General features: G+C 40.2%; 1 long non-coding RNA gene across 1 annotated transcript; it reads right to left on the bottom strand.

Annotated features, from left to right (window-relative positions):
• Positions 1 to 23,634: 23,634 nt before the first annotated feature.
• Positions 23,635 to 33,093, bottom strand: LOC137870815 (uncharacterized). Its single transcript, XR_011102750.1, has 3 exons — positions 32,979 to 33,093; positions 25,307 to 25,428; positions 23,635 to 24,442 (listed from the first exon to the last, which is right to left on the bottom strand). It is a non-coding gene; the product is annotated as an uncharacterized lncRNA (long non-coding RNA).
• Between the last annotated feature and the right edge of the window lie 27,855 nt (positions 33,094 to 60,948).

The following is a 60,948-nucleotide window of genomic DNA, read 5'->3' as shown; positions in this document are numbered from 1 at the left end:
GGATCAATATTCTGTTTTACTCCAGATCCTACATCAAAATCAATGCCTAATTTCTTGCATCTGGAGTAAGAATAAAGTGGGCAATGTTCTTCATGAGGATTTGAGAGGATTTGCTGAACAATATTCTCCCTCAATTGCCACAGCTTTAATGTCAGCTCGTTTTGGTGTTCTATGTCAGGGGAACTGTCAACTTCTTGATTTATGATGGCAGCCTGGGAAGAACCAGCACTACATGCGTAATAATTTGTGTTGTCCTGGGAATCCAGTTTTACCTTTAACGCTGAGAAATTTGTCACGCTCATTATTTTCTTGTGACCCATTGCAATGGTTGATAGAGTCTTTTTCTCCAATACAGCAGGAATTTGTGCAACAATACTTCTGGCATGGTCAGAATCTCCACGTTGCAAATCAAGATCCAAATTGTGTTTTAGGATGTCAACACAAATCTGCTCAAATGTTCCACACAACTTTTCTGCAAAGTTTGTCACTTCAGTCATTGCTCCATAGGTCAGTTTGTTGATATCCAATTTCTTATTTGGTCGAGTATTGTTCACATGTAGTTTCAGACTAATTTCTTTGCAGAAGGGATAAAGATCCACACTCTCTTGTGAAATATTTTCTTTAGTGTCAGCCTGTGAATGAGGAGGAAACCCACAGGTGACATCACACTCCTCCATCTTCGATATGCTGCTGAGTTCTGAGTTGGCACTGCTCACACTCTGAGTTGCCATACTTATTGATGGAATGAAACCATGAAGTTCAAAGACCTCTTTTGAGAACTTGACTGCATCTTCACAATCTTTCAGTCGTCTTACTCTATTCATAATTTCATTTGTGAAAACATTTTTCTGGTATTCACTCTCCAGGCTGATGTCAAAGTTGTACTCAAGAATCTCCATGATGAAATTCTGTTGGGATGAATTCATTGCTAGGGCAAATTTAGCAATTTCAAGCAGAACAGAATCAGTCAAAGCATCAACACTGAAGTTTTGCTTTGGACCAAATCCAACGTTGAATTGAAGGCCAAACTTCTTGGAGACAGTGAATAGACCGAACTCTGTTGCAGAGAGGATTTGTTTTACACGGTTAGCACGCATCTTCCACATGTTGTTCTCTGTTCCTATTTCCTGTTGTTCAATATCATATTCATTTGGTGCATCTTTTGGAAACTGTGTTTGCTCTTCATCTTCACCAAGCCCTCTCTCATCAGGCTGGCTTGCAAACTGTGGGTTCAGATATGAGTTTACAGTTGGTAAACTAGATGAAGTGTCTGAGCTCAGGGAATGTTTTGGGATTCGTAAGTTATCTTCATTGCCACAGTTTTCCGAGTCTGTGAGTTCGTCTGAGTCTAGATCAGACTCTCCTAGAGGACATGTGTAGTAGTTCTCTGGAATTGTCTTAGGAGTTTTCTCCTGTGTTTGCAGTGCCAGCTTTCTTTTTTTGATAGTTTCCTTCAATTCACTTTTATGCATGGCAGCCCATTTCATTTTCCTTTCATTTCCATATCGTTTCTTTGACAAAAGTTGAACAAATACTTCATTGAGCCAGGAGAGCAAGCAATCACTGTTTCTCGTCACTCTGCAGAACTGCAATGCAGGATTTACATCTCGACCTTGCACAATGTTGAAGTTGTGTTGAAGGATATCATTAAGGATCTTGTGTTTAATTCCACACAATTTTTTGGCAAAACGACCCACTTCCCCCATAACCCCGTTTGTCAATACATGCGGGTCAAGCTTTTCTTTTGGTTGGTCTTTGTCCACACACAGGTTCAAACCTATTTCCTTGCAGAGAGGGTAGCTGTCCATTATCATCTCCTCTATTGCTGAGAAGGTAGAGGACGGATCCTTTGCTGGTTCTTGTGCAGTGCAGTTTCCATCAGCAGAGCCTGTATCAGTCATGGTACATGGACGAGGATGATGCATGTGACCAGAGTCATCCTGACGATGCTTATGATTTCTGACTTGATCGCATTTGGGGCAATATGTCACTCTCAAATGGCTTGGTTCTGGTCTGCAATTTTGGTCAGGGATTTCAAACTGCATTTTCATTTGACGAACAACAAATTTTTGTATTAATTTCCTACTTTTCATTTTCGCAATTGTTGTCTCTGTAAAGGCACTGCGATTCAGCTCATTGTTGAAATTCAGATGAAAATTATACTCCAATATCTCTGTGATGAAATGCTTTTGGGCTGATAGCAGGGCTGTGGCAAATGTACCAATTTCAACCATGACGCCATTGGTTAGTAATTTGGGATCAAGATTCTGTTTTACTCCAGATCCTACATCAAAATCAATGCCTAATTTCTTGCATCTGGAGTAAGAATAAAGTGGACAGTGTTCTTCATGTGGTCTTGAGAGGATTTGCTGAACACAATTGGCCCGCAATTGCCACAGCTTTAATTTGAGCTCATTTTGGTGTTCTATGTCAGGGGAACTGTTAACATCTTGGTCTATGATTGCAGTCTGGGGTGAATCAGCACTAGCTGCATCTGAATTTGGGTTGTTCTGGGAATCCAGTTTCATGTTTGTTGAGGAGTCATTTATTGAGTAATAGATTTTCTTGAACCCTTTTAAATATGTTGTTAGTTTCCTTTGTTCCAACATAGCAGGAATTTGTGCAACAATACTTCTGGCATGGTCAGAATCTCCACGTTGCAAATCCAAATTGTTTTTAAGGATGTCAACACAAATCTGCTCAAATGTTCCACACAACTCTTCTGCTAAGTTTGTCACTTCAATCATTGCTCCATAGGTCAGTTTGTTGATGTCCAGTTTCTTATTTGGTCGAGTATTGTTCACATTTAGTTTCAGATTAATTTCCTTGCAGAAAGGATAAAGATCCACACTCTCTTGTGAAATATGTTCCTTAGTGTCAGCCTGTGAATGAGGAGGAAACCCACAGGCGACATCACATTCCTCCATCCTCGATATGCTGCTGAGTTCAGAGTTGGCACTGCTCACACTCTGAGTTGCCATACTTATTGATGGAATGGGACCATGAAGTTCAAATACCTTTTTTGAGAACTTGACTGCATCTTCACAATCTTTCAGTCGTCTTACTCTATTCATAATTTCACTTGTGAAAACATTTCTCTGGTATTCACTCTCCAGGCTGATGTCAAAGTTGTACTCAAGAATCTCCATGATGAAATTCTGTTGGGATGAATTCATTGCTAGGGCAAATTTAGCAATTTCAAGCACAATAGAATCAGGAAGAGAGTCAACACTGAAGTTTTGTTTTGGACCAAATCCAACGTTGAATTGAAGGCCAAACTTCTTGGACATGGTGAATGGACCGAACTCTGTTGCAGAGAGGATTTGTTTTACACGGTTGGCACGCATCTTCCACATGTTGTTCTCTGTTCCTATTTCTTGTTGTTCAATATCATATTCAGTTGGTGCATCTTTTGGAAACTGAGTTTGCTCTTCATCTTCACCAAGCCCTCTCTCATCAGGCTGGCTTGCAAACTGTGGGTTCAGATATGAGTTTACAGTTGGTAAACTAGATGAGGTGTCTGAGCTCAGGGAACGTATTGGGATACGTAAGTTATCTTCATTGCCACAGTTTTCTGAGTCTGTGAGGTCGTCCGAGTCTAGATCAGACTCTCCTAGAGGACATGTGTAGTAGTTCTCTGGTGCCATTTCTTCTCGTTCCATGTCACACACAGTTTTGGTCATTAGCTTCAAGTCCAGTTTTTCTTTCTCTCCAGGTGTCAAACTATTTTCCGTGAAAATGGGAAAGCGGTTTTCTTTACTTGGCGGATTTGTCTGAGGCGTTTTCTCCTGTGTTTGCAGTGCCAGCTTTCTTTTTTTGATAGTTTCCTTCAATTCAATTCCATGCATGGCAACTGCCTGTTTCAGTTTACTTACATGTCCAGGTTGTCTGTGAGACAAACGTTGAATAACGAATACCTCATTGAGCCAGGAGAGCAAGCAATCACTTTGTTTCATCACTCTGTGGAACTGCAATGCAGGATTTACATCTCGCCCCTGCATGTCAATGTTGAAGTTATGTTGAAGGATATCATTAAGGATCTTGTGTTTTGTTCCAGACAATTTTTTGGCAAAACTAGCCACTTCCCCCATAACCCCGTGTGTCAATACATGCGTGTCAAGCTTATCTTTTGGTTGATCATTGTCCACACACAGGTTTAAACCTATTTCCTTGCAGCGAGGGTAGCTGTCCATTATTATCTCCTCTATTACTGAGAAGGTAGAGGACGGATCCTTTGCTGGTTCTTGTGCAGTGCAATTTCCATCAGCAGAACCTGAATCAGTCATGGTATGTGGATGATGCATGTGACCAGAGTCAGAGTCATCCTGACGATGTTTTTGATTTCTGACTTGATCGCATTTGGGGCAATATGTCACTCTCAAATGGCTTGGTTCTAGACTGCAATTTGGGTCAGGGAGTTCAAACTGCCTTTTCATTTGAGGAACACCACTTTTTTTTAACAATTTCTTACTTTTCATTTTCGCCATAGTTGTCTTTGTAAAGGCACTGCGATTCAGCTCATTGTTGAAATTCAGATGAAAATTATACTCCAGTATCTCTGTGATGAAATGCTTTTGGGCTGATAGTAGGTCTGTGGCAAATGTACCCAGTTCAAACATGATGCCATTGGTTAGCAATTTGGGATCAAGATTCTGTTTTACTCCAGATCCTACATCGAAATCGATGCCTAAGTTCTTGCATCTGGAGTAAGAATAAAGTGGACAGTGTTCTTCATGTGGATTTGAGAGGATTTTCTGAGCACGATTGGCACGCAATTGCCACAGCTTTATTTTGGGCTTATTTTGGTGTTCTATGTCAGGGGAACTGTTAACATCTTGGTCTATGATTGCAGCCTGGGGTGAATCAGCACTAGCTGCATCTGAATATGGGTTGTTCTGGGAATCCAGTTTCATGTTTGTTGAGGAGTCATTTATTGAGCAACTGATTTTATTGTGGCCTTTTACATAGGTTGTTAGTTTCCTTTGTTCCAACATAGCAGGAATTTGTGCAACAATACTTCTGGCATGGTCAGAATCTCCACGTTGCAAATCAAGATCCAAATTGTGTTTTAGGACGTCAACACAAATCTGCTCAAATGTTCCACACAACTCTTCTGCTAAGTTTGTCACTTCAGTCATTGCTCCATAGGTCAGTTTGTTGATATCCAGTTTCTTATTTGGTCGAGTATTGTTCACATGTAGTTTCAGACTAATTTCCTTGCAGAAGGGATAAAGATTCACACTCTCTTGTGAAAAATGTTCCTTAGTGTCAGACTGTGAATGAGGTGGAAACCCACAGGCGACATCACACTCCTCCATCTTCGATATGCTGTTGAGTTCTGAGTTGGCACTGCTCACACTCTGAGTTGCCATACTTATTGATGGTATGGGACCATGAAGTTCAAAGACCTCTTTTGAGAACTTGACTGCATCTTCACAATCTTTCAGTTGTCTTACTCTATTCATAATTTCACTTGTGAAAACATTTCTCTGGTATTCACTCTCCAGGTTGATGTCAAAGTTGTACTCAAGAATCTCCATGATGAAATTCTGTTGGGATGAATTCATTGCTAGGGCAAATTTAGCAATTTCAAGCAGAATAGAATCAGGAAGAGAGTCAACAGTGAAGTTTTGCTTTGGACCAAATCCAACATTGAATTGAAGGCCAAACTTCTTGGACTTATTGAATGGACCGAACTCTGTTGCAGAGAGGATTTGTTTTACACGGTTAGCACGCATCTTCCACATGTTCTCTGTTCCCATTTCCTCTTCTTCCATCTCACTTTCGTTTGGTGAATTTTTTAGAGTCTGTGTTTGCTCTTCACCTCCACCAAGCCCTCTTTCATCAGGCTGGCTTGCAAACCGTGGGTTCAGATTTGAGTTTACAGTTGGTAAACTAGATGAGGTGTCTGATGAGCTCAGAGAACGTTTTGGGATCCGTAAGTTATCTTCATTGCCACAGTTTTCTGAGTCTGTGAGTTCGTCCGAGTCTAGATTAGACTCTCCTAGAGGACAAGTGTAGTAGTTCTCTGCTGCCATGTCCTCTTGTTCCATGTCACACACAGATTTGTTCACTAGCTTCAAGTCCAGTTTTTCTTTCTGTCCTTGTGTCAAACTAATTTCAGTGAAAATGGGAAAGCGGTTTCCTTTACTTTGACGATTTGTCTTTGCCGTTTTCTCCTGTGTTTGCAGTGCCAGCTTTCCTTTTTTGATAGCTTCCTTCAATTCATTCCCATTTCCAGGTTGTTTGCGAGGATAAGGTTGAATATCAAATACTTCATTGAGCCAGGCGAGCATGACATCATTTTGTCTCATCACTCTGTGGAAAGGCAATGCAGGATTTATTTCTTGACACTGCATGTCAATGCTAAAGTTGTGTTGAAGGACATCACTAATGATCTTATATTTCATTCCACACAATGTTTTGGCATAATGAGCCACTTCCTTCATAACCCCATGTGTCAATACATGCGGGTCAAGCTTTTCTTTTGGTTGGTCTTTGTCCACACACAGGTTCAAACCTATTTCCTTGCAGTGAGGGTAGCTGTCCATTATCATCTCCTCTATTGCTGAGAAGGTAGAGGACAAATCCTTTGCTGGTTCTTCTGCAGTGCAGTTTCCATCAGCAGAGCCTGCATCAGTCATGGTACGTGGACAAGGATGAAGCATGTGACCAGAGTCATCCTGACGATGCTTATGATTTCTGACTTGATAGCATTTGGGGCAATATATCACTCTCAAATGGCTTGGTTCTGGTATGCACCTTGTGTCAGGGAGTTCAAACTGCCTTTTCCTTCGAGGTATTCTGTTTTTTCTTGTAATATTAATTTTTCTAATTTGGTCCATAGTAGTCTTTGTAAAGGCACTGCGATTCAGCTCATTGTTGAAATCCAGGTGAAAATTATACTCCAGTATCTCTGTGATGAAATGCTTTTGGGCTGATAGTAGGCCTGTTACAAAAGTGTGAAGTTCAACCATGATGCCATTGGTTAGCAATTTGGGATCAAGATTCTGTTTTACTCCAGAGCCTACATCAAAATCAATGCCTAATTTCTTGCATCTGGAGTAAGAATAAAGTGGGCAATGTTCTTCATGAGGATTTGAGAGGATTTGCTGAACAATATTCTCCCTCAATTGCCACAGCTTTAATGTCAGCTCATTTTGGTGTTCTATGTCAGGAGAGAGGTCAACTTCTTGATTTATGATGGCAGCCTGGGAAGAACCAGCACTACATGCGTAAGAATTTGTGTTGTCCTGGGAATCCACTTTTACCTTTAACGCTGAGAAATTTGTCATGCTCATTATTTTCTTGTGACCCATTGCAATGGTTGATAGATTCTTTTCCTCCAATATAGCAGGAATTCGAGCAACAATACTTCTGGCATGGTCAGAATCTCCACGTTGCAAATCAAGATCCAAATTGTGTTTAAGGATGTCAACACAAATCTGCTCAAATGTTCCACACAACTTTTCTGCTAAGTTTGTCACTTCAGTCATTGCTCCATAGGTCAGTTTGTTGATATCCAGTTTCTTATTTGGTCGAGTATTGTTCACATGTAGTTTCAGATTAATTTCCTTGCAGAAGGGATAAAGATTCACACTCTCTTGTGAAAAATGTTCCTTAGTGTCAGACTGTGAATGAGGTGGAAACCCACAGGCGACATCACACTCCTCCATCTTCGATATGCTGTTGAGTTCTGAGTTGACACTGCCCATACTCTGAGTTGCCATACTTATTGATGGTATGGGACCATAAAGTTCAAAGACCTCTTTTGAGAACTTGACTGCATCTTCACAATCTTTCAGTTGTCTTACTCTATTCATAATTTCACTTGTGAAAACATTTCTCTGGTATTCACTCTCCAGGTTGATGTCAAAGTTGTACTCAAGAATCTCCATGATGAAATTCTGTTGGGATGAATTCATTGCTAGGGCAAACTTAGCAATTTCAAGGAGAATAGAATCAGTCAAAGCGTCAACACTGAAGTTTTGCTTTGGACCAAATCCAACGTTGAATTCAAGGCCAAACTTCTTGGACTTATTGAATGGACCGAACTCTAATGCAGAGAGGATTTGTTTTACACGGTTAGCACGCATCTTCCACATGTTCTCTGTTCCCATTTCCTCTTCTTCCATGTCACTTTCGTTTGGCGCATTTTTTAGAGTCTGTGTTTGCTCTTCACCTCCACCAAGCCCTCTTTCATCAGGCTGGCTTGCAAAATGTGGGTTCATATTTGAGTTTACAGTTGGTAAACTAGATGAGGTGTCGGAGCTCAGAGAATGTTTTGGGATTTGTAAGTTATCTTGATTGCCAGAGTTTTCTGAGTCTTTGAGTTCAGTTGAGTCTAGATCAGACTCTCCTAGAGAACAAGTGTGGTAGTTCTCTGTTTCCATTTCCTCTTGTTCTCTGTCACACACATTACCAATGTAAGAGTCCAGATCAAACTCTGATAGAGGACAAGATTCACAATGATCTCCCTCTGCCTTTCGAGTGGTACGCAATTCAGTGTGATGAGAGATTATGTTTGTCTCCATGTCTTTAGACTGTCCTCTTTTGTTCCTTTTGTTTGCCCTATCACTTGTTAACAGAGCCCTCTTTTCCCGTTTACTTTTGAAACCAGACTGCCTTCTTTTAGTCACTTCCTTAAACAGAGTCTGCTGGACTTCCACACTGGACAGTGCTGAGCCTCTGGATCCTTTGAAGGGGTTTGTCTGCAAGGAAAACGGCTCACTTTTAAACTCCGTGCTGATCCCACTACCAGTGGTGATAAGTCCATCTCTTCTCTTTAGTAGGTGTAATATCCTGAACCAAATTTGATTTTTTTCCTGTTGACTCTTGAGATCAAGTTCAAAATTGTGCTCCAGCACACACAGAACAATAACTTTGTAGGATGCAGTCAGTATTTTGGTGAAGTGTACCAATTCTAACATCACGCCCTTTGTCAACAAACCTGGATCTAGACTTTGTTTTGACCCAACATCAAGGTTCAGACCAATTTCTTCACAATAAGGAAACTTAGGGAGAGGAACATCCTCCTTCAGTTCTTCTGCTGACACTTCTCCTGAACACTTAAATTCATCCTTATCATCACTGTGTGCTCCTTCCATCTCTTCCAAGAGACTCTCCATCTTCATGTATTCTTTGGATGCTGCTTGTGAACATGTGTATTCATCTCCATGTTCACCATCAGCAGTATCATCCATCTCCACCACAAAGCTTTCAGTCTTACGCTCTGCAGATGCCATGTTCAGTCCACTGTTGCTTTTGCGTTCTGGCTTTGATGACGCGTCAAAGAGAGTAAAAACTTCTTTTTTATCTGTAGGAGGTTTCCTGATCAGGTCTTTGACTTTGTGCAGAATTTGAGCAGTAAAAGCAGTCAGTTGTTGCTCATCTTTCAACCCAAGATCAAAATTTTTCTCCAGAATGTTTGTGATAAAATGCCCTTTACTATTGTTTACCATTTTAGCAAAGTCACAGACTTCAAGTATGACACCATTTGTCACTAATTGTAAGTCCATTTTTTTCTGTGTGTTGGATGCTACATTAAAATCCAATCCTATTCTATTGCTGTGATGGAATGGTTCTACACACCTTGAATGTTCCTTTCCATGCATAATACGCCATTGCCATACTTTGTTGGAATCCATCTTTTTGTGGTCTTCCAGACTGCGGGTGTCCATGTTGTCCATTACAAAGATCTACTCTTCTTTGTCGTCCATGTCTTTCTTTCCTGTATTTAGTTCATGAGGAAAAAAAGGATACATGATCAACAATATATCTTAGCCTGGAGTCATACGCAATGTAAATGTATTCATTATGACATTATTAACAGACTAAAATATCAGACATTTTACACTTACAGGTTCTCAAATGTGAGGATTTGCACTTTTGTCACCATCTTGTTGTGAACTTAATACGTTTGGATTTTGGACTGCTGATCAAAAAATAAGTCATCACGTCGAGTCTCTGGTTACTTGTGATAAGCATTAGGCAATATCATTGATATTTTCCTGGCTAAATGATTGGTCATTCTATCTAAACACTAAAGCAGGGGTCTTCAACGTTTTTCAGGCCAAGGACCCCCAAACTGATAGGAAGATGGAGCAGGGACCCCCTACTATATATATATATTGTATAAAATTGTTTTATATTAAACTCGGCTTAGTGCCATGTATAAACGTACCTTGTTATTCTGCATTCAATACTAAGCTATTCAAATAATACACAGGTTCATATATTCAGATTTTTATTTTAAACATGTGCAAGGTACAGTGAGTAGGGTGGCCGTGCCACTGCCATTTAGAAGCATACTGTATGATAATCATGCATACAAGCTATTCAAATTGACGTTTTTATTTTAAACATAAATGTGGAAACAAAAATGAGTAATGGCCTATTAGTGCCACTGCCATGCATAAACATAACTGTTTTCTTGCATACAATACTGAACTATTAAGATATTGGTAAAATAAGATGGAAAAATTAAAAATTGTCTAATCAACCAAAAATGTCACGGACCCCCTGCAGTACCTCCGCGGACTCCCTAGGGGTCGCGAACCCCCTGTTGAAGACCACTGCACTAAAGTACTAAAGACCGAAAAAAGTTGCAATAAAGGGACGAGCATTTCTTTAGAGATGAGATGAAGGGATTTATCAAGCAGCAATATGCAGGGACTACAGCTAAAGATAACAGAGGTTGTATTGAGTTTAAATATGATGCAGGGGCCGGGGCCTGTCTAAAAGTGCCCCCGCCTCAGAAGCCCCCTCCTCCCCCACCACAATGATGACTTGCTCCATCCTGAATAGAGGGAGACTAACAGGCTTTTCAAGAGACAGAAGCTCTGCAAAGCAACCGGACCAGACTCTGTCTAATCAGCTGTTTCTGGTGTTGACATCTTTAAAACCTCTTTGTGTTTTCGTGCAATTGTGGCTGACCTCTCCCATCCTGGACACAAACTTGCGTTATTTGCTGGAGTTATTTGGTTCAGTGTAAAAAAGAAAAAACGGCGACTGTGTAAAAGGGAATTCTGACTCATCTCACCCCATGGACACTACATGTTAATATTAGAGTAAAGTCTCCCTATCTTCAAATTGAGTTACCGTATTTTTCGTACTATAAGGCGCACTTAAAATCCTTACATTTTCTCAAAAATTGACAGTGCGCCTTATAATCCAGCGCGCCTTATGTATGGTTACTTGTTGTGCTTATTGATCGATTTTATGTGGTACAATGCGCTCAAAAATCTGTCGAAATGTGTAAGTACGACGAAGCCGCGCCGCTCAATGGATATTCGGAGCATTACGGTACGCACGGGAGGCAACGCCGGGCTAGTTACGCCACTATCTGCCAATGGATTGCTGATGCGTGGGCTGAGGTGTCGGTCGCAACTGTTGTCCGAGCTTTCACGAAAGCTGGAATCATCACTGAACAGCCAAGTACCAATAACAGCAACAAGACTGACTCGGAAAATGACGAGAGGGATTCGGGCATTCTTGATGCCGAAATCGCACAGCTGTTTCACTCAGACACTGAAGATGAAGAATTCGATGGATTTGTGGAAGAGGAATGAATCGATAAGTGAGTGTATTTTTCTGTACCGGTATTTGTTGTTACAACTGAGTTGAATAAAGTTTGATTTACCGGACTGTGTTGTTTTGCTTAATGCGCCTTATAATCCGGTGCGGTTTATGTGTGAACATAGACACGTTAATTCACAGTGCGCCTTATAATCCGGTGCGCTTTATAGTCCGAAAAATACGGTACATTAACACACATCTTTTGGATTATAATCTTTGTACAATTCAATTACGATCTGTTCTGTAGTGATGTCAGGTCGCTACATACCTCGTAAGACAGGTTTTAGCTTAGCAAGGAGTTCCTCCAACATGTCTTGCCCACACTGCATATCTGCATCTTAGTTGGACATCCCCCAATCAGCGATGGGACGGCGGTGGTACAGTGGTACCCTAAATGAAACAATTTGGAAAAGTTTGCATTAAAAATCTCACTCGGTAAAAGTACAAAAGTATTAGCATGAACATATCCTTTAAGTTTCTAAAATGAAAGTACTCTGAAAACTACACTGCTGAGAACCCTTCTAGAAGAAATGTCTAACTGGCAGACTTGGAAGCTAAACTGTATTATCAAAAGAAGCAAAGAGATGAATTACAATGCAGGAAACGCTTGAAGCTAAACAATGTTACTGTCAAAGTAATAGTAGTAAAAGTAGTAGTAGTAGTGGTAGTAGTATAACTATTGGTAGTAGTAGTAGTAATAGCAGTAGTAATGGTCATAGTTGAAATAACGGAAGTATTAGTTGAAGTAGTAATAATAGTAGTATTTTTAGAGGCAGTAATAGCAGTAGTAGTAGTAGTAGTCATACTAACAGTTGTAGTAGTATTAGTAGTAGTATTGGTAGTAGCAGTAATAGCAGTAGTAGTGAAAATCTGAGATCTGAATGACTGTTTGAGTCAGTCAGTCAGTCAGACAGACAAAGAGAGAGTGAGACGGACATAGAGAGGTAGCGAGAGAGACAAAGAGAGAGCGTGTGTGTGCCTGTCACGGGTTGCCATGGTGAGGAAGCACCTTGTTGGAGAGGCAGACTAATTAACAAACGTTACAGTAAACAGTGATTTTGAACAAAACTCCTGCCTCCTTTTCCAGGAGTCTCATTGCCAAAATATGGATATCATAAGAAAGATGAGACTCTGCCGAATGCGGTGATCTAGTTTTTAGGTTTGTGGTGTTAAAAATGTGAGCTACAGAGCAAAATAGAAAACTGGTACCGTCTGCTTTCTTTGAGACATTAGCAGTCAGATTTAACATGGAGTCTAATGGAGCAGTTGGTTCATGTCAAGAATAAAGATTAGAGGAACAATAGTTGGAATGCTGAATCAGCATTGTGTGTGTGTATGTGAAACATTCTGATTCTGTCTCCTCTCCCACTCTTTCAAAATAAAAGCCCCATGGATTAACTGTATATTAACATGGAGCTCGGAACAAGGCTTTTTTGCTCAGATACTTAATGCTCTTACTAATACTGAGAAGACGACGACTACTACTACTACTATTCAGCTATTAGCTTCTTTAGATAATGCAGTCTAGCTTCCAACTCTGCCAGTTATACATTTCAAATAGGTAATTCATCAGTGTAGTTCAATATTTTTGGGCTTTAACATTTTTAAGACAGTTTCACATTTTTTCATGACACCTCTTCCCAATAAACGCCATTTCCTGCTCCAAAACATCGGTTTCAATTTGTACCTTGTGTGTCGAACTGCACTAATTAGCTCATATCAATCACCTGTGTGCCTGCCAGCATCAAAGGTTGCCAAAGAAATTAAACTTCAAAATGACTACACAGTTGCACCAGATTTACAGAGTTAAAGCTGAGGTGCACCCGTCAAACTACTTTTCAAAACTCAAAAAATCCTAGCTCCTACTGCGTCAATAGACAGAAGAACAGAAGGATGACTTGATGAACAGATAATGTGACAATTGTGTCTGTAGTGTAACAAATGTGGCTTTTGTGGAAATCTAGAAATGGGGGAAGGTTTTCTGTGCAAGATCTTTTTAGAGTCAGAATTAACATGGGTCTCTATGGAGCAGACAGTTGGACTTTCAGGCTGCTGTTGCCAAATGTGTAAGTCTGTTGGATTCCATAGTAATATGTCTGCGACCAGGACAAGATTAGCTACATTTTGTCCAAAAATGACGGATTAAGAGTGAAAATTGTGGGATTGGTGGCAAATATTAAATATTTTTCTCCTCTACACTCTAGCGATAGCCTCACGTGCTCTGAGCTGCGCAATACACATCCATTATAAAGTCAGAAAAGGTCTAAAAAGACAGTCAAAAGTTGAAGAAAGATTCGAAGAAAAAATAGTTTGAATGCAGCTGAATCAGCATTCCAACAAAATGTTAAATACCAAACCAAGCAAAAAATCATGATCCACAAATCATTCTACACGGTACACGTTCATAGTAGTTGAAAAGACCGCACAGAGGTAGACAGGATGCTTTCAAAATTGTTTTTAAAAAAAATGTACTTGAACAGAAATGAGCAATATAATAATACATTATGGTCCAGGTAATTATCCTTTATCAAATTAGGACCAAATCACTGACAGATTTACATCACAGCTTCTTGACAGTTTTAGTAATTTACAGAAATCCACAGAGGATTTTTTCCATTTGAAAAAAACAAAAACATAATAGAATTAAATGACTACGCAGGTATGGAGTCAAAAAAGGCACTAGTATCACATGACGTGGTAGAACAAGTAAAGAGAAATAATTGAAATACAAAAAATACAATACAATAATCTGCTATCCATCGAGTAAAGTTCAGTGTCAACATACCCTCATACAAATTCCAAATGACCAAGGCTCACCACAGAGGAAAAGGGAAGACCAAAAAAGCTTAAATGTCCAAGTGTGGCACAAAACAAACATTTTAAAACAAAACATCAAGCCATGAATACTGACACTGAAACATTTTAGTCAGATCCATCTTTTTGAGGAAGGTTTACCAGTGAACATTTCAAAAGTATGCATTCCTGCAGAGCTGAAATAAGTCATCTACATTCTCCTTCAACAAGATATACATTTTCATAGCAATGGAGGCAGCAAACAGCATCTGTTTAGTGTAAAACAAACCTCTGTCTCGTGTCAACTCTAATATAGAACATTAAGGAACTCGTTCCAGTTAGATGCCCACTTCATTTTTGTGAACTCCATAACTGTGTTCGTCAACTGGCACATTTTCTTGCTCTTCTTTGATCAATGGGCTCTCATTGTCCTGACCTGTGGTTCCCATTGAGTATCCCAGGCCCCCTGCTGCTTCAACTGGGACTAAATACACAACCTCAGTGTCCCATTCAGTTTTTATGGTACTTGCAGTGTTTGGACATAGAGCAGATCCGTGTGGTTCTGCCAGCAAACACGGAAGATTCTCATTTTCTGATTTGAGAAAAGAATATTCAAGGGGTCCTGTCGGTTCACCTGGGACTATGTACTCGTCTTCAGCAGTGTGTGACTCTGTTTTGACATCATCATAAAGTGGACAACATTGTTTCTCCGTCTCTGATTCTGGATTCATATTGCCATAACGTGGATCATATTTCTCCTCTTTTATCTGTAGGTTTCCCTGAAGTGGACTGCCACAATCTACATCCACTAGATCCTTCCCCAGATCTGTTGGGAACTCAGAGCTCTCATTATGGAACAGAGTTTTCTCGTTCATTTTGGCACCATCGAGAAAATGCACAAGACGTTCATCTGAATGGTATCTCGCTTGTCGCACGAAATTACCCTGGTTTGTTTTCTTGCCAGGTGCTTCGCTGGAATACCAGTCACGTTTCTTTTTAGCAAACACAAATGGCAGTTTGAAGACCACGTCTGGGTCATTTCGATATTTACGATACTCCTTGATTATGGAGTTGACTTTGGATGCAGTAGCTATTGAAAATTCCCAGCTCCTGTGATGTTGTGAGCTAATATCAAAATTATAGTCAAGATGTCATAGACAATGTGTGGCAAATAGCATCCTGTTTTTGTGATTGCAAATTTATATATCTCAAACACTACAGCTCTCGTCAATTGCTCCAAGTCCAGTTTTTCTTTCTCTCTTGATTTAGATGACACGTCTAGATCCAAACCCATCTCTAAGCAAATAGGAAAACGGCCTAATGATACTTGACTCCGATCAATTTTCAGTTTTTTTCGATACACTTCCCAGTGAGCTCAGAGAATGTTTTGGGATCAGTAAGTTATCTTCATTGCTAGAGTTTTCTGAGACTGTTAGTTCTTCTGCGTCTAGATCAGACTCTCCTAGAGGACAAGTGTAGTAGTTCTCTGGATTTGTCTTAGGCGTTTTCTCCTGTGTTTGCAGTGCCAGCTTTCTTTTTTTGATAGTTTCCTTCAATTCACTCCCATGCATGGCAGCAGCCCGTTTCAGAGCACTTACATGTCCAGTTTGTCTGTGAGACAAACGTTGAATAACGAACACTTCATTGAGCCAGGAGAGCAAGCAATCACTTTGTTTCATCACTCTGTGGAACTGCAATGCAGGATTTACATCTCGCCCCTGCATGTCAATGTCGAAGTTGTGTTGAAGGACATCATTAAGGATCTTGGATTTTATTCCACACAATGTTTTGGCAAAACTAGCTACTTCTCCCATAACCCCGTTTGTCAATACATCCGTGTCAAGCTTATCTTTTGGTTGATCATTGTCCACAAACAGGTTCAAACCCATTTCCTTGCAGAGAGGGTAGCTGTCCATTATCATCTCCTCTATTGCTGAGAAGGTAGAGGACGAATCCTTTGCTGGTTCTTCTGCAGTGCAGTTTCCATCAGCAGAGCCTGCATCAGTCATGGTACGTGGACAAGGATGATGCATGTGACCAGAGTCATCCTGACGATGCTTATGATTTCCGACTTGATAGCATTTGGGGCAATATATCATTCTCAAATGGCTTGGTTCTGGTCTGAAATTTTGGTCAGGGAGTTCAAACTGCATTTTCATTTGACGAACACCACTTTTTCTTACCAATTTCTTACTTTTCATTTTCGCAATTGTTGTCTCTGTAAAGGCAATGCGATTCAGCTCTTTGTTGAAATTCAGATGGAAATTATACTCCAGTATCTCTGTGATGAAATACCTTTGGGCTGATAGTAGGTCTGTGGCAAATGTACCCAGTTCAACCATGATGCCATTGGTGAGCAATTTTGGATCAAGATTTTGTTTCATTCCAGATCCTACATCAAAATCAATGCCTAATTTCTTGCATCTGGAGTAAGAATAAAGTGGACAGTGTTCTTCATGTGGTCTTGAGAGGATTTGCTGAACACGATTGGCCCGCAATTGCCACAGCATTAATTCAAACTCATTTTGGTGTTCTAGGTCAGGGGAAGTGTTAACATCTTGGTCTATGATTGCAGCCTGGGGTGAACCAGCACTAGCTGCATCTGAATTTGGGTTGTTCTGGGAATCCAGTTTCATGTTTGTTAAGGAGCCAATTATTGAGAAATTGATTTTCTTGTGGCCTTTTACATAGGTTGTTAGTTTCCTTTGTTCCAACATAGCAGGAATTTGTGCAACAATACTTCTGGCATGGTCAGAATCTCCACGTTGCAAATCAAGATCAAAATTGTGTTTTAGGATGTCAACACAAATCTGCTCAAATGTTCCACACAACTTTTCTGCAAAGTTTGTCACTTCAGTCATTGCTCCATAGGTCAGTTTGTTGATATCCAGTTTCTTATTTGGTCGAGTATAGTTCACATGTAGTTTCAGATTAATTTCCTTGCAGAAGGGATAAAGATCCACACTCTCTTGTGAAATATGTTTTTTAGTGCCACAGGCGACATCACACTCCTCCATCCTCGATATGCTGCTGAGTTCAGAGTTGGCACTGCTCACACTCTGAGTTGCCATACTTATTGTTGGTATGGGACCATGAAGTTTAAAGACCTCTTTTGAGAACTTGACTATATCTTCACAATCTTTCAGTCGTCTTACTCTATTCATAATTTCACTTGTGAAAATATTTCTCTGGTATTCACTCTCCAGGCTGATGTCAAAGTTGTACTCAAGAATCTCCATGATGAAATTCTGTTGGGATGAATTCATTGCTAGGGCAAATTTAGCAATTTCAAGCAGAACAGAATCAGTCAAAGCGTCAACACTGAAGTTTCGCTTTGGACCAAATCCAACGTTGAACTGAAGGCCAAACTGCTTGGACCTATTGAATGGACCGCACTCTGTTGCAGAGAGGATTTGTTTTACACGGTTAGCACGCATCTTCCACATGTTGTTCTCTGTTCCCATTTCCTCTTCTTCCATGTCACTTTCGTTTGGTGCATTTTTTGGAGTCTGTGTTTGCTCTTCACCTCCACCAAGCCCTCTTTCATCAGGTTGACATGTCAGTGACTTGGCTTTTGCGTTGACAATTGGTAAACTAGATGAGATGTCTGTGGTGGTGAGGAAAGGGGCACGAACACCCAGACAACTTGCTTCTGATTCTCTAGAGATGTCTGAGCTAAGAGAACAACTTTTGAGGTTTTGTAAGTGATCTTGATTGCCAGAGTTTCCCGAGTTTGTGACTTTGCCTGAGTCTAGATCAGACTCTCCTCGAGGACATGTGTAATAGTTCTCTGGTGTCATTTCTTCTCGTTCCATGTCACACACGGATTTTGTCATTTTCTTGCCAGGCGCTTCGCTGGAATACCAGTCACGTTTCTTTTTAGCAAACACAAATGGCAGTTTGAAGACAACGTCTGGGTCTTTTCGATATTTACGGTACTCCTTGATTATGGAGTTGACTTTGGATGCAGTAGCTAATGAAAATTCCCAGCTCCTGTGATGTTGTGAGCTAATATCAAAATTATAGTCAAGGATGTCATAGACAATGTGTGGAAAATAGTATCCTGGTTTTGCTTTTGCAAATTTATATATCTCAAACACTACAGCTCTCGTCAATTGTTCCAAGTCCAGTTTTTCTTTCTCTCTTGATTTAGAGGTCACGTCTAGATCCAAACCCATCTCTAAGCAAATGGGATAACGGCTTACCAATACTTGATTCCGATCAATTTTCTCTGTTTTTTTCAATACACTTACCGGTGTGTCTATTTTCACTTTTGTTTGCAGTGCCAGCTTTCTTTTTTTGATACTTTCCATCACTTCACTTCCATGCAAAGCCGCTGTCGGTTTCTCTTTACTTACAATTTTAGATTGACTGCTAGGTAATGGTTGAATGACAAATACTTCATTGAGCCAGGTGAGAAGGCCATCTTTTTGTTTCATCAGTGTGTTGGATGGCAATACGGTACTTACTTCTTGCACCTGCATGCCAGTGTTGAAGTTATGTTGAAGGATATCATTAATGGTCTTGAGTCTTGTTCCACACAATCTTTTGGCAAAACAAGCCAGTTCACCCATAACCCCATGTGTCAATACATGCGTGTCAAGCTTATCTTTTGGTTGGTCTTTGTCCACACACAGGTTCAAACCTATTTCCTTGCAGAGAGGGTAGCTGTTCATTATCATCTCCTCTATTGCTGAGAAGGTAGAGGACGGATCCTTTGCTGGTTCTTGTGCAGTGCAGTTTCCATCAGTAGAGCCTGTATCAGTCATGGTACGTGGACAAGGATGATGCATGTGACCAGAGTCATCCTGACGATGCTTATGATTTCTGACTTGATCGCATTTAGGGCAGTATATCACTCTCAAATGGCTTGGTTTTGGTCTGCAATTTTGGTCAGGGAGTTCAAACTGCCTTTTCATTCGAGGAATTATTTTTTTTCTTGTAATACTAATTTTTTTAATTTGGTCCATAGTTGTCTTTGTAAAGGCACTGCGATTCAGCTCATTGTGGAAATTCAGATGGAAATTATACTCCAGTATCTCTGTGATGAAATGCTTTTGGGCTGACAGTAGGTCTGTGGCAAATGTACACAGTTCAACCATGATGCCATTGGTTAACAATTTGGGATCAAGATTCTGTTTTACTCCAGATCCTACATCAAAATCGATGCCTAATTTCTTGCATCTGGAGTAAGAATAAAGTGGACAGTGTTCTTCATGTGGTCTTGAGAGGATTTTCTGAATATGATTGGCCCGCAATTGCCACAGCTGTAACTTGAGCTCATTTTGGTGTTCTGTGTCAAGGGAACTGCCTACGTCTTGATTTATGAATGCAGCCTGGGGTGAATCAACACTAGCTGCATCAGAATTTGGGTTGATCTGGGAATACAGTTTCACATTTGTTGAGCTTTGCTTCTTGTAGTATATAAAGGTTATAGGGTTTATAAGATTCCTTTTCACCGGAATAGCTGGAATTTGTGCAACAATACTTCTGGCAAGGTCAGAATCTCCACGTTGCAAATCAAGATCAAAATTGTGTTTTAGGATGTCAACACAAATCTGCTCAAATGTTCCACACAACTTTTCTGCAAAGTTGGTCACTTCAGTCATTGCTCCATAGGTCAGTTTGTTGATATCCAGTTTCTTATTTGGTCGAGTATTGTTCCCATGTAGTTTCAGATTAATTTCCTTGCAGAAGGGATAAAGATCCACACTGTCTTGTGAAATATGTTCTTTAGTGTCAGCCTGTGAATGAGGAGGAAACCCACAGGCGACATCACACTCCTCCATCCTCGATATACTGCTGAGTTCAGAGTTGGCACTGCTCACACTCTGAGTTGCCATACTTATTGATGGTATGGGACCATGAAGTTCAAAGACCTCTTTTGAGAACTTGACTGCATCTGCACAATCTTTCAGTTGTCTTACTCTATTCATAATTTTACTTGTGAAAATATTTCTCTGGTATTCACTCTCCAGGCTGATGTCAAAGTTGTACTCAAGAATCTCCATGATGAAATTCTGTTGGGATGAATTCATTGCTAGGGCAAATTTAGCAATTTCAAGCAGAACAGAATCAGTCAAAGCGTCAACACTGAAGTTTCGCTTTGGACCAAATCCAACGTTGAATTGAAGGCCAAACTTCTTGGACCTATTGAATGGACCGAACTCTGTTGCAGAGAGGATTTGTTTTACACGGTTAGCACGAATCTTCCACATGTTCTCTGTTCCCATTTTCTCTTCTTCCATGTCACTTTCGTTCGGTGCATTTTTTGGAGTCTGTGTTTGCTCTGCACCTCCACCAAGTCCTCTTTCATCAGGCTGGATTGCAAACCGTGGTTTCAGATATGAGTTTACAGTTGGTAAACTAGATGAGGTGTCTGAGCTCAGAGAATGTTTTGGGATTCGTAAGTTATCTTCATTGCCACAGTTTTCTGAGTCTGTGAGTTCTTCTGAGTCTAGATCAGACTCTCCTAGAGGACAAGTGAAGTAGTTCTCTGGATTTGTCTTGGGTGTTTTCTCCTGTGCTTGCAATACCAGCTTTCTTTTTTTGATACTTTCCTTCAATTCAATTCCATGCATGGCAGCTGCCCGTTTCAGAGTACTTACATGTCCAGTTTGTCTGTGAGACAAACGTTGAATAACGAACACTTCATTGAGCCAGGAGAGCAAGCAATCACTTTGTTTCATCACTCTGTGGAACTGCGATGCAGGATTTACATCTCGCCCCTGCATGTCAATGTCGAAGTTGTGTTGAAGGATATCATTAAGGATCTTGAGATTTGTTCCACACAATTTTTTGGCAAAACTAGCCACTTCTCCCATAACCCCGTTTGTCAATACATCCGTGTCAAGCTTATCTTTTGGTTGATCATTGTCCACAAACAGGTTCAAACCCATTTCCTTGCAGAGAGGGTAGCAGTCCATTATCATCTCTATTGCTGAGATGGTAGAGGACGGATCCGTTGCTGGCTTTTGTGCAGTGCAGTTTCCATCAGCAGAGCCTGAATCAGTCATGATACGTGGACAACAATGATGCATGTGACCAGAGTCAGAGTCATCCTGACGATGCTTATGATTTCCGACTTGATAGCATTTGGGGCAATATATCGTTCTCAAATGGCTTGGTACTGGTCTGCAATTTTGGTCAGGGAGTTCAAACTGCCTTTTCTTTTGAGGAACACCACTTTTTTTTACCAATTTCTTACTTTTCATTTTCGCCATTGTTGTCTCTGTAAAGGCACTGCGATTCAGCTCTTTTTTGAAATTCAGATGGAAATTATACTCCAGTATCTCTGTGATGAAATGCCTTTGGGCTGATAGTAGGGCTCTGGCAAATGTACCCAGTTCAACCATGATGCCATTGGTTAGCAATTTTGGATCAAGATTCTGCTTCATTCCAGATCCTACATCGAAATCAATGCCTAATTTCTTGCATCTGGAGTAAGAATAAAGTGGACAGTGTTCTTCATGTGGTCTTAAGAGGATTTGCTGAACACGATTGGCCCGCAATTGCCACAGCATTAATTCAAACTCATTTTGGTGTTGTAGGTCAGGGGAAGTGTTAACATCTTGGTCTATGATTGCAGCCTGGGGTGAACCAGCACTAGCTGCATCTGAATTTGGGTTGTTCTGGGAATCCAGTTTCACCTTTGTTGAGGAGTCATTTATTGAGCAATTGATTTTCTTGTGGCTTTTTATATAGGTCATTAGTTTTCTTTGTTCAAATATAGCAGGCATTTGTGCAACAATATTTCTGGCATGGTCAGAATCTCCACATTGCAAATCAAGATCCAAATTGTGTTTTAGGATGTCAACACAAATCTGCTCAAATGTTCCACACAACTTTTCTGCAAAGTTTGTCACTTCAGTCATTGCGCCATAGGTCAGTTTGTTGATATCCAGTTTCTTATTTGGTCGAGTATTGTTCACATGTAGTTTCAGACTAATTTCCTTGCAGAAGGGATAAAGATCCACACTCTCTTGTGAAATATGTTTTTTAGTGCCACAGGCGACATCACACTCCTCCATCCTCGATATGCTGCTGAGTTCAGAGTTGGCACTGCTCACACTCTGAGTTGCCATACTTATTGTTGGTATGGGACCATGAAGTTTAAAGACCTCTTTTGAGAACTTGACTATATCTTCACAATCTTTCAGTTGTCTTACTATATTCATAATATTACATGTGAAAATATTTCTCCGGTGTTTACTCTTCAGCCTGATGTTAAAGTTGTACTCAAGAATCTCCATGATGAAATTCTGTTGGGATGAATTCATTGCTAGGGCAAATTTAGCAATTTCAAGCAGAACAGAATCAGAAAGAGAGTCAACACTGAAGTTTTGCTTTGGACCAAATCCAACGTTGAATTGAAGGCCAAACCTCTTGGACATAGCGAATGGACCAAAATCTGTTGCAGAGAGGATTTGTTTTACACGGTTAGCACGCATCTTCCACATGTTGTTCTCTATTCCCATTTCCTTTTCTTCCATGTCACTTTCGTTTGGTGCATTTTTTGGAGTCTGTGTTTGCTCTTCACCTCCACCAAGCCCTCTTTCATCAGGTTGACATGTCAGTGACTTGGCATTTGCGTTGACAATTGGTAAACTAAATGAGATGTCTGTGGTGGTGAGGAAAGGCGCACGAACACCCGGACAACTTGCTTCTGATTCTCTAGAGATGTCTGAGCTAAGAGAACAACTTTTGAGGTTTTGTAAGTGATCTTGATTGCCAGAGTTTCCCGAGTTTGTGACTTTGCCTGAGTCTAGATCAGACTCTCCTAGAGGACATGTGTGGTAGTTCTCCGTTTCCATTTCCTCCTGTTCTCTGTCACACACGTTACCAATGTAGGAGTCCAGATCAAACTCTGATAGAGGACAAGTTTGACAATGATCTCCCTCTGCCGTTCGAGTGGTACACAATTCAGTGTGATGAGAGATTATGTTTGTCTCCATGTCTTTAGACTGTCCTCTTTTAGTCGCTTCCTTAAACAGAGTCTGCTGGACTTCCACACTGGACAGTGCTGAGCCTCTGAATCCTTTGAAGGGGTTTGTCTGCAAGGAAAACGGCTCACTTTTAAACTCCGTGCTGATCCCACTACCAGTGGTGATAAGTCCATCTCTTCTCTTTAGTAGGTGTAATATCCTGAACCAAATTTGATTTTTTTCCTGTTGACTCTTGAGATGAAGTTCAAAATTGTGCTCCAGCACACACAGAACAATAACTTTGTAGGATGCAGTCAGTATTTTGGTGAAGTGTACCAATTCTAACATCACGCCCTTTGTCAACAAACCTGGATCTAGACTTTGTTTTGACCCAACATCAAGGTTCAGACCAATTTCTTCACAATAAGGAAACTTAGGGAGAGGAACATCCTCCTTCAGTTCTTCTGCTGACACTTCTCCTGAACACTTAAATTCATCCTTATCATCACTGTGTGCTCCTTCCATCTCTTCCAAGAGACTCTCCGTCTTCATGTATTCTTTGGATGCTGCTTGTGAACATGTGTATTCATCTCCATGTTCACCATCAGCAGTATCATCCATCTCCACCACAAAGCTTTCAGTCTTACGCTCTGCAGATGCCATGTCCAGTCCATTGTTGCTTTTGCGTTCTGGCTTTGATGACGCGTCAAAGAGAGTAAAAACTTCTTCTTTATCTGTAGGAGGTTTCCTGATCAGGTCTTTGACTTTGTGCAGAATTTGAGCAGTAAAAGCAGTCAGTTGTTGCTCATCTTTCAACCCAAGATCAAAATTTTTCTCCAGAATGTTAGTGATAAAATGCCCTTCACCATTGTTTACCATTTTAGCAAAGTCACAGACTTCAAGTATGACACCATTTGTCACTAATTGTAAGTCCATTTTTTTCTGTGTGTTGGATGCTACATTAAAATCCAATCCTATTCTATTGCTGTGATGGAATGGTTCTACACGCCTTGAATGTTCCTTTCCATGCATAATACGCCACTGCCATACTTTGTTGGAATCCATCTTTTTGTGGTCTTCCAGACTGCGGGTGTCCATGTTGTCCATTACAAAGATCTACTCTTCTTTGTCGTCCATGTCTTTCTTTCCTGTATTTAGTTCATGAGGAAAAAAAGGATACATGATCAACAATATATCTTAGCCTGGAGTCATACACAATTTAAATGTATTCAAAAATATCAGACATTTTACACTAACAGGTTCTCAAATGTGAGGATTTGCACCATTGTCCCCATCTTGTTGTGAACTTAATACATTTGGGTTTTGGACTGCTGATCAAAAAACATATGTCATCACGTTGAGTCTCTGGTTACTTGTGATAGGCATTAGGCAATATCGACATTTTCTTGGCTAGACGATAGATCATTCTATCTAAACACTAAAATACTATGGCCGAAAAAAAGTTGCAATTAAGGGACGAGCATTTCTTTAGAGATGAGGTGAAGAGATTTCTCAAGCAGCAATATGCAGGGGCTACAGCTAAAGTTAACAGAGGTTGCATTGAGTTTCAATATGATGCAGGGGCCGGGGCCTGGGCCTGTCCAAAACCGGGAGATTAACAGGCTTTTCAAGCGACAGAAGCTCTGCAAAGCAGCCGGACCAGACTCTGTCTAATCAGCTGTCTCTAGTGTTGACATCTTTAAAACCTCTTTGAGTTTTGTGCGATTGTGGTCGACCTCTCCCATCCTGGACACAAACTTGCGTTATTTGCTGGAGTTATTTGGTTCAGTGTAAAAAAGAAAAACCGGCGACCTTCTTTATGACAGTGTTGTGGAATCTCAGCAAAAAAGGGAATTCTGACTCTCATCTCACCCCATGGACATTGTATGTTAATATTAGAGTAAAGTCTCCCTATCTTCAAATTGAGTTACATTAACGCACATCTTTTGGATTATAATCTTTGTACAATGCAATTACGATCTGTTCTGTAGTGATGTCAGCTCGCTACATACCTCGTAAGACAGGTTTTAGCTTAGCAAGGAGTTCCTCCAACATGTCTTGCCCACACTGCATATCTGCATCTTAGTTGGACATCCCCCAATCAGCGATGGGACGGCGGTGGTATAGTGGTACCCTGAATGAAACAATTTGGAAAAGTTTGTTAACTCATGCCCTCCAAAAATAGACAACAGCAGAGTATAACAACTGTGCAAGAAGTATTCAGATATAGTAATACTACAGTGTAGAACTACAAGTTACAAGTTAAGGTCCTACATTAAAAATCTCATGAGCTAAAAGTACAAAAGTATTAGCATGAACATATTCTTTAAGATTCTAAAATAAAAGTACTCAATCTGCAGTAAGGCCCATTTCAGAATATCATACCACTGAATTATAATTATTGATGCATTAGTATGTATACTAGTGTTGTCACATTACCACAGACAAAAATTGACACAACATTGAGGGCATAAAATCTTTGATTTTTATTAGAATATAACTAGAAAAAGCATTTACTCACAGAAAAGTGCTGAAAAAGACTAGCTGTCTGAAAAATGTTGAAGGCCAAAAGCATTGAACTGCACTGTGTGAAGAATTTAAGTTTAGAAAGCATTCCTAGTATGTTTAATAACACCCCTAGTGGTGGATATCTTTTGTCGATGTTTATTTATAAGTTTTAAGACAAAGGTATTATTATATAAAATGTCATGACATGTTTAATTGTAGGAGTGTTAAACCATAAAAGCATAACCATTGAATATATTAAACTAAAGATATAGTGTTGAGCCGCGAGGGAGAGACAGGGACCTTTTGAGATAGGCTTTTCAGATTCGTAAGCGACCACATGGAGATAAGTTCGAAGAGGCCGACTTCAGGAATGTGAAAAGGTGTGAGCCAGCGGGGGAAGGGTACCTGCTGGCCAAAGGAAGATGACCACAGGACAATGGGCCTTGGGGAAGCGTATTGGATTTCAGCCAATCACAAAGCTGATATTGGACTTTTAACTTTCAGGCGGGGACTTTAAAGTATAAGACATTGATACCGAGGATTTGCTCTTCAGTTCTCGTCGCTGGCCATCTTACAGAAAATCAGGCAGCTGGCCTGTTGGATGGGGGCGCGTTAACTCTGATCCGCGGAACATATTCTATTGATAGTGTACTTCAGTTTGTAATTTTATAGCTTCTGTTTGTTATGAAATATCTTTTGATTTGATTTTAACTTGGACCAGCTGATTTTTGGCCCTGCTCTGCTGACAAAAGATGCAGCAGTAGGAGACATGCGGCCTTCCTTTGTCTAAGAGACAGTTGAGACCCTTGTTTTTTTAACAACTGCTGAAAACCCTTCTAGTAGAAATGTCTAACTGGCAGAGTTGTAAGTTAAACCGCATTATCAAAAGAAGCTAAAAGCTGAATTACAATGCAGGAAAAGCTTGAAGCTAAACAATTTTACTGTCAAAGTAATAACAGTAAAGGTAGTAGTAGTAGTGGTAGAACTAGTAGTAGTATTTGTAGAAGCAGTAATAGCAGCAGTAGTAACAGCAATAGTAGTATTGGTGGTAGCAGTAGCAATAGCAGTAGTAATAGTAGTAGCAATATTGGTGGTAGTAGTAATAGCAATAGTAGTAGTAATAGCAATTGTAGTATTAATAGTAGTAGCAGTAATAGCAGTAGCAATAGTAGTAGTATTGGTAGTAGCAGTAATAGCAGTAGTAGTGAAAATCTCTGAGACCTAAGTGTGTGAGTGAGTGAGTGTGTGAGAGAGAGAAAGAAAGAGAGACAGACAGACAGACAGGTAGAGAGAGAGACAGACGGAGAGACAGGTAGAAAGAGAGAGTGAGAGAGAGGGAGAGAAAGAGAGGAAGAGAAAGACAGATAGGCAGAGGGGAAGACAAACAGAGAGAGACAGACAAAGAGGGAGAGCGAAAAAGAGAGACAAAGAGGGTGAGAGAAAGAGAGAGACAGACAAAGAGAGTGAGATAGATATAGTGAAGCATTCAATGTGAAGCATTCAATCAAATTAGGAACATTTACTTTGACAAATTCAACTCTGTAATTTCAGATTATAAAACATGTAATAACAACTCAAAATTAAAAATACTCCTAGGAGAAGGAGATAGGAAGTATCTAGCTGCCCAATATGTCCTAACATGTCACAACATGAGGGACAGTGAGTGACACACACACACACACACACACACACACACACACACACACACACACACACACACACACACACACACACACACACACACACACTGTATGTATGTAATTAATAATCAATCTAGATGTTATATTAATGTTATTGTGTATTAATATTATTGTATGTTTAATTTTGTTGATGCTTTGGCAATACTGTTTCTAAACTTTCATGCCAATAAAGCTATTGAAATTGAAAATTGAAATTGGTAGAGAGAGAGACAAACAGACAGACAGAGGGGAAGACAAACAGAGAGAGAAAAAAGAGGGAAAGAAAGAGAGCGAGAGACAAAGAGGGAGAGAGAAAGAGAGAGACAGACAAAGAGAGTGTGAGACAGAGAGGTAGAGAGACAAACAGAAAGACAGAGGGAGTGTGTGTGCGTGCCACTGGTTGCCATGGTGAGGAAGCACCTGGTTGGAGAGGCAGACTAATTAAGAAACGTTACAGTAAACAGTGATTAAGAACAACACTCCTACCTCCTTTTCTAGGAGTCTGATTGCCAAAATATGTAAATACCATGAAAAAGATAAGTTTAGTTTTTAGGTTTGTTGCGTCAAAAATGTGAGCTACAGAGCAAAATAGAAAACTGGTACCATCTGCTTTCTTTGAGACATTAGCAGTCAGAATTAACATGGAGTCTAATGGAGAAGTTGGTTGGAGTTAAAGATAGAAGAACAATAGTTGGAATGCTGATTCAGCATTGTGTGTGTGTGTGTGTGTGTGTGTGTCAAAAATTCTGATTCCGTCTTCTCTCCCCCTCTCTCCCCCACCCTTTCAAAATAAAAGCCGCATGGATTAACTGCATACTCATAAGAGGTGAAAAAAGTGACAAGCCCGAAACCCTGTGGGGATGGGGGATGGCATGCTCACCCGGGAGAATTGTATTTTAAATATGAGCTTTAAAATGTAGCATTCTGGTGTACTCTGAGAAGAAAATTAAGTGATAAGACAATATTTACTTCAAGCAAAAAACGAATTTATTATTCAGTTATTAGTATTTCAGCTGTAGTTGAACAGCTGTACAGTTAGCTCTTTTTTTTCCAATCAGTATTATTATCATCCTTTATTTAGACAAAATCCATTGAGACAGAGGTCTTGTTTTCAAAATGTTTAGTCATATAAAAACAAAGATAGCAAGAGTAGCGAGACTCATCGCCGATACAAAAAAAAAATGATAGTTTTCATTGAATCCTGTTACTGTATGGCTTAATATTTATGGACTTCTACCGTTACTGTATGGCTTAATAATAATGGACTTCTACCATTACTGTATGGCTTAATAATAATGGACTTCTACCATTACTGTAAAGCTGTTAGAATTGTGGCCTATCTTCTATTTGCAATTAATATGCATTCAATCCAGTTCAATTATTTAAATGAAAATTATAATTTACTCTGGCTAAGGTAGTTTATCAAGAGTAAAATAATAGCTGCAATCTATACACACCTCTGCATTAGCAACCCGCTGAAATGAAGGTACAGGCACCTCTCTAGCCCGAGAAAGTTTAGCGCACAGAGTGTTTAACAATGCACTTATCAGGAACAAATATAATGGTGTTGCACATCAGATTTAACAGTGGAGCCTGGGCTACAATAATATGTAAGCCGTTTTTACATGCTCTAAACACAACTCAAACGGCTAACTAAAAGATTTACCAAAATATAATATTCATATTTCGCCAGGAGTGAGCTCACCCAGCACATTCCAGAACCTAGCGATTGAAGCTACGCGCTAGCAAACAAACTAAGATGACAAAAAGCGAGCAGACAATCCACAGATTCCATACATATCCTTCACATTTCTCTCCACAAAAGAGTCACCGAGATTTGAGCCGACAAACACCAGCAACACAAATCACTTTATGGTCAGTAAATTCTACTTACCGGAATATGTTCCTTGTGTATCCTGTGTCTCATTGAAATCATTCTGGAACTTAAGGGGGGCCGTTCAGACCAGGGGTGACGAGTTGACTTTCAGCGTATCGGATTCTACACTTCACAGTAGACTGCGCCTTGTTGATTCTGATTGGCTAACAGTGCTGTCAATCTTTTCCTCGTGGGTATAAAACATGGTCCACAGTTCCTTCTTCTTCACAAAATTCACATTTTCCATTATTATGCTTTCCAATAACATAGAGGGAACTGTTAAGACCAGTATGGCCATTCCTTAGTCTTGTCATAACCATCTCCTCTTTTCTAGTTTGTCCACTAGATCCTGCACTCCCAACCAATGGTTTATTTTTAAACAGATATCTTCCGTTGCTCCCTTTATTCCATTCATTCTGACGTATCTTTTTGATTTGTCCCTTAATCACCACTTTAGCTTCTGACTTACTTATATTTACATTAACATTATGTCTTCCACTCTTCAAAGCCCTTTTTGCTGATTTATCCGCCTTCTCCTTCCAACATGGACCCACACAAAATTAACAGCCACCCTCATTTGATGGATTCTGGAAAGTGATTGTAATATTTCAAACAGTAAATCCTCTCTGCTTCTGGAGTGGCAACATTTCAAACTCGTTAGCACTGCACATGAGTCTGATGCAATTACTACTCTCTCTGGCCTGATGTCCTCTACCCACTGTAAGGCAATAACTATGGCCATCATCTCACATGTAAACACAGACGACTCATCGCTGAGTCTTTTCCTACACTCCAAATGGAATTCTGGGATTACTGCTGCTGCTGCTGTTCTACCAGTTTTAGAGTACATCCACACTACTACGTTTTCGTTTGGAAACGCATATGTTTTGCTACGGTTACACTGAGCGTCCACACTACGCCGGCGTTTTGGAGCACCGTAAACGGAGGAGTTTAGATACGATCCCGAAGCCGGATAACTTTGGAAACTCCGGGTAGCGTATTAGTGTGGACGGACGGAAACGCATACGTTTGGAAACGATGACGTAACACCCGCGATCGACTACCAGGTTAACTGACAACTGATTACAGGCATTGCTGACCTTGTTGTCTTTACTAGCAGCTGTTGTCCAGTTAAAGTCTGCATGTCTGCAGAGGAAACAGCTGTTATTGTAGTGATCGGTGAGTGGAGAGAGAGAGAGAGAGAGAGAGAGAGAGAGAGAGAGAGAGAGAGAGAGAGAGAGAGAGAGAGAGAGACCCGCAGCGCTGTAACTAACGTTAAGTCTGAAAAATAAAACGTATTAAACTTTCCACGAACTGTATCTGTTTGAGTTTATAGAGGAAGATTTGAGAGAAGATCTTAAGTATCAAACACATACTTACGATCATTAAAGACTACTTTATTACTCTGGTTGCTTAGTTACAAAATACGACAATCTACTTCCTGTTTACATCAGCGCATGCCCAGTGAACGTGAAGAGTCACGTGATATTTGTTTCCAGGTGTGTAATATGGACGGAGATCACTTCGGAAACGATGGCTGAAACGCCGTGTGGATGGAGATCGTTTTCGTTTGAAAACTCCGTTTCCAAACGAAAACAGAGTAATGTGGATGTAGCCTTAGGGTCTTTAGATCCATCTGTATTTAATTGTGGTAACTGATGTATGACTTGAAGATCTTACAGTTTCCCCCATGTTCATCTCTCATCAGTTCAAGAAGGCCGAGATCAATTTCAGGCTGTGGCAGTAACCAAGGAGGAATAGCTGGCAGAACCACAGTTAGAGAATAACTTCTATCCATTAAACCTAATTCACTAGCCTTCTCCTTAACAATCCAACCAAAGCTCTTTGTTTGCCCAACATGGCTCAATTAAACTTATTGTTGGATGGTTGTTATGTCCTTGTAAACTGACCCAATATGTCATCATGATCTGTATTCTTCTCAACTCCAATGGCATTTCCCCCAATTCTACCTGCAATGCCAGCACAGATGTTGTTTTACATGTTTTAAAAGACCCCACTACACATTCTTTATACTTGTATTACATCCAGTTTTCCCAACAAGGTTTTAGACGCCGACCTATATGCCACTGACTTCAAAAGTCATTTCAGGCTCTCAACAGGACAAGTGGAGGTATCTTATATACAGTGTTTCAAGGCTAAATATAATCACTGATATTTGTCAGTTTCAGTCTCTTCTTTGCTAACTAGGACCTTATGACTACAATGGGACCACACTATATGAACAGACAGCAAACCATAAGACCTGTTTGTAACAGTGTTTTCGCGTGTCTGTGGACTAACCAGGAGTCATATAGGGGTGTGGCAGACAGATTCAACATTTCAAAATCTACACTTTCAACACATCTCCATCACGTCTGTTCCCTGGTCACTACACATGTGTCTCATCACATGTTGTGGCCTACAGGGGAAGCACGTCACACGTCCCAGTTACACTTTGAAACAGCTAGATTTCCAAATACAGTCTGTGCTGTCAATGGTTGTCACATTCCCATTGTTAGACCACATTGCAACAATCCCATAGCCTATTATAACAGCAAACAATTTTATTCCATCATCGTTAATCAATGGACACATTCAGTGCTCTGACTGAAAAATGTTGACATCAAGTTGGATGTAGGCTTTCTCAATAAATATATTCATTTACAGATGCTAAATAAATAACCTTATATTATTATTATCAGCCACATCATTGCACAAAATGAGACTATTGGCCAACAATCTAGCGTTAAGTATTACAATTAATTACACAAAAAATTAGGATTTTCTACAAAACGTGTTTGTTGTCAAATCTAAGAGCCAATCAGCTCTTTGATCCGAAGACAGCCAGAAGTTTCCCATCATGCCCTGGGGTCCCGCAGTCGGTGGAGAGGAAATGCAGCGCCTGGTTCTAAAATCTGCGGGCGCCCCGCTCTCGTGAGGTTATCGTTGCCCACGTTTTCACGACGTCACAGCAAGTCGGACGCAAATCTACCCGGCATGCATTGGCTGATGTCGAACGAGCCTAGTGACGAACGTTAGAAGTCGACAAAGTTCCGCATGCAGTGGACGTTAGCCTTAACCCTGCAAGTCTGAACTTTAACGGTACATAACGTAACTTAGACGTTAACGGAGGGAAATGAAGACTGTGTAGAAATCTTACCGCGGATTGGCCAAGACTCGACACTTCACATCAAAGATCTTTTATTGCGAAGATAAACAGTTGACCCCCCCCAGAAAACAAACTCTACGGATCTACACGATTCACGTGGATGGCATATTTTGATAGAAAACGTCGAAAAGCGACAAGTTTGCAGGTATTAATTCTACTCTTCAGACCCTGAGAGTAGAGTCTTCCTCCCTCAAAATGTGATTTTTTTTTAACGTTACAAAACACCGACATTCTGTGCAGCGACAAAGCGGGAAAAACACAAGGATGCTCCACTATGATTTCACGACTCAAAGGCGTTACTCTTTCGACCGTATATATTTCATATACGAAAATAATCAGTTTAGTACACACAACATTAGGGGGAAAAGAAACAGCCCCAGCAGCCATGATACAGTTTTGAGAAAAGCGCAACCATGATCGAAATAGGACGAAATAAACGAGAGAATGCGTACCAAATGTAGGCTGAACAATCGCCGGATCTTCTTCTTCTTTGTTAAGTACTCGCACTACTCCCATGTGATGTCTTCATGTACAAAGTAAGGCTTCACTCTCTCAACTGAAGAAGAAACACTGGGGAGACTCGGTCCGAATCCCTTACAGGAAGTGACGAAGGACGATATCTGTGCAGGGATTTCAAAATAAAAGTGTCTAAAAACTGCGTGTCAGCAATTAAAACGGGATTTTTACAGAAATACAACAGAAATATAGAAATACATCAGCGATGTCTTTTTTTCCACCAAAAACAGTTTTATACAGCATTTTATATATCCATTAAAACAAATCAGCAAAAACACAGCTGTCTTATATTAAATAACCATTTTACAAACTTAGATTGTTAAACAAAATCAGGGGTATTCAATTAAAACTCAGAGGTTTTTACTAAAATTTCCTCCCAGAAAAGGTCCAAACCTATATCTAAATTGTGTCTTCCTATATCACTCTATTAAATACAACTAAAAAACGACTACATTTTCACATCATTTCAACAATATTTGACAATTTGGAAACTATGATACTGTTAAAATAAAGACGCAATTCACTTGTATGGCGCTTATGATAAACAAATAGCTATATCTGTACTGATTAGTTTGTGCAAAATGAAATGAAGGTGCACATATCGATGAAAGGAAAACAAGACTATATTTTCTGTTTAAAGTCAGTGCCTCTTTAAGAAAAAGATAAGATAGAGAGGTTTTCATTGTCATTGTAGTGATACAACGAAATTTCGTTTGGTAGCTCTCAGCAGCAAACAGTAGCAATAACAACAATATACAATATACAAGATTATTTCTGGTGCTTTCTGGTGAAGGCTTTCTTCACCAGGTGGGAGGTGTTAAGGGCCCATGTCAGATCCTTTGTGATGTGGAGTCCCAGGAATTTGATGTTACTTACACTCTCCACCTCCTCACCGTTTATGTGGAGAGGGGGAGGTGTGGTCTTCCTGGTTCTCCTGAAATCCACGATGATCTCTTTGGTTTTCATAGTGTTGAGGACCAGATTATTATCAGTACAGTACGCCACTCAACCAGATGTTGTACTTCCTCTCTGTAGTGCGCCTCCTTGTTCAGTCCTACTATAGTGGTGTCATCAGCGAACTTCACTATAGTGTTAGAGGAGTGGGTGGGGGTGCAGTCATGGGTGTAAAGGGTGAAGAGGGCCGGACTGAGCACACAGCCCTGCGGAGCTCCTGTGTTCAGGATGAGGGTGGAGGATGAGTGGTTGCCCATTCTGACGGTTTGTGGTCTGTTTGTGAGGAAGTCCATAATCCATGAGCAGAACAAGGGCAGAACAGAGCTTTAGAGTAACCCCTTTTCTCTTGACTTTAATGTTCATAGACAAGAAAGCTGAACCAATCAGCTACGGTGGTCAGAAAAAAACAACAACAATGCATTGTAAATATTAGCCGGTTTATTCTCATTATTTATCAGACATTGGTCACAGGTCCAGATCTACTGGGATATAACAGTACTCCATTTGGTGAAGCCCAGAAGAGGCATTCCTAATTAATGTAGATATTTCCTTCCTTTGTAGAAAATTAACTCAAACTGAACAGGCTATTTATTTCAGAAAACACCCAGACACACTTTTTAGCCAATTACTCCTTAAGGAAACTTAAATATGTCATCCATACAAAATCAGAAAACAAAAACACAGAATCCAACAAATTAGGTCTGAATTAGCGTTAGCATGAGACGCCAAGTTGACATTTTGACACCTTACATTTTATGTACAGTAAATCATTTATGAGTTATGTTTATATGTTTGTCTGGGTGGAAAGACCCTTGAGATAAAACTGCACACTGCTGCTTGGTTGCATAAAGACTTGTATCCTGTTGGTGCAACGTGAAAATCAATGTATTTGCCTTTATTCTCTACGTATCAGTGCAGCCCACAGTGCTGTGCTAGTTGGGGGTTCTGTTCAGAAGGCTCTGAAAAGCTGGTTCGGCATGTAACCCAGGTGGAGGAAGGAAGACTGGGCTTCTCTCTCGAGGGTCGCCAGCTCCTGGACCGTCGGGGCCAGAGCTTCCACGTGGCCCTTGTAGTTACCACCTTGGCAAGAGCAACAGGGGAATTAACAGCCAACACACGGTAATTATACAGTACTTTGTTGGAATCCATCTTTTTGTGGTCTTCCAGACTGCGGGTATCCATGTTGTCCATTACAAAGATCTATTCTTCTTTGTCGTCCATGTCTTTCTTTCCTGTATTTAGTTCATGAGGGAAAAAAGGATACATGATCAACAATATATCTTAGCCTGGAGTCATACACAATTTAAATGTATTCATAAATATCAGACATTTTACACTAACAGGTTCTCAAATGTGAGGATTTGCACTTTTGTCACCATCTTGTTGTGAACTTAATACATTTGGGTTTTGGACTGCTGATCAAAAAACATATGTCATCACTTTGAGTTTCTGGTTACTTGTGATAGGCATTAGGCAATATCGACATTTTCTTGGCTAGACAATTGATCATTCTATCTAAACACTAAAATACTATGACCGAAAAAAGTTGCAATTAAGGGACGAGCATTTCTTTCGAGATGAGGTGAAGAGATTTCTCAAGCATCAATATACAGGGGCTACAGCTAAAGTTAACAGAAGTTGCATTGAGTTTCAATATGATGCAGGGGCCGGGGCCTGGGCCTGTCCAAAACCGGGAGATTAACAGGCTTTTCAAGCGACAGAAGCTCTGTAAAGCAGCCGGACCAGACTCTGTCTAATCAGCTGTCTCTAGTGTTGACATCTTTAAAACCTCTTTGAGTTTTGTGCGATTGTGGCCGACCTCTCCCATCCTGGACACAAACTTGCGTTATTTGCTGGAGTTATTTGGTTCAGTGTAAAAAAGAAAAACCGGTGACCTTCTTTATGATAGTGTTGTGGAATCTCAGCGAAAAAGGGAATTCTGACTCTCATCTCACCCCATGGACATTGTATGTTAATATTAGAGTAAAGTCTCCCTATGTTCAAATTGAGTTACATTAACACACATCTTTTGGATTATAATCTTTGTACAATGCAAATAGGATCTGTTCTGTAGTGATGTCAGCTTGCTACATACCTCGTAAGACAGGTTTTAGCTTAGCAAGGAGTTCCTCCAACATGTCTTGCCCACAGTGCATATCTGCATCTTAGTTGGACATCCCCCAATCAGCGATGGGACGGCGGTGGTATAGTGGTACCCTGAATGAAACAATTTGGAAAAGTTTGTTAACTCATGCCCTCCAAAAATAGACACAACAGCAGAGTATAACAGCGGTGCAAGAATTATTCAGATATAGTAATACTACAGTGTAGAAATACAAGTACATGGTCCTGCATTAAAAATCTCATGAGGTAAAAGTACACAAGTATTAGCATGAACATATTCTTTAAGTTTCTAAAATAAAAGTACTCAATCTGCAGAAAGGCCCATTTCAGAATATCATATCACTGAATTATAATTATTGATGCATTCGCGTGTATACTAGTGTTGTCACAGTACCACAGGGAAAAATTGACACAACATTGAGGGCATAAAATCTTAGATTTTTATTAGAATATAACATAAAAATGTTGAAGGCCATAAGCATTGAACTGCACTGCTGAAAACCCTTCTAGTAGAAATGTCTAACTGGCAGAGTTGTAAATTAAACCTAAAGAAGCTTATCTAAAGAAGCTAAAAGCTGAAATACAATGCAGGAAAAGCTTGAAGCTAAACAATTTTACTGTCAAAGTAATAACAGTAAAGGTAGTAGTAGTAGTGGTAGAACTAGTAGTAGTATTTGTAGAAGCAGTAATAGCAGCAGTAGTAACAACAATAGTAGTATTGGCGGTAGCAGTAGCAATAGCAGTTGTAGTAGTAATAGTAGTAGCAGTAGCAATAGTAGTAGTATTGGTGGTAGTAGTAATAGCAATAGTAGTAGTAGTAATAGCAATTGTAGTATTAATAGTAGTAGCAGCAATAGCAGTAGCAATAGTAGTAGTATTGGTAGTAGCAGTAATAGCAGTAGTAGTGAAAATCTCTGAGACCTGAGTGTGAGTGAGTGAGAGAGAAAGAAAGAGAGACAGACGGAGAGACAGGTAGAGAGAGAGAGAGTGAGACAGAGAGGGAGAGAAAGAGAGGGAGAGAAACAGACAGATAGACAGAGGGGAAGGCAAACAGAGAGAGAGAGAGAGAGAGAGAGAGACAGACAAAGAGGGAGAGAGAAAGACAGAAAGACAGAAAAAGAGGGTGAGAGAAAGAGAGAGACAGAGAGGTAGAGAGAGAGACAAACAGACAGACAGAGGGGAAGACAAACAGAGAGAGAGAAAAAAAAGAGGGAGAGAAAGAGAGCGAGAGACAAAGAGGGAGAGAGAAAGAGAGAGAGACAGACAAAGAGAGCGTGAGACAGAGAGGTAGAGAGAGAGGGCATGCTCACCCAGGAGAATTGTATTTTAAATATGAGCTTTAAAATGTAGCATTCTGGTGTACTCTGAGAAGAAAATTAAGTGATAAGACAATATTTACTTCAAGCAAAAAAATAATTTATTATTCAGTTATTAGTATTTCAGCTGTAGTTGAACAGCTGTATAGTTAGCTCTTTTTTTTCAATCAGTATTATTATCATCCTTTATTTAGACAAAATCCATTGAGACAGAGGTCTCGTTTTCAAAATGTTTAGTCATATAAAAACAAAGATAGCAAGAGTTGCGAGACCCATCGCCTATACAAAAAAAAGTGATAGTTTTCATTGAATCCTGTTACTGTATGGCTTAATAATAACGGACTTCTACCGTTACTGTATAGCTTAATAATAATGGACTTCTACCGTTACTGTATGGCTTAATAATAATGGACTTCTACCATTACTGTATGGCTTAATATTATTGGACTTCCACTGTTACTGCTGTTAGAATTGTGGCCTGTCTTCTATTTGCAATTAATATGCATTCAATCCAGTTCAATTATTTGAATTTTGAAGAGACTCCTCTTATTAATCATAAGAAAGAGGAGACTCTGCCGAATGCGGTGATCTAGTTTTTAGGTTTGTGGTGTTAAAAATGTGAGCTACAGAGCAAAATAGAAAACTGGTACCGTCTGCTTTCTTTGAGACATTAGCAGTCAGATTTAACATGGAGTCTAATGGAGCAGTTGGTTTGAGTTCATGTCAAGAATAAAGATTAGAGGAACAATAGTTGGAATGCTGAATCAGCATTGTGTGTGTGTGTGTGTGTGAAACATTCTGATTCTGTCTCCTCTCCCCCTCTTTCAAAATAAAAGCCCCATGGATTAACTGTATATTAACATGGAGCTCAGAACAAGGTTTTTCGCTCAGATATGTAATGCTCTTACTAATACTGAGGAGAAGACGACTACTACTACTACTACTACTACTACTACTATTCAGCTATTAGCTTCTTGAGATAATGCAGTCCGGCTTCCAACTCTGCCAGTTATACATTTCAAATAGGTATTTCATCAGTGTAGTTCAATATTTTTGGCCATTAACATTTTTAAGAGTTTCACATTTTTTCATGACACCTCTTCCCAATAAACGCCATTTCCTGCTCCAAAATATGAGTTTCAATTAGTACCTTGTGTGTCAAACTGCACTAATTAGCTCATATCAATCACCTGTGTGCCTGCCAGCATCAAAGGTTGCCACAGCAATGTAACTTCAAAAAGACTACACAGTTGCACCAGATTTACACAGTTAAAGCTGAGGTGCACCCGTCAAACTACTTTTCAAAACTCAAAAAAATCCTAGCTCCTATTGCGTCGATATCAGACAGAAGAATGACTTGATGAACAGATAATGTGACAATTGTGTCTGTAGTGTAACAAATGTGGCTTTTGTGGAAATCTAGAAATGGGAGAAGGTTTTCTGTGCAAGATCTTTTTAGAGTCAGAATTAACATGGGTCTCTATGGAGCAGATAGTTGGACTTTCAGGCTGCTGTTGCCAAATGTGTAAGTCTGTTGGATTCCATAGTAATATGTCTGCGACCAGGACAAGATTAGCTACATTTTGTCCAAAAATGATGGATGAAGAGTGAAAATTGTGGGATTGGTGGCAAATATTAAATATTTTTCTCCTCTACACTCTAGCGATAGCCTCACGTGTTCTGAGCTGCGCAATACACATCAATTATAAAGTCAGAAAAGGTCTAAAAAGATAGTCAAAAGTTGAAGAAAGATTCAAAGAAAAAATTGTTTGAATGCAGCTGAATCAGCATTCCAACAAAAGGTTAAATACCAAACCAAGCAAATAATCATGATCCACAAATCTATACGGTACACGTTCATAGTAGTTGAAAAGACCACACAGAGGTAGTCAGGATGCTTTCAAAGTTGTTTTTATAAAAATGTACATGAACAGAAATGACCACTATAATGAATACATTATGGTCCAGGTAATCATCCTTTATCACTGACAGATTTACATCACAGCTTCTAGACAGTTTTAGTAATTTACAGAAATCCACATAGGATTTTTTCCATTTGAAAAAAACATAATAGAATTAAATGACTAAGCAGGTATGGAGTCAGAAAAGGCACTAGTATCACATGACGTGGTAGAACAAGTAAAGAAAAATATTGAAATACAAAAAATGCAATACAATAATCTGCTATCCATCGAGTAAAGTTCAGTGTCAACATACCCTCATACAAATTCCAAATGACCAAGGCTCACCACAGAGGAAAAGGAAAGACCAAAAAAGCTTAAATGTCCAAGTGTGGCACAAAACAAACATTTTAAAACATAACGTCAAGCCATAAATACTGACACTGAAACATTTTAGTCAGATCCATCTTTTTGAGGAAGGTTTACCAGTGAACATTTCAAAAGTATGCATTCCTGCAGAACTGAAATAAGTCATCATCTACATTCTCCTTCAACAAGATATACATTTTCATAGCAATGAAGGCAGCAAACAGCATCTGTTTAGTGTAAAACAAACCTCTGTCTTGTGTCAACTCTAATATAGAACATTAAGGAACTCGTTCCTGTTAGATGCCCACTTCATTTTTGTGAACTCCATAACTGTGTTCGTCAACTGGCACATTTTCTTGCTCTTCTTTGATCAATGGGCTCTCATTGTCCTGACCTGTGGTTCCCATTGAGTATCCCAGGCCCCCTGCTGCTTCAACTGGGACTAAATACACAACCTCAGTGTCCCATTCAGTTTTTATGGTACTCGCAGTGTTTGGACATACAGCAGATCTGTGTGGTTCAGCCAGCAAACACGGAAGATTCTCATTTTCTGATTTGAGAAATGTATATCCAAGGGGTCCTGTCGGTTCACCTGGGACTATGTACTCGTCTTCGGCAGTGTGCGACTCTGTTTTGACATCATCATAAAGTGGACAACATTGTTTCTCCGTGTCTGATTCTGGATTCATATTGCCATAACGTGGATCATATTTCTCTTCTTTTATCTGTAGGTTTCCCTGAAGAGGACTGCCACAATCTACATCCACTAGATCCTTCCCCAGATCTGTTGGGAACTCAGAGCTCTCATTATGGAACAGAGTTTTCTCGTTAATTTTAACACCATCGAGAAAATGCACAAGACGTTCATCTGAATGGTATCTCATTTGTCGCACAAAATTACCCTGGTTTGTTTTCTTGCCAGGTGCTTCGCTGGAATACCAGTCACGTTTCTTTTTAGCAAACACAAATGGCAGTTTGAAGACCACGTCTGGGTCATTTCGATATTTACAATACTCCTTGATGATGGAGTTGACTTTGGATGCAGTAGCTATTGAAAATTCCCAGCTCCTGTGATGTTGTGAGCTAATATCAAAATTATAGTCAAGGATGTCATAGACAATGTGTGGAAAATAGTATCCTGGTTTTGCTTTTGCAAATTTATATATTTCAAACACTACAGCTCTCGTCAATTGTTCCAAGTCCAGTTTTTCTTTCTCTCTTGATTTAGAGGTCACGTCTAGATCCAAACCCATCTCTAAGCAAATGGGATAACGGCTTACCGATACTTGATTCCGATCAATTTTCTCTGTTTTTTTCAATACACTTACCGGTGTGTCTATTTTCACTTTTGTTTGCAGTGCCAGCTTTCTTTTTTTGATACTTTCCATCACTTCACTTCCATGCAAAGCCGCTGTCGGTTTCTCTTTACTTACAATTTTAGATTGACTGCTAGGTAATGGTTGAATGACAAATACTTCATTGAGCCAGGTGAGAAGGCCATCTTTTTGTTTCATCCGTGTGTTGGATGGCAATACGGTACTTACTTCTTGCACCTGCATGCCAGTGTTGAAGTTATGTTGAAGGATATCATTAATGGTCTTGAGTCTTGTTCCACACAATCTTTTGGCAAAACAAGCCAGTTCACCCATAACCCCATGTGTCAATACATGCGTGTCAAGCTTATCTTTTGGTTGGTCTTTGTCCACACACAGGTTCAAACCTATTTCCTTGCAGAGAGGGTAGCTGTCCATTATCATCTCCTCTATTGCTGAGAAGGTAGAGGACGGATCCTTTGCTGGTTCTTCTGCAGTGCAGTTACCATCAGCAGAGCCTGTATCAGTCATGGTACGTGGACAAGGATGATGCATGTGACCAGAGTCATCCTGACGATGCTTATGATTTCGGACTTGATCGCATTTGGGGCAGTATATCACTCTCAAATGGCTTGGTTCTGGTCTGCAATTTGGGTCAGGGAGTTCAAACTGCCTTTTCATTCGAGGAATTATTTTTTTTCTTGTAATACTAATTTTTTTAATTTGGTCCATAGTTGTCTTTGTAAAGGCACTGCGATTCAGCTCATTGTGGAAATTCAGATGAAAATTATACTCCAGTATCTCTGTGATGAAATGCTTTTGGGCCGATAGTAGGTCTGTGGCAAATGTACACAGTTCAACCATGATGCCATTGGTTAGCAATTTGGGATCAAGATTCTGTTTTACTCCAGAGCCTACATCGAAATCAATGCCTAATTTCTTGCAACTGGAGTAAGAATAAAGTGGACAGTGTTCTTCATGTGGTCTTGAGAGGATTTTCTGAATATGATTGGCCCGCAATTGCCACAGCTGTAACTTGAGCTCATTTTGGTGTTCTATGTCAAGGGAACTGCCTACGTCTTGATTTATGAATGCAGCCTGGGGTAAATCAGCACTAGCTGCATCAGAATTTGGGTTGATCTGGGAATACAGTTTCACATTTGTTGAGCTTTGCTTCTTGTAGCATAAAAAGGTTATAGGGTTTATAAGATTCCTTTTCACCGGTATAGCTGGAATTTGTGCAACAATACTTCTGGCATGGTCAGAATCTCCACGTTGCAAATCAAGATCAAAATTGTCTTTTAGGATGTCAACACAAATCTGCTCAAATGTTCCACACAACTTTTCTGCAAAGTTGGTCACTTCAGTCATTGCTCCATAGGTCAGTTTGTTGATATCCAGTTTGTTATTTGGTCGAGTATTGTTCCCATGTAGTTTCAGACTAATTTCCTTGCAGAAGGGATAAAGATCCACACTCCCTTGTGAAATATGTTCCTTAGTGTCAGCCTGTGAATGAGGAGGAAACCCACAGGCAACATCACACTCCTCCATCCTCGATATACTGCTGAGTTCAGAGTTGGCACTGTCCATACTCTGAGTTGCCATACTTATTGATGGTATGGGACCATGAAGTTCAAAGACTTCTTTTGAGAACTTGACTGCATCTTCACAATCTTTCAGTCGTCTTACTCTATTCATAATTTCACTTGTGAAAATATTTCTCTGGTATTCACTCTCCAGGCTGATGTCAAAGTTGTACTCAAGAATCTCCATGATGAAATTCTGTTGGGATGAATTCATTGCTAGGGCAAATTTAGCAATTTCAAGCAGAACCGAATCAGTCAAAGCGTCAACACTGAAGTTTCGCTTTGGACCAAATCCAACGTTGAACTGAAGGCCAAACTGCTTGGACCTATTGAATGGACCGAACTCTGTTGCAGAGAGGATTTGTTTTACACGGTTAGCACGCATCTTCCACATGTTGTTCTCTGTTCCCATTTCCTCTTCTTCCATGTCATATTCATTTGGTGTTTCTTTTAGAGTCTGTGTTTGCTCTTCACCTCCACCAAGTCCTCTTTCATCAAGCTGGATTGCAAACCGTGGTTTCAGATATGAGTTTACAGTTGGTAAACTAGATGAGGTGTCTGAGCTCAGAGAATGTTTTGGGATTCGTAAGTTATCTTCATTGCCACAGTTTTCTGAGTCTGTGAGTTCTTCTGAGTCTAGATCAGACTCTCCTAGAGGACAAGTGAAGTAGTTCTCTGGATTTGTCTTGGGTGTTTTCTCCTGTGCTTGCAATACCAGCTTTCTTTTTTTGATACTTTCCTTCAATTCAATTCCATGCATGGCAGCTGCCCGTTTCAGAGTACTTACATGTCCAGTTTGTCTGTGAAACAAACGTTGAACAACGAACACTTCATTGAGCCAGGAGAGCAAGCAATCACTTTGTTTCATCACTCTGTGGAACTGCGATGCAAGATTTACATCTCGCCCCTGCATGTCAATGTCGAAGTTGTGTTGAAGGATATCATTAAGGATCTTGAGATTTGTTCCACACAATTTTTTGGCAAAACTAGCCACTTCTCCCATAACCCCGTTTGTCAATACATCCGTGTCAAGCTTATCTTTTGGTTGATCATTGTCCACAAACAGGTTCAAACCTATTTCCTTGCAGAGAGGGTAGCTGTCCATTATCATCTCTATTGCTGAGATGGTAGAGGACGGATCCGTTGTTGGCTTTTGTGCAGTGCAGTTTCCATCAGCAGAGCCTAAATCAGTCATGATACGTGGACAACAATGATGCATGTGACCAGAGTCATCCTGACGATGCTTATGATTTCCGACTTGATAGCATTTGGGGCAATATATCATTCTCAAATGGCTTGGTACTGGTCTGCAATTTTGGTCAGGGAGTTCAAACAGCCTTTTCTTTTGAGGAACACCACTTTTTTTTACCAATTTCTTACTTTTCATTTTCGCCATTGTTGTCTCTGTAAAGGCACTGCGATTCAACTCTTTTTTGAAATTCAGATGGAAATTATACTCCAGTATCTCTGTGATGAAATGCCTTTGGGCTGATAGTAGGGCTCTGGCAAATGTACCCAGTTCAACCATGATGCCATTGGTTAGCAATTTTGGATCAAGATTCTGCTTCATTCCAGATCCTACATCGAAATCAATGCCTAATTTCTTGCATCTGGAGTAAGAATAAAGTGGACAGTGTTCTTCATGTGGTCTTAAGAGGATTTGCTGAACACGATTGGCCCGCAATTGCCACAGCATTAATTCAAACTCATTTTGGTGTTCTAGGTCAGCGGAAGTGTTAACATCTTGGTCTATGATTGCAGCCTGGGGTGAACCAGCACTAGCTGCATCTGAATTTGGGTTGTTCTGGGAATCCAGTTTCACCTTTGTTGAGGAGTCATTTATTGAGCAATTGATTTTCTTGTGGCTTTTTATATAGGTCATTAGTTTTCTTTGTTCCAATATAGCAGGCATTTGTGCAACAATATTTCTGGCATGGTCAGAATCTCCACATTGCAAATCAAGATCCAAATTGTGTTTTAGGATGTCAACACAAATCTGCTCAAATGTTCCACACAACTTTTCTGCAAAGTTTGTCACTTCAGTCATTGCGCCATAGGTCAGTTTGTTGATATTCAGTTTCTTATTTAGTCGAGTATTGTTCACATGTAGTTTCAGACTAATTTCCTTGCAGAAGGGATAAAGATCCACACTCTCTTGTGAAATATGTTTTTTAGTGCCACAGGCGACATCACACTCCTCCATCCTCGATATGCTGCTGAGTTCAGAGTTGGCACTGCTCACACTCTGAGTTGCCATACTTATTGTTGGTATGGGACCATGAAGTTTAAAGACCTCTTTTGAGAACTTGACTATATCTTCACAATCTTTCAGTTGTCTTACTATATTCATAATTTTACATGTGAAAATATTTCTCTGGTATTCACTCTTCAGCCTGATGTTAAAGTTGTACTCAAGAATCTCCATGATGAAATTCTGTTGGGATGAATTCATTGCTAGGGCAAATTTAGCAATTTCAACCAGAACAGAATCAGAAAGAGAGTCAACACTGAAGTTTTGCTTTGGACCAAATCCAACGTTGAATTGAAGGCCAAACCTCTTGGACATAGCGAATGGACCAAACTCTGTTGCAGAGAGGATTTGTTTTACACGGTTAGCACGCATCTTCCACATGTTGTTCTTTTTTCCCATTTCCTTTTCTTCCATGTCACTTTCGTTTGGTGCATTTTTTGGAGTCTGTGTTTGCTCTTCACCTCCACCAAGCCCTCTTTCATCAGGTTGACATGTCAGTGACTTGGCATTTGCGTTGACAATTGGTAAACTAGATGAGATGTCTGTGGTGGTGAGGAAAGGCGCACGAACACCCAGACAACTTGCTTCTGATTCTCTAGAGATGTCTGAGCTAAGAGAACAACTTTTGAGGTTTTGTAAGTGATCTTGATTGCCAGAGTTTCCCGAGTTTGTGACTTTGCCTGAGTCTAGATCAGACTCTCTTAGAGGACATGTGTGGTAGTTCTGCGTTTCCATTTCCTCCTGTTCTCTGTCACACACGTTACCAATGTAGGAGTCCAGATCAAACTCTGATAGAGGACAAGTTTGACAATGATCTCCCTCTGCCGTTCGAGTGGTACACAATTCAGTGTGATGAGAGATTATGTTTGTCTCCATGTCTTTAGACTGTCCTCTTTTAGTCGCTTCCTTAAACAGAGTCTGCTGGACTTCCACACTGGACAGTGCTGAGCCTCTGGATCCTTTGAAGGGGTTTGTCTGCAAGGAAAACGGCTCACTTTTAAACTCCGTGCTGATCCCACTACCAGTGGTGATAAGTCCATCTCTTCTCTTTAGTAGGTGTAATATCCTGAACCAAATTTGATTTTTTTCCTGTTGACTCTTGAGATCAAGTTCAAAATTGTGCTCCAGCACACACAGAACAATAACTTTGTAGGATGCAGTCAGTATTTTGGTGAAGTGTACCAATTCCAACATCACGCCCTTTGTCAACAAACCTGGATCTAGACTTTGTTTTGACCCAACATCAAGGTTCAGACCAATTTCTTCACAATAAGGAAACTTAGGGAGAGGAACATCCTCCTTCAGTTCTTCTGCTGACACTTCTCCTGAACACTTAAATTCATCCTTATCATCACTGTGTGCTCCTTCCATCTCTTCCAAGAGACTCTCCGTCTTCATGTATTCTTTGGATGCTGCTTGTGAACATGTGTATTCATCTCCATGTTCACCATCAGCAGTATCATCCATCTCCACCACAAAGCTTTCAGTCTTACGCTCTGCAGATGCCATGTCCAGTCCATTGTTGCTTTTGCATTCTGGCTTTGATGACGCGTCAAAGAGAGTAAAAACTTCTTCTTTATCTGTAGGAGGTTTCCTGATCAGGTCTTTGACTTTGTGCAGAATTTGAGCAGTAAAAGCAGTCAGTTGTTGCTCATCTTTCAACCCAAGATCAAAATTTTTCTCCAGAATGTTAGTGATAAAATGCCCTTCACCATTGTTTACCATTTTAGCAAAGTCACAGACTTCAAGTATGACACCATTTGTCACTAATTGTAAGTCCATTTTTTTCTGTGTGTTGGATGCTACATTAAAATCCAATCCTATTCTATTGCTGTGATGGAATGGTTCTACACGCCTTGAATGTTCCTTTCCATGCATAATACGCCACTGCCATACTTTGTCGGAATCCATCTTTTTGTGGTCTTCCAGACTGCGGGTGTCCATGTTGTCCATTACAAAGATCTATTCTTCTTTGTCGTCCATGTCTTTCTTTCCTGTATTTAGTTCATGAGGAAAAAAAGGATACATGATCAACAATATATCTTCGCCTGGAGTCATACGCAATTTAAATGTATTCATTATGACATTATTAACAGACTAAAATATCAGACATTTTACACTAACAGGTTCTCAAATGTGAGGATTTGCACCATTGTCCCCATCTTGTTGTGAACTTAATACATTTGGGTTTTGGACTGCTGATCAAAAAACATATGTCATCACTTTGAGTCTCTGGTTACTTGTGATAGGCATTAGGCAATATCGACATTTTCTTGGCTAGACGATTGATCATTCTATCTAAACACTAAAATACTATGGCCGAAAAAAGTTGCAATTAAGGGACGAGCATTTCTTTAGAGATGAGGTGAAGAGATTTCTCAAGCATCAATATACAGGGGCTACAGCTAAAGTTAACAGAGGTTGCATTGAGTTTCAATATGATGCAGGGGCCGGGGCCTGGGCCTGTCCAAAACCGGGAGATTAACAGGCTTTTCAAGTGACAGAAGCTCTGCAAAGCAGCCGGACCAGACTCTGTCTAATCAGCTGTCTCTAGTGTTGACATCTTTAAAACCTCTTTGAGTTTTGTGCGATTGTGGCCGACCTCTCCCATCCTGGACACAAACTTGCGTTATTTGCTGGAGTTATTTGGTTCAGTGTAAAAAAGAAAAAACAGCTACTGTGTAAAAGGGAATTTGGACTCTCATCTCACCCCATGGACACTACATGTTAATATTAGAGTAAAGTCTCCCTATCCTTCAAAGTGAGTTACATTAACCACATTTTATGGATTATAATCTTTGTACAATTCAATTACAATCTGTTCTGTAGTGATGTCAGCTCGCTACATACCTCGTAAGACAGGTTTTAGCTTAGCAAGGAGTTCCTCCAACATGTCTTGCCCAAACTGCATATCTGCATCTTAGTTGGACATCCCCCAATCAGCGATGGGACGGCGGTGGTATAGTGGTACCCTGAATGAAACAATTTGGAAAAGTGTGTTAACTCATGCCCTCCAAAAATAGACACAACAGCAGAGTATAACAGCGGTGCAAGAAGTATTCAGATATAGTAATACTACCGTGTAGAAATACAAGTTACAAGTTAAGGTCCTACATTAAAAATCTCATGAGCTAAAAGTACAAAAGTATTAGCATGAACATATTCTTTAAGTTTCTAAAATAAAAGTACTCAATCTGCAGAAAGGCCCATTTCAGAATATCATATCACTGAATTATAATTATTGATGCATTAGCGTGTATACTAGTGTTGTCACATTACCACAGGGAAAAATTGACACAACAGTGAGGGCATAAAATCTTAGATTTTTATTAGAATATAACTAGAAAAAGCATTTACTCACAGAAAAGTGCTGAAAAAGACTAGCTGTCTGAAAAATGTTGAAGGCCAAAAGCATTGAGCTGCACTGCTGAAAACCCTTCTAGTAGAAATGTCTAACTGGCAGAGTTGGAAGTTAAACCGCATTATCTAAAGAAGCTAAAAGCTGAATTACAATGCAGGAAAAGCTTGAAGCTAAACGATTTTACTGTCAAAGTAATAACAGTAAAGGTAGTAGTAGTAGTGGTAGAACTAGTAGTAGTATTTGTAGAAGCAGTAATAGCAGTAGCAATAGTAGTAGTAATGGTAGTAGCAGTAGCAATACTAGTAGTATTGGTGGTAGCAGTAATAGCAATAGTAGTATTGGTGGTATCAGTAATAGCAGTAGAAGTGAAAATCTCTGAGACCTGAGTGACTGAGAGAGAGAAAGAAAGAAAGAAAAAAAGACAGACAGACAGACAGACAGACGGAGAGAGAGAGAGAGACAGACAGACATTGTGATAGAAAATTTAGTTGTGCTAGTACATTTCTACTGTGATTTAGTTTATGTGCCTTACTCACGAACAAAATTATACATGTGACATATGATTGTGTAAGGAGAGTGGTAACAGGACCATGTGGAGTATCTCAGGCCTTTTGCTTTGATAAGAGGGAGCAACCAAATGGGGGTTGCAGTTTAACCAGAGAATGTTGAGGTGTGAAGATTCTCAGAGATAGGCAAGGGTAATAAAGACACATGTCTTTGTGTGACAAGGCTCAGAAGATGAAGGGGATGACTGGAGGGTTCAATGGGGAGCTTGAAACTGTTGATCAATTGTATCTAATGTAAATACCTGAGGTTCCCCTCTACTGTGTGTGGAGATGTTTAAGAGTAGGAGACAAACTGAACTCTTTGCTCATCCTCTGCAGACTGCGCTGCAGTCTGTATGACGGTGGAGCCTTCTCTGGCCAGAGAATAAATACTTTTTAGACAAACTTCTTTCCTCAATGTTTCTTGTTTCAGTATTCAGTGTTTATTGGACTCACTCGGTACTATTGAATAGTTTTTCTTCCACCACACAGACAGACGGAGAGAGAGAGACAAACAGACAGACAGAGAGACAGGTGGAGAGAGAGAGAGACAGACAGGTGGAAAGAGACAGACAGACAGGTAGAGAGTGAGACAGAGAGGTAGACAGACAAAGAGAGAGTGAGTGAGTGAGAGAGCGAGAGAGAAAGTTAGACAGGTAGAGAGAGTGAGACAGACAGACAAAGAGAAAGGGAGAGAAAGAGAGACAGAACAACACTCCTACCTCCTTTTCCAGGAGTCTGATTGCCAAAATATGTAAATATCATGAGAAAGATAAGACTCTGCCGAACACGGGGAGGTTGTTTTTAGGTTTGTTGCGTCAAAAATGTGAGCTACAGAGCAAAATAGAAAACTGGTACCGTCTGCTTTCTTTGAGACATTAGCAGTCAGAATTAACATGGAGTCTAATGGAGAAGTTGGTTGGAGTTAAAGATAGAAGAACAATAGTTGGAATGCTGATTCAGCATTGTGTGTGTGTGTGTGTGTGTGTGTGTGTGTCAAACATTCTGATTCCGTCTGCTCCCCCCACCTACTCCCACCCTTTCAAAATAGAAGACCCATGGATTAACTGAATACTCATAGGAGGTGAAAAAGGTGACACACCCGAAACCCTGTGTGTGTGTGTGTGTGTGTGTGTGTGTGTGTGTGTGTGTGTGTGTGTGTGTGTGTGTGTGTGTGTGTGTGTGTGGGGGGGGGGCATGCTCCCCCCAGGAGAATTGTATTTTAAATATGAGCTTTAAAATGTAGCATTCTGGTGTACTCTGAGAAGAAAATATTTACTTTAAGCAAAAAACTAATTCATTATTCAGTTATTAGTATTTCAGCTGTAGTTGAACAGCTGTATAGTTAGCTTTTTTCAATCAATATTATTATTATTATCAACCTTTATTTAGACAAAATCCATTGAGACAGAGGTCTCGTTTTAAAGATGTGTAGTCATATAAAAACAAAGACAGCAAGAGTAGCAAGACTCATCGCCAATACAAAAAAAAGTGATAGTCTTCATTGAATCCTGTTACTGTATGGCTTAATATTTATGGAGTTCTACCGTTACTGTAAAGCTGTTAGAATTGTGGCCTATCTTCTACTTACAATTAATATGCATTCAATCCAGTTCAATTATTTAAATGAAAATTATAATTTACTCTGGCTAAGGTAGTTTATCAAGAGTAAAATAATAGCTGCAATCTATACACACCTCTGCATTAGCAACCCGCTGAAATGAAGGTACAGGCACCTCTCTAGCCCGAGCGTCCCCCAATTGGGGGACTCTCTAGAAAGTTTAGCGCACAGAGTGTTTAACAATGCACTTATCAGGAACAAATATAATGATGTTGCACATCAGATTAAACAGCGGAGCCTGGGCTACAATAATATGTAAGCCATTTTTACATGCTCTAAACACAACTCAAACAGCCAACTAAAAGAATGACCAAAATATCATATTCATATTTCGCCAGGAGTGAGCTCACCCAGCACATTCCAGAACCTAGCGATTGAAGCTACGTGCTAGCAAACAAACCAAGACGACAAAAAGCGAGCAGACAATCCACAGATTCCATACATATCCTTCACATTTCTCTCCACAAAAGAGTCACCGAGATATGAGCCAACAAACACCAGCAACACAAATCACTTTATGGCTCTATGGTAAGCAAATTCTACTTACCTTTTGAATTTTAGACGAAGAAAAAAAAAATGTATTTCTCCGGCATTTCGACCCAGAATATGTTCCTTGTGTATCCTGTGTCTCATTGAAATCATTCCGAAACTTTAGGCGGGCCGTTCAGACCAGGGGTGATGAGTTTACTTTTAGTGTATCGGATTCTACGCGTCATGGTAGATGGCGCCTTGTTGATTCTGATTGGCTAACAGTGCTGTCAATCTTTTCCTCGTGGGTATAGCTCAACTCTATTGGCTCTAACGCATCGAAAGAGGGGTTGCTGAGATACAGCACTGCGTAGTGGGGGAGGCTCTGAAATCGAACAAAAACTCCAGTCGGCAGAGAGACACAGACAGGGTTCAGAGAGGATTCTGGCCTTCAAATAAAGCCAAAACTGCTGTATTTGGATGTATTGCACACCATTAGTGATATACAAGTGATATATATAGTTTGGGACATGACAAAATTAAAATGGACATGGTGCCAAAATGACCATTTTGGAGACCTCACCTGAACTCGCTGTACTAAAAGCTCTCTAATTTTGTTGTGCTTCACTTTATCAAAATCAAACTTTGCAGAGAGACTGTTCACATATTGTGCTATGATTTGGGAGAGGTTTAGACCAGCAGCTGCATCATTACAAAGAAATAATAATCCTGAAAGCGCTTTTTTTTTGGTGAACCTGAAACTTTTCAATTTGTGCTGTGTGCCATCTTCATTTACTCTTAATCAGAACAATATATACTGATATTTACACATCTGTACAAATCTCACAAGTGTTCCCTTTATCATAACACCAACATCATTCAAATAGACCTTGTGGTTTCAGAGACATACTCTTTTTACTATGGGTATGCAATTTTTGAGCAGAGGCCTAACAAATAGGGCCTCTCTCATTACTTCAGGGCCCTTTGGAGCAACTGCACGTGGGACCGGAAGTACACTGGCTGTGGTCATTACAGTGAACAGTGTGATGAGAGAGCATGTGAGCCCTTGTTGCTGTAGTTTATCTTTTTGGAGCAGAGGCTGCATTTAGCATACCCTGCCTTATCAATTTATTTAAAATACTGGGACAGTGGGAAGCTGTACGGTTCTCCCTTCACGTCTGTTTAGACCTCCACCTTTATCCAGGCCCAGCACCTTTCCTCTAGTCTCACTCCAATCTGAGAAACGCTGACTGGCCAGTTGACCCTCCCCCAGAAAACAAACTCTACGGATCTACACGATTCACGCGGATGACATATTTTGATAGAAAACGGCGAAAAGCGACAAGTTTGCAGGTATTAACTTTACTCTTCAGACCCTGAGAGTAGAGTCTTCCTCCCTCAAAATGTGATTTTTTTTTAACGTTACAAAACACCGACATTCTGTGCAGCGACAAAGCGGGAAAAACACAAGGAGGCTCCACTATGATTTCACCACTCAAACGCGTTGCTCTTTTGATCGAATATATTTCATATACGAAAATAATCATTGTTTAGTACACACAACATTAGGGGGAAAAGAAACAGCCCCATCAGCCATGATACAGTTTAGAGAAAAGCACAACCATGATCAAAATAGGACGAAATAAACGAGTGAATGCGTACCAAATGTAGGCTGAACAATCGCCGGATCTTCTTCTTCTTTGTTAAGTACTCGCACTAATCCCATGTGATGTCTTCATGTACAAAGTAAGGCTTCACTCTCTCAACTGAAGAAGAAGAAACATTGGGAAGACTCGGTCCGGAACTTTGACAGGAAGTGACGAAGAACGATCCGCGAAAGGATTTCAAAATAAAAGTATCAAAAAACTGCGTGTCAGCGATTAAAACGGGATTTTTACAAAAATACAACAGAAATATAGAAATACATCAGCGATGTCTTTTTTTCCACCAAAAACAGATTTATACAGAATTTTATACATCCTTTAAAACAAATCAGCAAAAACACGGCTGTCTTATATTAAATAACTATTTCACAAACTTAAATTCTTAAAACACAGAATCAGGGGTATTCAATTAAAACTCAGAGGTTTTTCCAAAAATTTCCTCCCAGAAAAGGTCCAAACCTATATCTAAATTGCGTCTTCCTATATCACTCTATTAAATAAAACTAAAAAACAACTATCATTTCAACAATATTTGACAATTTGGAAACTATGACACTGTTAAAATAAAGACGCAATTCAACTTGTATGGCGCTTATGATAAACAAATAGCTATATCTGTACTGATTAGTTTGTGCAAAATGAAATGAAGGTGCACATATCGATGAAAGGAAAACAAGACTGTATCTTCTGTTTAAAGTCAGTGCCTCTTTAAGAAAAAGGGCAGAACAGAGCTTTAGAGTAACCCCTTTTCTCTTGACTTTAATGTTCATAGACAAGAAAGCTGAACCAATCAGCTACGGTGGTCAGAAAAAAACAACAACAATACAGTGTAAATATTAGCCGGTTTATTCTCATTATTTATCAGACATTGGTCACAGGTCCAGATCTACTGGGATATAACAGTACTCCATTTGGTGAAGCCCAGAAGAGGCATTCCTAATTAATGTATATATTTCCTTCCTTTGTAGAAAATTAACTCAAACTGAACAGGCTATTTATTTCAGAAAACACCCAGACACACTTTTTTGCCAATTACTCCTTAAGGAAACTTAAATATGTCATCCATACAAAATCAGAAAACAAAAACACAGAATCCAACAAATTAGGTCTGAATTAGCGTTAGTATGAGACGCCAAGTTGGCATTTTGACACCTTACAATATACATTTTATGTACAGTAAATCATTTATGAGTTATGTTTATATGTTTGTCTGGGTGGAAAGACCCGTGAGATAAAACTGCACACTGCTGCTTGGTTGCATAAAGACTTGTATCCTGTTGGTGCAACGTGAAAATCGATGTATTTGCCTTTATTCTCTATGTATCAGTGCAGCCCACAGTGCTGTGCTAGTTGGGGGTTCTGTTCAGAAGGCTCTGAAAAGCTGGTTCGGCATGTAACCCAGGTGGAGGAAGGAAGACTGGGCTTCTCTCTCGAGGGTCGCCAGCTCCTGGACCGTCGGGGCCAGAGCTTCCACGTGGCCCTTGTAGTTACCACCTTGGCAAGAGCAACAGGGGAATTAACAGCCAACACACACGGTAATTATACAGTCCCTGACAAAAGTCTTGTCACTTATTCATTTTTTAGAAACAACAGCTTATAACCTGACTTTTAATTAATCCATTGGTTTTAGAAATGGCTCATATGAAAGCTAAAACCCTCCCAAATTATGTTTAATATACTAAAATAAATTTGCTTCACTGAAGACACTGAACACAGAAAAGTCAGATTTTGGCAAGACAAAAGTTTTGTCGCCTACAGAGGATAATGTGAAAATTGAACAAATAATTTACTTCAAATACAAAAATATGTTGCATAACATCAGTGAATTAAGTAGTGGTGCTGTGAGATCCATATTTAATATCTTGTATGACTTCCATGAGCTTGAAGGACTGCATCCATGCAGTTCAACAATGATTCATACAATTTATTGATGAAGTCATCAGGAATAGCAAAGAAAGCAGTCTTACATGCCTCCCAGAGTTCATCAAGATTCTTTGGTTTCGTCTTCCATGCTTCCTCTTTCATTCTACCCCAGACATGCTGAATGATGTTCATGTCTGGTGACTGGGCTGGCCAGTCCTGGAGCACCTTGATCTTCTTCGCCTTGAGGAACTTTGATGTAGAGATGGAAGTATGCGATGGAGCACCATCCTGCTGCAAAATTTGACCCCTTTTATGGTTGGGAATGTAAGAGGTAGCTAATACTTCTTCTATCATCTTGTTGTGAACTTAATACATTTGGGTTTTGGACTGCTGATCAAAAAACATATGTCATCACGTTGAGTCTCTGGTTACTTGTGATAGGCATTAGGCAATATCGACATTTTCTTGGCTAGACGATTGATCATTCTATATAAACACTAAAATACTATGGCCGAAAAAAAGTTGCAATTAAGGGACGAGCATTTCTTTAGAGATGAGATGAAGAGATTTCTCAAGCATCAATATACAGGGGCTACAGCTAAAGTTAACAGAAGTTGCATTGAGTTTCAATATGATGCAGGGGCCGGGGCCTGGGCCTGTCCAAAACCGGGAGATTAACAGGCTTTTAAGTGACAGAAGCTCTGCAAAGCAGCCGGACCAGACTCTGTCTAATCAGCTGTCTCTAGTGTTGACATCTTTAAAACCTCTTTGAGTTTTGTGCGATTGTGGCCGACCTCTCCCATCCTGGACACAAACTTGCGTTATTTGCTGGAGTTATTTGGTTCAGTGTAAAAAAGAAAAACCGGCGACCTTCTTTATGACAGTGTTGTGGAAACATCAGTGAAAAAGGGAATTCTGACTCTCATCTCACCTCATGGACATTGTATGTTAATATTAGAGTAAAGTCTCCCTATCTTCAAATTGAGTTACATTAACACACATCTTTTGGATTATAATCTTTGTACAATGCAATTACGATCTGTTCTGTCGTGATGTCAGCTCGCTACATACCTCGTAAGACATCCCCCAATCAGCGATGGGACGGCGATGGTATAGTGGTACCCTGAATGAAACAATTTGGAAAAGTTTGTTAACTCATGCCCTCCAAAAATAGACAACAGCAGAGTATAACAGCGGTGCAAGAAGTATTCAGATATAGTAATACTACAGTGTAGAAATACAAGTACATGGTCCTGCATTAAAAATCTCATGAGGTAAAAGTAAACAAGTATTAGCATGAACATATTCTTTAAGTTTCTAAAATAAAAGTACTCAATCTGCAGAAAGGCCCATTTCAGAATATCATATCACTGAATTATAATTATTGATGCATTAGCGTGTATACTAGTGTTGTCACATTACCACAGGGAAAAATGTTATTTCTAGTAGAAATGTCTAACTGGCAGAGTTGTAAGTTAAACCGCATTATCTAAAGAAGCTAAAAGCTGAATTACAATGCAGGAAAAGCTTGAAGCTAAACAATGTTACTGTCAAAGTAATAACAGTAACGGTAGTAGTAGTAGTGGTAGAACTAGTAGTAGTATTTGTAGAAGCAGTAATAGCAGCAGTAGTAACAACAATAGTAGTATTGGTGGTAGCAGTAGCAATAGCAATAGCAGTAGTAGTAGTAGTAATAGTAGTAAATAGATAGATAGATAGATAGATAGATAGTAACTTTAGTGATCCCGCGAGGGGAAATTATTTCGTTACAAGCAGCAATAGGTTCCAGAGCAGCAATAGGTTACAGGTATAAAAATCTTAATATTATATATAAAGAAAAAAGAAAAAGAAAAATACACGTCACAATACACAATATATACAATTATAATAGAGTAAAGATGTTATATAATATATGAACACTATATACACAGTGAATAGAATAACAGAATAATATTAAATCAACTAAATAAACAGTAGTGCAGAGGTTTAACGATTTGATTTGGCCCAAGGTGATTTGTTATAGAGTCTTATAGCAGAAGGCAGGAATGTTCTCCTGTATCTGTCCTTATGACAGCGGAGCTGGATCATTCTGTTGGAGAAAGTGCTCTGCTGTCCCTGCAGTAGGTGGTGGAGAGGGTGGTCCTGGTTATCCAATATGGATAATAGTTTCCTCAGTGTCCTCCTCTCCACCACCTGTTCCAGACTGTCCTGTTTGCAGCCGATGATGGAGCCGGCCTTCTTAATCAGTTTATTAAAACTGATTAAGCCTGTTGTTGTCTCCGGCTCCAATGCTGCTCCCCCAGCAGACTACAGCAAAGTGAAGTGCACTGGCCACAACAGACTGATAGAACATCTCCAACATCTTGCTGCACACGTTGAAGGATCCAAGTTTCCTCAAGAAAAAGAGTCGACTCATCCCCTTCTTGTACACAGCGTTGATGTTGGCCTTCCAGTTCAGTCTGCTGTCGATGGAGACACCCAGGTACTTGTACTCCTTCACCATGTCCACGTCCTCTCCCAGAACTCTCAGCGGCTGTGGAGCCGTCGTCCTCCTCCCGAAGTCGACCACCATCTCTCTGGTCTTGGCCACGTTCAGAAGCAGGTGATTTCTACCGGCCCACTCCACAAAGTCATCCACTACTGCCCTGTACTCCTCCTCCCGTCCGTCCCTTATACACCCAACCACTGCAGAGTCATCAGAGAACTTCTGCAGATGGCATGACCCCGAGTTGTACTGGAAGTCAGTGGTGTACAAGGTGAACAGGAAGGGAGACAGAACAGTTCCCTGTGGGGCTCCAGTATCACTGACCACCGTGTCAGACAGCACACGGCCCAGTCGGACAAACTGTGGTCTGCCTGTGAGGTAGTCAGTGATCCAGGAGACAGTGGACGCTTTAACCCCCACCTCCCGCAGCTTCTCACTCAGCAGCACTGGTTGGATGGTGTTAAATGCACTGGAGAAGTCAAAGAAAGTGATTCTCACAGAGCCACCGGTTACATCCAGGTGCGACTGAGCTCGTTGCAGCAGGTAGATGATGGCGTCGTCCACTCCCACATGAGGCTGGTATGCAAATTGCAGAGGGTCCAGTGATGATTTCACCTGCGGTCGGAGGTGGGCCAAGACCAGCCTCTCCAGCACCTTCATTACATGGGATGTGAGGGCAACTGGTCGGTAGTCATTGAGGCCAGATGGTGTCGTCTTCTTAGGTACAGGAACCAGGCATGACGTCTTCCACAGCCCCGGGACTTCCTCCTGCTTCAGGCTCAGGTTGTAGAGGTGTTGCAGGACATCAGACAGCTGGATGGCGCAGGTCTTCAGGACCCTGGGGCTGATGCCATCAGGTCCCTCAGCCTTTCCTTGGTGGAGTCTCTCCAGCTGTCTCCTAACCTGGCCAGTCGTCACAGAGAGGGGGGGAGGGTGGTCATGGTGTCGGTGGTGGAAGAGCCCTTTGAAGTAGAGGGCTCATTGTCCGTGCCGCTCACCAGGGTGGACAGAGGGGGGAGGGGAGGAGGCAGCCGAGGTGTTTGTGAGGTGAGGTGTGTGGAGGAGACAGATGAGGGTTGTGAGCTAAATCTATTGAAGAAACAGTTTAGCTCGTTGGCCCTCTCCAGGGAGCCCCCTGGTTGTCTCCCTCCAACCTTGAAGCCAGTAATCAGCTTCATCCCGGTCCACACCTCCCTCACATTGTTCTGCTGGAGTTTGGCCTCCAGCTTCCTCCTGTAGGTGTCCTATATATAATAGTAGTAGTAGTAATAGCAATTGTAGTATTAATAGTAGTAGCAGTAATAGCAGTAGCAATAGTAGTAGTATTGGTGGTAGCAGTAATAGCAGTAGTAGTGAAAATCTCTAAGACCTGAGTGTGTGAGTGTGTGAGTGTGAGTGAGTGAGAGAGAAAGAAAGAAAGACAGACGGAGAGACAGGTAGAGAGAGAGAGAGAGTGAGACAGAGAGGGAGAGAAAGAGAGGAAGAGAAACAGACAGATAGACAGAAGGGAAGGCAAACAGAGAGAGAGAGACAGACAAAGAGGGAGAGCAAAAAAGAGAGACAAAGAGGGAGAGAGAAAGAGAGAGAGAGACAGACAAAGAGGGAGGGAGAAAGCGAGAGAGACAGACAAAGAGGGTGAGAGAAAGAGAGAGACAGACAAAGAGAGAGTGAGATAGAGAGGTAGAGAGAGAGACACACAGACAGACAGAGGGGAAGACAAACAGAGAGAGAGAGAAAAAAAGAGGGAGAGAAAGAGAGCGAGAGACAAAGAGGGAGAGAGAAAGAGAGAGAGACAAACAAAGAGAGCGTGAGACAGAGAGGTAGAGAGAGACAAACAGACAGACAGCGAGTGTGTGTGCGTGCCACTGGTTGCCATGGTGAGGAAGCACCTGGTTGGAGAGGCAGACTAATTAAGAAACGTTACAGTAAACAGTGATTAAGATCAACACTTCTACCTCCTTTTCTAGGAGTCTGATTGCCAAAATATGTAAATACCATGAAAAAGATAAGTTTAGTTTTTAGGTTTGTTGCGTCAAAAATGTGAGCTACAGAGCAAAATAGAAAACTGGTACCGTTTGCTTTCTTTGAGACATTAGCAGTCAGAATTAACATGGAGTCTAATGGAGAAGTTGGTTGGAGTTAAAGATAGAAGAACAATAGTTGGAATGCTGATTCAGCATTGTGTGTGTGTGTGTGTGTGTGTGTGTGTGTGTGTCAAAAATTCTGATTCCGTCTTCTCTCCCCCTCTCTCCCCCACCCTTTCAAAATAAAAGCCGCATGGATTAACTCATACCCGAAACCCCCATCCCCAACTGTGGGGACAGTTGGGGATGGGGCTGTTAAGACAATATTTACTTCAAGCAAAAAACAAATGTATTATTCAGTTATTAGTATTTCAGCTGTAGTTGAACAGCTGTATAGTTAGCTCTTTTTTTTCCAATCAGTATTATTATCAACCTTTATTTAAACAAAATCCATTGAGAGAGAGGTCTCGTTTTCAAAATGTTTAGTCATATAAAAACAAAGATAGCAAGAGTAGCGAGACTCATCGCCTATACAAAAAAAAGTGATAATTTTCATTGAATCCTGTTACTGTATGGCTTAATAATAATGGACTTCTACCATTACTGTATGGCTTAATATTAATGGACTTCTACCGTTACTGTATGGCTTAATATTAATGGACTTCTACCGTTACTGTATGGCTTAATAATAATAGACTTCTACCGTTACTGTATGGCTTAATAATAATGGACTTCTACCATTACTGTATGGCTTATTATTGGACTTCCACTGTTACTGTAAAGCTGTTAGAATTGTGGCCTATCTTCTATTTGCAATTAATATGCATTCAATCCAGTTCAATTATTTGAATTTTGAAGAGTCTCCTCTTATTAATCATAAGAAAGAGGAGACTCTGCCGAATGCGGTGATCTAGTTTTTAGGTTTGTGGTGTTAAAAATGTGAGCTACAGAGCAAAATAGAAAACTGGTACCGTCTGCTTTCTTTGAGACATTAGCAGTCAGATTTAACATGGAGTCTAATGGAGCAGTTGGTTTGAGTTCACGTCAAGAATAAAGATTAGAGGAACAATAGTTGGAATGCTGAATCAGCATTGTGTGTGTGTGTGTGTGTGAAACATTCTGATTCTGTCTCCTCTCCCCCTCTTTCAAAATAAAAGCCCCATGGATTAACTGTACAAACATGTATTATGTTAGTACAGTTAGTACATATATTAACATGGAGCTCAGAACAAGGTTTTTCGCTCAGATACGTAATGCTCTTACTAATACTGAGGAGAAGACGACTACTACTACTACTACTACTACTACTACTACTACTACTACTATTCAGCTATTAGCTTCTTTAGATAATGCAGTCTAGCTTCCAACTCTGCCAGTTATACATTTCAAATAGGTATTTCATCAGTGTAGTTCAATATTTTTGGCCTTTAACATTTTTTCATGACACCTCTTCCCAATAAATGCCATTTCCTGCTCCAAAATATGGGTTTCAATTAGTACCTTGTGTGTCGAACTGCACTAATTAGCTTATATCAATCACCTGTGTGCCTGCCAGCATCAAAGGTTGCCACAGCGATGTAACTTCAAAAAGACTACACAGTTGCACCAGATTTACAAAGTTAAAGCTGAGGTGCATCCGTCAAACTACTTTTCAAAACTAAAAAAATCCTAGCTCCTATTGCGTTGATATCAGACAGAAGAACAGAAGGATGACTTGATGAACAGATAATGTGACAATTGTGTCTGTAATGTAACAAATGTGGCTTTTGTGGAAATCTAGAAATGGGGGAAGGTTTTCTGTGCAAGATCTTTTTAGAGTCAGAATTAACATGGGTCTCTATGGAGCAGATAGTTGGACTTTCAGGCTGCTGTTGCCAAATGTGTAAGTCTGTTGGATTCCATAGTAATATGTCTGCGACCAGGACAAGATTAGCTACATGTTGTCCAATAATGATGGATGAAGAGTGAAAATTGTGGGATTGGTGGCAAATATTAAATATTTTTCTCCTCTACACTCTAGCGATAGCCTCACGCGCTCTGAGCTGCACAATACACATCCAT

The sequence above is a fragment of the Cebidichthys violaceus genome, unplaced genomic scaffold (genome assembly GCF_023349555.1).
Source record: "Cebidichthys violaceus isolate CVI_PGR_0920_01 unplaced genomic scaffold, fCebVio1.0.p SCAF_14, whole genome shotgun sequence".
NCBI lineage: Eukaryota > Metazoa > Chordata > Actinopteri > Perciformes > Stichaeidae > Cebidichthys > Cebidichthys violaceus.
Note: the sequence above shows the minus strand (reverse complement) of the source record. Positions and strands in the feature narration are given on the sequence as shown.